Below are 72,089 nucleotides of genomic sequence, written 5' to 3' on the forward strand. Positions count from 1 at the left end.
CTTTGTTATATGTTGGTGAATCTTGTGGGTATATGCCTAAGAGAGGTATAGCTGGGTCCTCAGGTAGTTCAATGTCCAATTTTCTGAGGAACCTCCAGACTGATTTCCAGAATGGTTGTACCAGTCTGCAATCCCATCAACAATGGAGGAGTGTTCCTCTTTCTCCACATCCTCGCCAGCATGAGAGACTTTTCAAGGCATAGTAACAGGGATGTGCGTTAGCTAATCACCCTGTACTTGCAGTCTGGGACACAACTAACAGAACTCATAGTCTGCCCCTAGTGACTCATTTCCTCCAGTAACCTTCTATGTCCTAAAGTTTCTCCCACTTTATAAAGAGCACCACAAGCTGTGGACCAAGAACTAAGGATACATGGGACTATGGGAGACACTTCTCACTGACACCACAATGTTCTGCCCTTGATCCCCATAGGTTCACAGCCATTTCCGAGTGTAAAATGTAACTATCCACATTTTCCTATAGGGCAGCAAAACACTGTAGCTACTCAGTGACATACTAGTCTGACCTTTTTGGAATTGCTGCTGAATGATTCTTTTGTTTTATACAAACAACAAATGTGTATTGGAAAACTTTGAATTTTTTTCTTTTCTTTTCTTTTTCTTTTTCTTAAATTCTTGCCCAGGAAATCCTTTTGCACATAGCATGTGGCTATACATTTGAGTTTTGCTTGCCCTTCGAAAGTGTCAAAAATACTATTGAGGCATAATAGTATGTTGAAAATTTTAAATTTAGTGCAGTCAGTTTATATATTTTGGTTCAAAACTTGATTAACTCTGAGTGGCAACTATGGCTGTCTTATAATGCCTTCAGTCTCTGAGTGGTGGCAGATGAATCCTGGAACGTTTAGTGTCTACAGGGAGAAGTTGGATGTGTATAACTAAAGAAAGTTCTTGATGGTTAGAAGGCTATTGGAGGTTACTTTTGAGAGCTAGGGAAAATACAGACATAGCACAATTCCTCAAATCCTTGGGTAGTCTAAGACTGTCCTCATTTCTTCATTTCTTCAGGATTCCCACTTTCATGTAAGCTTGCCAAATAAATGAGACACTTGAATGACACAGACACTCAGAAAATCGCTGCTGTTAGCCAGAAGGAGTGTGGTGGCACAGTGTGAGGCCAGACTCCACATGCCTGAACTCCTTTCATCAGCATCTCCTACACATAGTGGTTTTCTGTTTTCCATAAAAAGCATGCGACTCAAATGATTGCTTGTCCAGGGGCTTATTTTCCTTTCAACCCAGATGAAAACAAAACAGAAAAATCATAACCAATTGTTGACAATGACACAAGCTATAGAGATATAATTAGTATCAAGGACAGGGAACTGACATTTGCTGAGGCGTGAAAGCAGGTTTTCAGACCAACCCAAGGTAAAGATGCTGCTGTATTCCTGCAAGTCTAACAGATGCTAGGAAGATGCTAAGGGAAAGATGTCAGTACACGGAGTCTACTAATACAGTGTACACTTTCTCTCATTCATTGTGTCATTAGTTTGGTGATACCATTTGTGTTGCTAGAATAGTCTGGTCATAATATTCCACAAAAAACACATTTGACCTTGGGTTTGAGAAACTGCAGTTACTTGGAATGAAAGTTTGTTTACAAGCTCCCATGTTGCAGATGATCCTTTCTTATATTCAGAAAATTTCCAATAACCAAGCCCTGAACTCTTCCTCTGGCTGTATAAACTCCATTATAGCTGTTAATAATAATTAGTTATGGGCACAATGATCCCAGGAATTTTGACTTTGGGGCAAATAAAATAATGGCAGACTATGCAGTAGTGACATAGGAAAAATCATTAAAGACCAAAGTATAAAGCTTAGAGCTTAGGGGAAACTGCATAGAAATAAAAGCATGCAAAGAATGATTTCTGTGCTAGCTAATTTTTACGTCAGCTTGGTACAGGCTAGAATCAGAAAGCTGCAGTCGAAAGATTAAAACAGAGACTGAAGGAACACCCATTCAGAGCCTGCCCCACATGTGGCCCATACATACACAGCCACCCAATTAGACAAGATGGATGAAGCAAAGAAGTGCAGACCGACAGGAGCTGGATGTAGATCGCTCCTGAGAGACACAGCCAGAATACAGCAAATACAGAGGCGAATGCCAGCAGCAAACCACTGAACTGAGAATAGGACCCCTGTTGAAGGAATCAGAGAAAGAACTGGAAGAGCTTGAAGGGGCTCGAGACCCCATATGAACAACAATGCCAAGCAACCAGAGCTTCCAGGGACTAAGCCACTACCTAAAGACTATACATGGACTGACCCTGGACTCTGACCTCATAGGTAGCAATGAATATCCTAGTAAGAGCACCAGTGGAATGGGAAGCCCTGGGTCCTGCTAAGACTGAACCCCCAGTGAACTAGACTGTTGGGGGGAGGGCGGCAATGGGGGGAGGGTGGGGAGGGGAACACCCATAAAGAAGGGGAGGGGGGAGGGTGATGTTTGCCCGGAAACCGGGAAAGGGAATAACACTCAAAATGTATATAAGAAATATTCAAGTTAATAATAAAAAAAAAAAAAAAAAAAAAAGAAAAAAAAAAAAATGATCATTAGACTAAGGAAAAAAAAGAGTATACATGGTGGGGTGCATGGCTCCATGGGGTGCATGCAGCAGAGGATTGCCTTATCTGACATCGACCAGAGGGGAGGCCCCTTGGTCCTGTGGAGACTTGATGCCCACCCCAGTGTAAGGGGATTCTAGAGGGTGGGACAGGAGTGGGTGTGTGGGTGGGTTGGGGAGCATTGAGGCAAAGAGGAGGGGGAGATGACATGGGGAGCTTGTTGAGGGGAAACCTGGAAGGGGGACATTTGAAATGTAAATAAATTAAATAACCAATAAAAAAGAATTTTGAAGATACATTCTGAAAAAGAAAAACAGTCATGCTCAAGAAAGAAAAAACTTTTATAGACCAACATAGATTCATACACACACACACACACACACACACACACACACACACACACACACAGAGGCACGCACACATCAATGAAAACAAATGTGAACTTTGAACATAACTGGCATTTGTTGGCTTCTATCTGCTTATTTTCAGTCAAGCCTCAGTGGCATTTCAAATAGTTTTTAGCTTATGTCCTCTGTGATCATGGCAAGCCTGGTGACAGAGCAACCTCCTGACCTTTCCATCTCTCCAGCCTACTTAGTAGTGGTTCTGGCTGTCCCACCATAACCCACATCTAATATGATAAAGATGGATGGAGGAAGAAGGAAAGTAATTTCTTTCCTTCATGTTGCCCTAGGAGCAGGCACAGGGACTTCAGTAAATCTCTTGGATAAGACTGTGTTCCAGGCTGAATTCTCTACCCTGGGGTGGGGTCACTCGTAAATGGACTCGTAAATGGCTACCACTATGTTGCCCTCTTCTAGCCACTGTGAGTTCTACAGTCTGTGAGTACCCTAGTGGGGACTAGGGTACATCTTACTACCATTAGTTCATTAACAATATTGAATTAGAGATGCACAAAACACAGTGACATTGTTTGTATAGTAACCCATAGCGACAATAGTTTGAGAGGAAGAGGTAAACAACGAACAGACGAACAGCCAAACAAATATATCTTTATGTTATCAAGTAAATAAGAAAGACAATGAAATAAGTAATATGACTGTAGAGAAAGGTCTTGAGAAAGGAAAATAGGCTTTTTTATAGCTAACCATCTGGCTTTATATGCATGAAAGTTTAATAATGTTATAACTCCTAATACAATGTAGTTCTTCTTTACTTACTATTAAATGTCATTTTAAATCTAAATCTTGCTTTTCTTGTGTGTTTGGATATTGAGTATTTTCTTTGGTGGGGAACTGGGCGCAGATGATGCCAAGTAGTCTTGGTCTCTGTTGCTTCTTTTCCTGCACTTGCCTCTAGTCATTGGGTAGTCTCTTGTGTTTGCTTGTCTTGCTGTTTCTGAGAATGACTTTGACCCTGATGTGGCCTCTGTGTCAGCACTTGTGTAGAACCGTTTTCCTGTTTTCTTTCAGCCTTTCCTGAGAACAGGTGCTCTGATTTCAGGTGTGTCAGTGCTCCTTGAGATTGTCTTTCAGCTCTAGGAGCAGGCAGGAATCAAAGGGTCCTGCCCCTGATTGCTTGTGTAGGTCCTTGCACCCAGTGGGCACAGATGGCACTATGCAATTCCCTCTTGGGTCTGAACTGTGGGCAGAGGGTGTCCTCCTCTGACTTCTCAGGAGTATCCACACTTCTAAGGGTCCAGCTCTCTCCCCCCTCGGATTTGGGGGCAGGGAGCTGTTTGGCCGGTTCAGTTCGGTCCTGGGCACAGACCAGAACCGTGGGTACTGGCAGCTGTTTGTTCCTATATCCCTGTGTCCGGAGGCACTGTGCAGTTTCCCCTTGGACCAGGGATGTGGGCCAAGGTGTTCAGAGGTGGCAGTCTGACCTGCGGTCTAGGGAATGTCTGCACTCTTGGTGCTCTGCTGCTCTTTCCCCATGGGATTTGGGTGGGATTTATTTTTTTTCTTTTTTTTTTGGAAGCTCAGGATTTGTACCCTCCTTTTTTTCCTCCCCTTTCCCCTGCATTTTGCCTATGGTTTAGGGTAAGAAGTCCTTCCTGGTCTTTGCCGAGGTGCCCATCTCTGTGGGTCTGCTGGGGATGGGGAGATGTTGGAAAAAAGTTGTTGCTCCTGTGGGACAGCTCCTGCAGAAGTGTTTCATGAAAGCTGCAGACTGTGGTAGGAAAGATGTCATACTGTGCATATTTCCTGAGGGTTAGCTCCAGCTAAAGTAGGAAAGGCAGTGCACTCTGTGAACAGCTCCTTGTAACTCCTATGACAGGTGGAGACTGAGGAGATGTCTAGGTGCTGCCATTTTGACAGGAGTTGCCATTTTGGACAGCTCCTGTGGGACATTTTACTTAGGTGGCCACAGGCTGAGGCAGAAAGGAGGGCCTGGCTGCTGCTTTGCCTGCTTTTGTGGGCCCGTGGCTTTTGTGGTGCACCACTAAGGGACTACAGTGACAGCATTTATTAGGTTCTTTAAAACGTGTAGCATAAATCAGATTGCTTCTTAGCTGTCCAATGGTCAGCTCAGGACTGTCCTGTTGTATTTTCCCAACCTTCAGGATTTAATGATTGTCCTCTCTTTTGGGTCTTTCTTCATTCTGTGGGTTTCCCTATTTTTGAGAAGCCTCTTTGCTGATATTCATTGTGACTTCAGAGGAAATAAAAGTTAGTTCCATGAATCTTATTTCCAAACTTTACTTGCATGCTACCTGCAAAATATTGATGTAGTCATGAGGTGATTATGATTTAAAGTGACCATGTTCTATGTTATGAAGAATAGGTTGAGGAGGAGAAAGAATGAGATAGGCCTTTTTGATTTAATTTGTGTCAAAGAGCAGGATGGTGTCAGGTACAGAAGATTGGATTAAGGAACTTCTATAAGTACAAACATAAGACTGCGGATATGCTGAATGCAAGGAGGGAGGGGAAGAACACCTGGAGAGAGGCCTGTAGTTCTTGCTCAAGGAAATGAATGCATGATGGTAATATTTACCATGATCCACACGGTGGTGCTATTTACCACAAATGCACGATAGTGCTTATTTCCCATGAGATAGATAACTAACAAAAAAGAAATCACTTTGGAAAACCTTAACCATTTCAATTGTCAAATTGAGTAGCTGCTCCAGGAACTCTATCCATCTGGGCTTCAAAGATCAGTAGACAGTTAAAAGCAGTTTTAATATGGTTTCGTTATCAAGCTCTTTCTTTTTATGATGTTTAGGACTTAAATGACAAAAGAAAGAAAGGCTCCAGTGTGCTGTTGAGTTGCTGCCAAAAACTACTCTGAATAGTTTCTTGATTATGCTTTTCCCACGTTAATGCACCAGATTACAATACGCAAAAGGTTTCACAGTAACTGAACCATGTAAGGCAATCCAAGAAGCCACAGAAAGTAAGCACACTCTTTCTGGGTGTAGGAAGCATCTTTATAAATGACCCCTAAAGTCTGTAAATTCTTTTCTCATCATTATAGTAGATTTTAATATTTTGTGTCCTTTGTTTACTGAATACAACAATAATGATTTAACCAAACAAATAATCACTTTGTGAAAAAGTAATTGAGTTTGCTTTATTCACTTAATATTATGACTTGGCCATAATTCTATATTTTATAATCTGAGTCATTTATGAATATACCCTATGATATGTTAATATGCAACAAAGCATTAAAACAATATCAGCATTACATTTTATCCCCCAAATTACTTCCCTCACTTACTGATTTCACTCTGATGACAATTCTAATGAATTTCTGAATCAGCAATTTGCCTTTAAATCAATAAGGTTGTCATTGAGTATTTTATAGATTTATGTACTTGTAAATTACTTAAATATTGAAATTCTGTACTGAAGATATTGAGTGCAGATCCCTAAAGTATTGAGTGGGTGAGCACAATCCCAATTCGTATGTTTTTACATCTGACGCTTAAAGAAAATAGTGGTCCTTGAATGAAATAAAAATGTGACTGTATGTATTTGGTGAAGTATGGGGAAGGGAAGGAATGAGCTTCTATGTTGCCAGATAATGGCTTTCAGGAAGATTGTGAAAGAGTAGAAGCTGGAGAGCAGGATCACAGTTTGAAACTTGTTCAATCAGAAATGATGCATAGCAATCCAGTAGAGATGATGGCCAGGCTATTGGGTGCGTGATCCTGGAGTTGAGGAAGAGACCTGGATTAGAGATGAAAATTGGGGAGATGTCACCACTTATGTTACTGACTATGGAACATTGTAAATATGGGTGGAAGAAGAGACAAACTCTGCTTGGAGCTGGGAGAGAGTTAAGAGCAAGTAAACAGGAGTTAAAATGAACAGCCAGGGAGACAGGAGCAAAGGTGGGGGCCAGGTGCCCTAGAGGACAGAGGAGGATTGGACTTGAAGGAGGAGATCAGACATCTGTGTTGCCTGTAGGAAAGACTCCATGGACAGAGAAACTGGTCCTAGAAGAGAGATAAAGAATGTTGGGGCAATTTCCATAAGCACCTTAGGATGGATGAGGTCTAGTCATAGCACAAGGACCGAACTTCAGTAGAATAGTTTGTCCAGAGTAATGGATAAGAAGGAAGGTGAAAGAGTTTCATTCCTATGCAGAGAGAAAAGCAGCTTTCCCCAAATAATTTCTGCCATGAAATCACAAGTCATGTCGTTGCTAATAGTAAGGATGAGCTAGCTATTTGTGGGAATGGATTTTGAGGTCATAAGAGAGGAAATGCATGCAAATGGATGGGTAAAACTGTGAGTTCTACAGAGTGCTGTTTCATAATTGTTTGTATTCAACTATTCCATAAGCAGGCTGAGTTAGATGGTGAGGCAGAGCTAACTTTCTCACATCCTTCATACTCAAGGCAAGTCTAGTCCTTTTCTCTTTGTCACAATCATGGCATTGTAGTAAGTTCTTCCTGTTAATACTCTTGCCAAAGGGAAAAATATAATTGTTTAGCTCAAGTATCTGCTTAGTTGTATTTTCAACTCTAAGATAGGTTCATTTCCCCATAGTGTGATTTGTTCCACTGTACTAAGCAGAAGAGGTGAGTCTTATAAAGAGAGGAAGCAAACTGAAGCAGAACAAAGGTAGATTGTTTTTTCTTTAAGTCACTTTGATTTTGCTGTTGCTGGTTGGGTTTTTACTGTGTTGCCACAATTTTAGAATTCAGTGGTCTAAAACTTGCAATCCTCCTATACTGTCCACCTAGTCCTTAGATTAACTCTGAGGTATCACACTCAGCTTCTAAGTCACTTTTCTTATAAGGTAGAGACACTGAGAAATAAATTATTAGTTATCATTAGGTTGCTGTGTGTTCATGAGAGAGGGGACAGAGAGAAGGGCAGGGGAGAGAGAAAACTATTGTGCCTATTTAAACTGACTTGTTTGGGAAATGTAGCTGTTATCTCTCTAATTCTAACTCCTGAGATCAGATAACCCAGCCAAATTTAACTTGATTCATGGAACTCTAACACGACTGGCTCAACTCTGTTTCAATCTTGCCTCTTGGTGTCTAGGGAAGGATTTTATCCACAATTAATAAATTTTACAGGCACCACAAGGGCATACATAAGAAGAGCAAACTTGCATTTCTATGTATCTGAGTACAAGAACTGACTCATTCAGTGGCCAACTGCTCCAGTCTGATGTGGCTTTGGGTTCAGAATACAAACCCATGTCTCTGAAATCCTTCTTTCTTGGGAACACTGAATCATGAGTCAAATGTGCAGGGCTTTGATTCTAGTAAGTCAGAGTGGTGAACCTACTGGGGTGGCTGGAGGAAAAGAGGAAATTTTGTTCTGGAAAGAACTGTCTGAGGGATGATTTGTGTGCATAGAATGGGAAGAATTGTCACTTTGATTAAAAAGGAAACAAGGTGGTTTATCTGTTTTCCATGTCTGGGGAAAGGGATGGTGTGTGTTAAAGGAACTGAAATGAAAGATTTGATTATCCAGGCCAGTGGTACAGCAAACTTGAGGATTCATGGAATGTAGCCTGTTGATTCTTTATTGGTTTTCATCATCTGAGTAGTATCTGGCACTTGAAATGGAATGGTTGGTCTCTTCAATACTGCTGGAGCAGATTATATTCATTTCACTACTAGAGACTACATTCATTTCCTTCCCCCTTCCATACCTCCTCCCTCCTCTCCTGAGACCACTTTTTAAGAAATCTTTGTAATTCCAAGTTTACCTTCCTTGCTTACCTCATTGTTAATCTCATCCTTCCAGTGTTATTTGTGCTGTGTCTTTTTTGTTATGGAAATAAATGGTTCCTATGCTAAAAAAAGACAGGGTGATAGCTGCGTGGATGAAGTAGGAGGACCAGAGTTTGTATCTTTAAAACGCATTAAAAACCATGTTAGTGTGGTATAACTCCGTGTTTTGAAATTTCAGAACATGCTGGTCAGCTAAACTAGCCCATGTCCTAAGCTCAGTTAACAAAAAAGATAGGAAATGACTCTGAATGACTCCCAGTGTCAGCCTTGGGTTTTCACAAGCATTTTCACATATGCACCCATGTACCCCCACAACAGAATCATGTGTATACATATCACAGACATATGCAAAAATAAATAAGAATGATAGAAATAATCCAGAGAATAATTCTCATAATCAGTTGAAGTGGAAAATGTCTCTTACACCAGGACTTTTTGGAAGCTTTGATAATATCCCCTTGTACTGAAAAACCTGTGACTCTTGGTAAGAGGGCCAATAGCAACTCTAGAAGCTGGCAGCTCCTTGGTGATACCTCTGGAATGCACCATGACAATGCAGACATGCTTGTCCCAATCCTTTGACTTTCCTAAAGTTTATTGCATCACCCAGGGATCTGCAAAACTCACAACATCTGGAGCTCAAACACAAACCCATGAATTTATTGTTCCTGGAGCAGAGCCCAGACACCTTTGTTCAGAAACAGCTTAGATCACTATAAGGATCTGGCAGGTTCAGGAGCAGAATTCTATGACCTATGGTGGCACTACAGAATTGTTAAGCTGTTAAGCTCCCTTCCTTCCTCAGCTCCACAAACATTCTGATTGTCTACCATACCACTGGCTGTCCTCTACTATTGCCATCCAGTGCTCTGATGTTGCAATAATCATTGCTCTGGCTATGTTAAAAAATAAAACCAACCAACCAATCAAGAGCCTTGAGAAGACTAGCTTAAGAGGGGGAGATTTTGGGGCACACAATTTCTGGTGGTTTAATTCATGGATACTTGGCTCCACTGTTTCGGTGCCTGTGAGGAAAGAGAAAATCATGCTCAATAATCTGCTCACCTCATAGCTGCTAGGACACACTGGGGCAGAGAGAGGATGTCTCCATCTTTCTTGGCATGCTGTAGGGTGTCATAGGTAGGCTTCAAGGAGTCTAGGAAAGTAGAAGGGACAGTAATGAGATAACTAAAGACTGATGGTTGTATAAGCAGAGCAGAATGGGGAGTTAACAAACAAGACCATTTCTATGCTCCTAGAGAGAATGTTGAAAAGCAATAATTTGTCCTAAAAATTGGCAAATGGCCAAACCAATCAGTAAAATATCAGTCCCCAAATAAGGGTTGGTTGTCCGTATATTAAACCATCCCTGCATGCCTGGGATGAAGCCTACTTGATCATGGTGGATGATTGCTTTGATGTGCTCTTGGATTCGGTTTGCCAGAATTTTATTGAGTATTTTTGCTTCAATATTCATAAGGGAAATTGGTCTGAAGTTCTCTTTCTTTATTGGGTCTTTGTGCGGTTTAGTTATAAGAGTAATTGTGGCTTCATTGAAGGAATTCTGTAGTGCTCCATCTGTTTCAATTTTTGGAATAGTTTGGATAGAATTGGTATGAGGTCTTTTATGAAGGTCTGATAGAATTCTGCACTAAACCCGTCTGGACCTGGGCTCTTTTTGGTTGGGAGACCTTTAATGACTGCTTCTATTTCCTTAGGAGTTATGGGGTTGTTTAACTGGTTTATCTGTTCCTGATTTAACTTCGGTACCTGGTATCTGTCTAGGAAATTGTCCATTTCCTGCAGATTTACAAGTTTTTTTGAATATAGGCTTTTGTAGTAGGATCTAATGATTTTTTGAATTTCCTCTGATTCTGTAGTTATGTCTCCCTTTTCATTTCTGATTTTGTTAATTGGACACACTCTCTGTGTCCTCTGTGTCCCATAAGTTCGGGTATGTTGTACCTTCATTTTCATTAAGTTCTAAGAAATCTTTAATTTCTTTCATTATTTCTTCCTTGACCAGGTTATCGTTGAGTAAAGCATTGTTCAACTTCCATGTATATGTGGTCGTTCTTCCTTTATTGGTATTGAATACCAGCTTTAGTCCGTGGTGGTCTGATAGGATGCATGGGTTTATTTCTATCTTTCTGTATCTGTTGAGGCCTGTTTTATGAGTGATTATATTGTCAATTTTGGAGAAAGTACCATAAGGTGGCGAGAAGAATGTATATCCTTTTGTTTTAGGATAGAATGTTCTATAAATATCTGTTAAGTCCATTTGGTTCATGACTTCTCTTAGTCTGTCTATGTATCTGTTAACTTTTGTTTCCATGATCTGTCCATTGATGAGAGTGGGGTGTTGAAATCTCCTACTATTATTGTGTGAGGTGCAATGTTGCTCATGGGTGGCTGCTTTTGAGCTCTCTGTGAGGGCGGCAACCAGGAGGGCCTGCCACGCCTTTTCCTGGGAGCCCCTGTGCACCGGGGTCCCAGATGGTGTTAGTTGTTTTCCTCTGGAGTCAGAAATGTGGGCAGAGTGTAGTCTCTTCTGGTTTCCCAGGCGTGTCTGCCCCTCTGAAGGTTTAGCTCTCCCTCCCATGGGATTTGGGTGCAGAGAATTGTTGACTGGGTTCCTTCAGGTCCGGGCAGTATGTGGACTGCAGGGGACCTACCGCTTGAGTTTCATTAAACATATATGTTTTAACATGAGAAGGTTATGTAGGGAACAGAGGAAGCCTGGGAAGTCCTGAGATGAATGAATATTTTAAAATGAGCAAGGCCATATTGAGGATGCCAAGGCCTTGGACTCATGGGACAATAGTCGAAGCAATTATCCAGGCTCAGAAGAAATGACCTTTTCTCAGGAGGTCAAGTATGTGTGTTTATGGGCAATGTCTGTGTGTGCAGAGACCAGCACCTGCAGCTTCACCTTGTGCATATTTATAGCCTGAGACTGCTCACTAGGAGACTTCATACAAGATTAGATTCCCTAACTCCGTGCTATAGCTAATAATCTTACTGATGCCTCAGGTTGCAGAGGTGGTGATACAGGACTCAACCTGACAGAAGCTTCACTGTATATACATGTGTCTGTGTGTCTGTCTTATCTTCCTTCTCTTGCCAACACACACCAGCCATGCTTTTCATACACAAAACCCAACTGAGCAAATATGTTACTAATATTCAAGGGAGGAACCAGGAAAGTTCTCCTGATTATAGCAGTACAGTAGAAAATGTACCATGACACAGAAAGAACATGTATGAGGAAGTCAGTTACTTAAATGTACAGGGAAAAAGTCCATCCATTTATGTACCAGTAGTTACATAAAATACTGTAATATGGAGAGGGAGAGAGAGTAATATTTTTAAATGAAATTTCCTTCTTAAAAAACCTTTCTCCCAAAATTACACAGAACTCTTTTTATTTCATGGTATCTTGCCTATGCTCATCAAGTATAGACTCCAAAGAGCAAAGGGCCAAACAATGCTAACGAAAGAGACAGTAGCCATCCATGGGCCAGCTGTGCCTCCAGCACTAAATACTATGATGTCTCATGAAATCATTATCTTTCTTCACACACACAGAGTAATCTCAGGCTTTACTTTTTATTGGATGTTTTATGTATTTACATTTCAAATGTTATGCCTTCCCCTTCTTCCTGTTCCTTTGAAGATGCTCCCACTCCCACCCACCCACTTCCACCTGAATACCCTGATGTTCCCCTACACTGGGGAAATAAACCTTAACAAGACCAAAGGCTTCTACTCTTGTTGATTCCAGACAATTCCATCCTCTGCTCCATATGTGGCTGGAGTCATGGGTCCCTCCATGTGTACTCATTGGTTGGTGGTTTAGTCTCTGGAAGCTCTGGCGGGTCTGGTTGATTGATATTGTTATTCCTATGGGGTTGCAAACCCCTTCAGTTCCTCCAGTCCTTTCTCAAACTTCTCCACTGGGGTCCCTATACTCAGTCCCATGGTTAGCTGTAAGCATCTTCATCTGTATCAGTAAGGCTCTGGCAGAGCTTCTCAGGAGACGTCCACATCAGACTCCTATCAGCAAGCACTTCTTGGCATCAGCAATAGTGACTGGGTTTGTTAACTGTATATGGAATGGATCCCCAGGTGGGGCAGTCTCTGGATGACCTTTCCTTCAGTCCCTGTTCCACTCTTCGTCCTTGAATTTCCTCCTGTGATTATTTTGTCCCCCCTTTTAAGAAGGACTAAAGCATCCAGATTTTGAACTTTCTTTTTGAGCTTCATATAGACTGTGAATTGTTTCTTAGGTATTCTGAGCTCTTGGGCTAATATACACTTCACAATAATCACAAATAATATGAAATACTTTGGTGTGATTCTAATCTAGCAAGTGAAAGATCTGTATGATAAGAACTTCAAGTGTTTGAAGAAAGAAATCAAAGAAAATCTCAGAAAATGGAAAGATATCCCATGCTCATGGATTGGCAGGATTAATATAGTAAAAATGGCCAGCTTTCTGAAAGCAATCTATAGATTCACTGCAATCCCCATCAAAATTCCAACTCACTTCTTCAGAGATTTAGAAAAAACAATTTGTAAATTCATTTGGAATAACAAAAAACCCAGGAAAGGAAAAACTATTCTCAACAATAAAAGAAATTCTGGGGGGATCTCCATTCCTGACCTCATGCTGTATTACAGATTAATCATGTTAAAAACTGCATGGTATTGATACACAGACAGGAAGGTACATCAGTGGAATAAAATTGAAGACCCAGAAATGAACCCGCACATGTATGGTAACTTGATCTTTTGCAAAGAAGCTAAAACCGTCCAGTGGAAAAAAATAGTCTTTTCAACAAATGGCGTTGGTTCAACTGGAGGTCAACATGTGGAAGAATGTAAATTGACCCATTCTTATCTCCTTGTACAAAGCTCAAGTTCAAGTGGATCAAAGACCTCCATATAAGACCAGATACACTGAAACTAATAGAGGAGAAAATGGGGAAGCGCCTCAAACAGAACACATAGTCACAGGGAAATTAGGCTCTAAGGTCATGAATTGATAAAAGGGACCTCATAAAATTGCAGGGTTTATGTAAGGCAAAGGCCACGGTCAGGTTTTGTACTTAAAATTCTCTCTATAAATATTGAAAATTAATACCACAAAGAAGATTATCAACCTCTAGAGAAGTAGTAATTTATGTAATAAAAGCAACAGTATTCCAATAATTTTAACATTTATTATTTAACCTGAAAACTTATTAAAAAGATAAAGAAATTATGCATCAACTTGTTTCAACCTGGCTTTTCTTGAAGATCTTTCACATACCCAATAATGAGTGAAACAGTGAAGAAAATAACGGAGTCCAGGTAGGATTTCTATGGCTAGCTCACCTACTTTATTCCTATGCCAAAACTTCCCTATACTAGACTTCTAAAGAGGAGCATTTGGTTGAAGTAGTTATGCCATTACATTGTTTCATTCAACACACCCATTGAACAAACATAAGAAGGACTTTGAGATAGACTTCAAAGTATAAAAATAGCTTTTTAAGGTAAATGAACATAAATGTGCTCTTCAACATAAATTCAATCCTGATACACTTGCCAGCCACAGAGCTGAAGCAATGGAGCTGATGTTGCAATGGACATCTTAACCTTCTGAAATCAGGAATGTTATTGAATGACACGCATGTTAGAAGTCACATCTGGAGCACTTGTTTCTCCTACATCGTGCTCTGAGCAGAAAATATATGCAACCTCCAAAGCCAAATTAGATGAGACCAGAATGCCTACCCTGACATTAGAAATTCTTTTTGAGCCTTGGCTTGGTGTCAGCCAGCAATTTCTGGTCATGATTTTCCCTGTGATGAAATAAGGAATGCCATTACTTGATCCAACTATCAATTCATATACTTTAAACTTACAGTTGATCACTGATATGTATAGTTTAATTCCATTCAAACTGTTGTGTGTGGTATTGGGACATACTACCTATCATTCTTTCTTAATATACGCTATTCAATGGAATGTTTGATTGCATATCGCCTCCTTCCCAGTGATTTTATTTATTTATTTATTTATTCTTATTCCTAACATCTAAGTGATCAATTTGGGTTATAAACTATGTTCCAGGACTCACAAAACCAATTTCCATAGCAAAGACTTTAATAACATATGTTCAAGCACTAAAAAAATGTGAACCAGGGTATACAGATACAATCTTCACACAAAACACGGAAATTCTTGAAAAGCTGTTGAACTAACAGTCCAACTTGTGCTGTGTTCATAGAATTGAGAAAGAAGTCTGTCCCCTTGAGTTCTCACAACACCCACACCTTTGTGTGCAGATGTTTCATTACTTAGCTTCTTTCACTGCCATTTCTCACTTATTGCTTTATAAAGAATATATCCTCAGGATCATTAAAAATTGGATAAGAATAGTTTTAAAGTATTTCCATTATGCACTTTACTGACTTGGAAATCACACACAATATCATTTTTATGCACACATTTTAAAGAGAAGATCAGCGAGGTTGTGCCACCCCCATTTAGTCCCAGCACTCAGGAAGGAGAAGTAGGAGGATCCCTGTGAGTTTCAAGCCAGTTTCCTTTAGAAAGTGTGTTCCAGGCCAGTCATGGCTGCCCAGTGAAGTTCTGCCTCAGAAAAAAATCAGGGAAAAAAAAAAGAGAAGAGGAGAGAAAGCAAAGGAAAAATTAGAAAAGAGTTTTGTTAGCAATTCTATCCTAGACACATTTATAATTAAGCCTTACGTTTGAATTTTCTGGTTATTTCAGCCCCTATATTTGGGTTTTAGGTTGTTTACAACTAATAACTATCCGTTTGCCATGTTAAACACCTTTCTATTTAGTGACTTAAAAGAGCACAGACTTACTCTTTTATATTACTAAAATCTATAAGAATAACTTAGGGTCACTGAGTTAAGGTCAAAGTGCTAGCTGTGCTGTTTCCTATAATTTATGGAGTCACTTCTCTGGCTTCAATAGGTGGCTCAAGTTCAGCAGTCCTGCTTATTTGAGTTATCTCTTGTATAGTAGCTTTATTTCTATTCCCTATAAAGACACCTGTGAAGATATCATTGGGCCCTCCAAAATTATCAAGGATCAGTTTCCCGGGTGTCCTCCATCCCCAAGGACACTTATAAACTTTCTGCCTCCTTGTCTATATAAGTCCCAGAGCACTAAGGAAAGGGATTTGATGGAAACCTCCTAGTTAGGCCTAAATGTTCCAAAGTCACTCATCTCTCCACATTGTCCAGTTGTGGGTCACTGTATGTATTCCCATATACTTTGAGGAAGAAACTTCTCAGAATGAGACACTGATGTATGAGTTCAGCAGGGTATCATTAGAAATCAATTTATAGCTACATTTCTTTCACAGAGCAATTGACTTTTCCCTACATCCCTGACTTATTTACTTTCAGGTTCCTGACAACATGGGTTACATCTCACAGAGTAGACCTTAATATCCACCATAGAGTGATTAGTTACTCTCACAATGTATTTACCACAGTAGCACCACAATATCTTGCAGGAAGGCCACTATTGTAAGAGAAGAGTAACTACATTGGTGTTTACCTTTCTCATCCTGTAGTACACAGAGTGTCTTCTAGTGCCAGTGAAGGCTTGAGTTAGTCACCAGCATGACTATTTGAATCCAATGACATATGTATTACCTACCTGACTCGCCTTGGCATGGCCACTGGGTTGCCAGATAGGCAGTGATTTAGATATTGACTTTCGGAAAAAAGAAATGGAAATGGTTTATAAGAGGAGGCTGAGAGGGTTCACAGAAATGAGAAATAGATCCACTGCAAGGTTAAGCAGGGCCTCCTTTCAATCCACCACACCCTGTAGATCTCTTCTAGTTTGGTTCTCTATTGTGGTGGTAAACACCAAGATAGAAAACAACTTGGAAGGAAAGGGTTGCTTTGGCTTATAGATTACAAATCATTACTGTAGTATTAATATTACTGATAAACCAAAGTAGGAATCTGAAAGTAAGGAAAGCAGAGATCACAGGGAAATACTGCTTACCAGATTGCTCTCCCTTAACTTCTTGGCTACCTATCTTATTTAACCCAGATGCTCTGGTATAAGGATGATATCTTCCATAGTGGACTGGACTCTACCATATCAATTATCCATCAAGATATGACCATAAGACAATCTGATGGAAGCAAGAAATTGATTCAAATGCCCTCTTCCCAGGTGATTATGGTTTGTGTCAAGTTGGCAAAAATTACCCAAGATACACACTGTCTGTGGTGGCCATAATTCTTTTACCATAATATGTTTCTTGTAATGAATCTCCTCTCTTGCCTTAAAAGTGAAGGCTCTCTTCCTCTGACTTCTTCATCATGATGTCTCCAGCATGACATTCTCCCTGTGTACTGTTCTTTCTCCTCAAGGCCTGATTATTGCCTCCAAGTTACAAGATCCTCTCTCCTAATGAAACTCATTTCTTTCTTTTTTATTTGATTTTTAAAATTACATTTCAAATGTTATTCCCTTTCCCAGTTTCCTGGACATAAACCTCCATCCTATCCCCCTCTCCTTCTTCTATAAGGGTGTTCCCCCTTCCCAAACACCTCCCCTTCCCTCCCGCTGATATTCCCCTACACTGGGGCTCCAGCCTTGGCAGGACCAAGGGCTTCTTCTTCCACTGGTGCTCAACAAGGTCATCCTCTGCTACCTAGGCAGTTGGAGCTCCGGGTCCGTCCATGTGTAGTCTTTGGGTAATGGTTTAGTCCCTGGAAGCTCTGGTTTGTTGGTATTGTTGTTCTTATGGGGTTGCAAGCCCCTTCAACTCATGGAGCTCATTTCTAAAGTGTAATTTTGTGTTAGCTACTTCTCAAACAAACCGTTCCTCAAATCTCTCTCTTTCTTTCTTTTTTTTTTTTGTGATATGACATTTTTTTTCCCTAAATCTCTTTTATATCTGGGTATACAGCCATCTTCCATTCTCAAATGGAATGCAAGGCTGCTTGTCAAAGGAAGTCTGTTGAGAGAAAGCAAATTCTGAAAAAAAAAAGTTTTACATAATAGGGACTGACTTAGAGCAGTGTTGATTTCCTAACTGATTCAGAGAGTTCTGCATAGGAAACAAGATAAAGTTTCCTGTGTCCATGTATACACTGTCACGGCACAAGCATTTTAGTGAAATCCTAACATTAATTGGTATTCAAAGTGGCTGAATCCCAAAAAGCTGAAGAAATGATGTTTGGAAAGGTAAAGGCATGCAATGTCTGATGAGCTGTGACTGGCCACTGACTGTGACCCAGTATGAGTTTACCATGGTGGATATGAAGCTGTATAATCTCAAAAAACCCCAACAGTTTGTCTGCAGTATGCTTGGGGCATGAGCTTCTCCTAAATTCATATCTTTGAATCATATTCTTTGTCTGTATTGATAAGAGTGTGATGGGTTCAAGTGTGTGCGTGCGTGCATGCGTGTATGTGTGTTTTGCTTACAGGCAAATATAAAACCACAAGTCTGGACATAATCTGTCACTATTCCTTAGGGGATCCTTACTATTGCCAGTGCCCTTAGAGATCTGAAAGGATGAAGCACAGCAAGGGACAATGGAGGAATATGTAGTCATTTTGCCAGAACCAGGATATTGTGTGTGTTCACATGCAATTAAACACCATAGCTATTTATACCAGCATCCATATTACTTCATTTGCCTGAGTCAGGGATTCTTAAACCTAAGTTAAGAATACTGTGAGAGAAAAAAAATCTCACCTTAATCGGCAATAAGGCAACTCTCCCACTGCTAGCTCTGGCTATCGTGTTGGTAGTATGCCATTGAGTTTGAGACTTTAAAAGATTTGTCCACAATTAGAGAATTCCTGTTTTGTTAGGACCCTCAGAGTTCAACCACAAAAGCAACTGCTCCTTATAAAAAGGGTATTTGGTATAGAGAGCTCTGCCATGTGATTCCAAGGAACCTGGGATCCCAAGAGAGGAAGATATAGCCAGCTGGTGAAGAGACTCAAGGTAGACTCTAGGCTCTTAGACTTCACCCATGTCCTTTCTTTCCCTGGATCTAAACAGGGACATGGGCTTTGGTGCCTCTATCTTAGCATGCCTTTACCATGTGAGCTCATGTCTACTCATTGAGGAAATGGAAAAAAAGCGAAACAGTCACCTGAGGTGGTGAGGCATTGAGCACCCATCGATGTGCATTTCACAAGACCCCTCCCTGTGAGAATACAGAGGTAGCCTTTTGTCACCTTTGCTTGATGTTTGTTGACTTCTATGGATTTGGAGGATGCAATTACTATAACTCTGATAGAAATATGCCAATATTCTGAAGGTTCCCAAACTGTATTCCAGATGCTCCTGCACAAATCAGAAGCCTCCTTAACTGAATTGGACCTAGAGCAAGACAAAGAAATAAAGAGTATTTAAAATACTAGTTTTAAAATAACTGTAACTTAAAATATGTTCATAATATTTTGGTCTCAAGAATAGCATTTCCTAAGAGGATTAGGACAAGTCACTGTGGGTAATAAACACATCTTTGCCAACATGTATCCTTGGCAACCAAAGGGTAATTGCTCAGAAACAGCTGCCTTCTGGTAAGAGAGGCCAAGCATCATTCTGAGGCATTCCAGATAGGCTGTGGACTAAGCCTGGAAATTTTTGGAGTGATTCTCATGCTGTTAGCACTGAGGAATGGTCACTAACCCAGTTAGACATTTTATTAGATAAAGCCAAACTTGGAAGAGCATCTAGAGAGACTGCTCTCTGCAAATCAGGCTATTAACTAAGTATGATCAGCAACATCTTGCAAATGTAAGGGAGATTTTGTGAGGCACTCACACTTTGGAAAATGTAGAATCTCGACTACATTTACGTGGGGAATGAAGGTGACTTATGTAGGCAGAGCCAGCTGTGGGGAAATAAGCTTGGGTTCATAGTTCACCAGTGAGTTAAAAGTAAAATCCTTTCTTTGGGAAAATCTGGAGTCAGTGGAGATGGACTATGCTTAGATAACCACTAAGAAATCTTACAATGAGGATGAGGTGGAGGCAGTCAATGTGCATCATCGTGAGGTGTAGTTAGGGTGACTGGTGACCCTAAGGATATCATGTGAAAAACAGAATATATTAGGGTTATAAGGAGAGAGAGAGAGAGAGAGAGAGAGAGAGAGAGAGAGAGAGAGAGAGAATTGTTTTTAAAATGCAAAGGGATTTCTTTCACTAGCATATTCTTATTCATTATAGAAATAGAAACGATGTTTTCATATTCAATGAGATAATATAAAAAAATATATTTTCTTACAGTTTTCCATTCAGTTGTTTCTGTACCTGGAAGACGAAGCTTGGACTTGCCCTTGCTTATTTTGATACTTTGCAATAAAGCATGATACATTTCCCTTTCTTTGGGGTAAAGAAGACCATGGAGTTGGCTACAGTGAGACTTGAAGTTGACTGTGACAAATAAGAGGGGATAGTTTCACAAATTAAAATAACTTTCAAATTTAAGCCAATGATTCTGCCATTATTTATTATTGCAAAACATATAGGATATTCAGTTGTCTCCTCTCAGAGGACTGTTCAGCTCCTATTCCAGATCCACAAATTGTAAGTGATTGTGATATCTGTTTACAACATGAAATTATATAGCAAGGAGCTGCAAGCTGGTCACTGGCTTAGGCACATACATACTCTTACACTTCATCAAGGAACATCCTTAAATCCTGTGTAATTTCAACACTTTATCTACGAACTCAAAGTTTATTATCCTCAGAATTATCCATATCCAAATGGATAGCAGAAAGAAATGCTTCATTCTCCAATTAACTTTATTTTTATGGGTTGAATCAAGTGCTCAAAATAAAGACCAGAATGTGACATGCAGGCTGCTTCGCAAGTTTAATTTGACTGGATACGTAGATAGTGAAAACCATTCCATGGTTATTGGAGGACTATTTCCTGTTCACTACAGAACCATCCCCAAAATTAACCCTGATGAGGAGCCAGAATCAGCCATGTGCGAGGGGTAAGTCTTTTGTTAAATCTTTTTTTCTTTTCATATTAATTTTGGTGGCCATAGAAGAGTGGTTAACATGGAGTCTGGATTCAAGTTAAAGTTCTTTCATTGTGGTTTTATTTTACTTCATCTCAGTTTATAGGGGAGAGTTTTTACGTAATTGTAACTCAGAAAGTTGCTTCTCAGAAGATTCTCTTGGACCGGCAGCAGCAGTATCTAAAAGCTTGTTAGACATATAGAACCAGGAATGCATACCTCCTTAGCAGAAGAAAGCTTACACATTCAGACCTCTGCTGCTGTGTGTGAACACTGAGATCTGAGAAGCAGAGGTGCTGCAGCTTCACCGTTCATTGTTACAAGATAAAGTTCAAGTGGGCAGTCGGGAACTCTGCCTGGTGTCTGAGGAAAGGCTCATGATAGGATTCTGACCTGTAGGAAAATCTGTCCCTACTGCTGTCTCCTGAGAGATATATCAAAAAACTGGAATTACTGATACTCAAATATAGCAATTGTGAAAAATAGTTGTGATAGAACAAATATCTGGGAATATAGAGATAAAACTAGAGATATTGATAGATATAGGTACACATATCTTACATATAGAGAGAATGAGATGTTTAGATACGGAAAGAATGCCAAAAATTAAAGGAAAAAACCCAGTCACCTACAATTGCCATCAAAACTCAGCATTCTTTATTTTTTATATCCACTTTTGCATAAGAAGAAGAAACTCATGATTTAAATAGGATGAAGTTAGCCCTGGCACTATTTATATTGGACAATTTACCTAATACGGCAGGCTTTCCCGTGATGCTGTGAGGTCATTATAGCTGTAGGGGAACGTTTAAATATTATTGCAGTTTCTTTCATCATTAAATATATACCAATCCCAACTCTTTTCCTTTTATACCATTTCATGCTCCATATTTGAGTAATTATTGAAAGGAGCAATCTTCAGTATGCTTGCTGACAAAGCGAGGCTTGCCTTGAGTCCCTAATTAACACTTTCTTTGTCTCTCTAAACAGTTTCCATTCTTACAATGAAGGGCACAGGAAGTTGTGAATAATGACTCTTCTGTCACAGCAGCAGATCACTTAGTCACAGCTGTCCCCTCTTTACCATAATGCCCCACATGAGATTTTCATGATTCAATTTACTTGACTTAGTCTCCAGTTTTTACTTGAGCATTGGAAGATTATTTTCTACAAAAGTTCAGATGGAAAATCCAATAAATACATTTAAGTAATCCTGTTATACTTCTTGGATTACAGAGATAGACCTCAACATTAGCCCTAGCTTGTCAGTGAACTACAAAGTAGACTAGGCTACCCCTGAAATTGTAAAATTTCTCCTCATTCTGCACTATGGGTGCCGTGCTTACAAGTATGTGCCATCATATCCTAGGTTTTCAAATTTTTCAATATAGATTCTTTGCCTCATAGGAATAATTTTGTGGGGCTTGAGAGATGAAATTTACTTTAAATTAGATCCATCCTAGCTTCCAAACACTACATAGAGTGCGTCTTGTTCAGGCGTTCTCACCCTAGGAGAATTTGCATTACATGAAGGAAGTATAAACTACTTGGAGAACAATGAGAACACTAGCTTCTCTTTCAGAGGACACCGTTCAATTCCCCGTACCCACATGGCAACTCACAACTGTCTGTAGCACTCTCACACAGCCAGACATGAAGAATAACACCAAAGCGTACAAAATAAATTATAAAAAAGAACTAATTTTGTATGCCCTATGATAGAAATAATGTGAAAAGTAAAACTATTCTTTTGAAAAACTAATTTTATTACTATGGTTATTTAGAAATCTGACTAATTTTTACAGTTAGGATTTGAGTGGATACCCCTTAGTTTTATATTTTTAAAATATACTTCTTTAAAATTATTCCATATAATTCATTTTTATCATTAACAATCCACAGTCCCCCTATTTGTACCCAATCTCATTGTTCTCCAAGTAGTTTATACTTTCTTTATGTAATGCAAATTCTCCTAGGGTGAGAGCACGTGAAACAAGCCACACTCTATGTAGTATTCGGAAGCTAGGATGGATCTAATTTAAAGTAAATTTCAGTGTGTCATCACTTACTATAACAAGAACTGCTTCAGGAACTCAATACAGGTTTGGAGAAATTTCATTCTGAAATCAACAACTTGTGCAAGATACTAGTTTCAGGTAACCATTGGATAAATTGTATAAAAGAGGAAAATTTGTATTATTCTGAAAATATTGCAATGGAATAATACAAAGAAATGAGTGTCTTATATGTTGCTTTGGTTAAGGCACACAGAAGTTAAATTTATAAAATGTTTGAAGAAAAAATGATATACTATTTAATAATACTATGGTAATCATAATAGAAACCATTGAATGAACAACGCTCTTCCCAAATCTCACCTATTTACATTGAGAGATTTTCCTTGTTAATCTTTAAGGGTCCCATCCCTTCTGTGCAGTTTTAGTAAGATGCCTACTGCCCATTTCATTGCCTGGTCTATTCACACTACTATATCATTTCGTTAATCAAGGATTTTTCTTTCTTTCTTTCTTTCTTTTTCCTCCATCTTTATTAACTTGGGTATTTCTTATTTACATTTCAATTGTTATTCCCTTCCCAGGTTTCCGGGCCAACATCCCCCTAACTCCTTCCCCTCCCCTTCTATATGGGTGTTTCCCTCCCCATCCAACCCCCATTATCACCCTTCCCCCAACAATCACGTTCACTGGGGGTTCAATCTTGGCAGGACCAAGGGCTTCCCCTTCCACTGATGCTCTTACTAGGCTATTCATTGCTACGTATGCAGTTGGAGCCCAGGGTAAGTCCAAAGATGTATAATCTTTGGGTAGTGGCTTAGTCCCTGGAAGCTCTGATTTGTTGGCATTGTTGTTCACATGGGGTCTCAAGCCCCTTCAAGCTCTTTCAGTCCTTTCTCTTTAATCAAGGATCTTTAATAATAGAAAATATTCCCCCACACCTGATAAACCACAGCTGGATGCTCAGGATTATTCCAGTTTTTATTTTTCTTTTTTTTTTATTAACTTGAATATTTCTTATATACATTTCGAGTGTTATTCCCTTTCCCGGTTTCCGGGCAAACATCCCCCTCCCCCCTCCCCTTCCTTATGGGTGATCCCCTCCCCACCCTCCCCTCATTGCCGCCCTTCCCCCAACAGTCTAGTTCACTGGGGGTTCAGTCTTAGCAGGACCCAGGGCTTCCCCTTCCACTGGTGCTCTTACTAGGATATTCATTGCTACCTATGAGGTCAGAGTCCAGGGTCAGTCCATGTATAGTCTTCAGGTAGTGGCTTAGTCCCTGGAAGCTCTGGTTGCTTGGCATTGTTGTACATATGGGGTCTCGAGCCCCTTCAAGCTCTTCCAGTTCTTTCTCTGATTCCTTCAACGGGGTCCAGTTTTTCTAATACTGTAAATAACTTAGTATGGGGAAAATAGCCTTATTCCTTTGGGAAGAACTAATTAATTCTCTAGTTAATTTAAGGATAGAGTTACAGGCTCAAAGCAGGTGGATATTTTTCTAGCTCTTGAAATGAAATTCTATCTTACTTTAAAGGATACTGCTGTACTTATTTTGAAGTATGATGTCATCAGTGTGAACTTGGAAACTAAGTAACAGTATGGTAAAGCCTGCTGTGTTCTAGTCTCTTCTGTTTTTTTTTCTTCACTTTAATTGTGTTATGCTCCACACACCGTCTTCATAAATACTTATCTCTTCAGACCTTGAATGTTGTTAAAGTTGGAATGACTTGCTCCAGTTGTAGTAACCTCTTGCCAGCGTCTGTCTGCAACCTTGATCCCACATCTCTGTCATCCTGCAAGTCTTGGTGTAGCTGTTATAGTCTTGGCTGCGTGCTCTTTGAATTTCATTGCTCATAATCTAACCCCTTCACTGTTTGTTTTAATAATGTTGCTTGATTTATTTTTCCCTACATAGATTAACATTTTCTTGGTTAAAAAATTGAAAATAGGATCTTCTTTATTGCAATATCTATCTCTATCTCTATTATCTCTCTCTCTCTCTCTCTCTCTCTCTCTCTCTCTCTCTATCTCTCTATCTCACCAGAGGAACTCAACAGCTGCATACTAAATGAAAAGCAAATCTAAAGCAAAGCACAAATAAAATAGACCGCTCTGAGTAGATGTCTCATTTGGTAGGACCTGTTTGAGAGTTTCAAGATACGCACAAAACAATTTGGTGTGTTGTCATTCTACAACATGAGTGCTCAGAGGCAGGGATAAGAAAATCCCTAGGGCTTCCTGGCAGGTTGGGTTAGCCACATCAGGATCCAGGAGCAATGAGGAACCATATTTCCGACAATAAGGTGGGGAGTGACTGAAGAAGAGTGACTTGTCATTGACATGTATTCTTCACACATAACAGAATGTGCATTTACACAGAGACAGGAAGGAAAATTCCAAATTATGAATAGTAAATACCTAAATTATTTTTAGGTATAAGTTAAAGTATTATTAAAGTGAAGATATAAAATTAAAATAGTACAGCTAGCTACAGAGCATAACAAGAAAACAGTTACTCACATTACTACTTTGCATAATTTTTGTTAAAATTATGTTAGAATTCAGGTGAAAAAGAGGATGGGAAGAGGAAGTTTTGGTATGGTTTCATGTAGAAGGCCTTGAAAACATATGGTGATGGATTATAGGGACAAATGTTTACTTTTTAATGGATGTTGATAAAAAATAGGAGGCTCATATTTATCTTTTTACATGAGGACAGCAAGAGGACAACTTCAGTTAAACATCTCTCAGTAAGATGCAAGCAGCAATTGGATCATTGTATACAGAAATTTGCATGCTGGTTTTAATAACTTCTGCCACATGTATTTAATGTATTAAAACTATTTTATCATTATATTTAATGTTCAGAAGAAAGTAAGCCAGAAGGATCATGTCCCTAGGGACCTCCAACTAAATGACAGAGCCTGCTCAAAGGGATAGTTAGGTGTGTTTGGTGAAGAGAATTAGGACTAGAAGAATATTTTTTGAAAAAACCTAGAATTTTAAAAACACTGTAGCATGTAAAAGATACATAGGTGCCAAAAAATAAAACAAACACTTACCAAGACTGAATATGACTAATACTTTAATCTTTAAGATTGTCCTGTCATTTATAAAAAATTGACAGGTTCAGACAACTGAGATATCTTCTGTTGCTTTAGCAAAAAGCTATAATCACTCAACTGAAGCTCCCTTCCTGGAAAGCTCCCTATTTCCCTCACCTCCTCAATGATCCCCCACCCCCAGTGGTCAGTGTCTCACCAAGGCTTTTCCTTTCCAGGTTTAATTTCCGGGGTTTCCGCTGGATGAAAACCATGATTCACACCATCAAGGAGATTAATGAGAGGAAGGACATTTTGCCCAACCACACTCTGGGCTACCAGATTTTTGACACCTGTTTCTCCATCTCAAAAACAGTGGAGTCAACTTTCGTGTTTCTTACAGGACAGGAAGAATACAAACCCAATTTTAGAAACAGCTCTGGAAAATATCTAGCAGGAATTATTGGATCAGGGGGATCATCTTTGTCAGTTGCTTCTTCAAGAATTCTGGAGGTGTATTACATGAGTCAGGTATCTCGGAATCATGTGCTATATACTTAGAAAGAAATATGAACTCTGTGCCAGGAGTTGTGGCACAGGCCTTTAGTACTAGAACTTGGGAGGTAGAGGAAGGTGGATGTCTATGTGTTCCAGGCCAGCCTGGTCTAATAGTAGGTTCCAAGAAAGTCAGGGCTATTGTTGCACACAGAAATCCTGTCTTAAAAAACCCAAAAGAAAAAAAAGAGAGAGAAATACAAATGGCATATATAAATTATTACAAATAACACTGAGGTTTCAGAGATTCTGAACTAAGCTACAGAGACAAAATAGGGGCTGGATTTTCCCAGTTAACTCTGTTCAACCAAGCCGTAGCAGTGTGCACCACAGTCTATTTAGAGATTGCTGAAGATTGCTCAGTCTCCTAGAGAATCCGGCTTGCCTGAATGACCTATGAGGCAGTGATGTGGATATTAACATCCTACTGGTCCCTGTGCTCCTTGTACTGTGTAGAGCACAGTAGAGGTCATCTGTAAGTACTTGGTGGTGGATTGGTGGCTGGAATAAGGCACAGGTTTCTCTTTGGGTCTCTGTTGATGCTTGTGAGTCATTAACAAAATCATCACACTAACATGCTAAAATGGACCTGGGAACTTTACATTAGGAAAAATTAAAAGATCTAGAAGTATTCCAATAGCTATGTCACTAAAGCGTCAAATGTATTAATAGGAATGGTGAGAGAGCTTATTGGTGATACTGAAATAATAGGAATATTTTACTAATCTCTCTCTCTCTCTCTCTCTCTCTCTCTCTCTCTCTCTCTCCCCCTCCTCCCTCCCTCCCCCTCTCTGTCCTTTTTTCTTTTCTTTTTCCTTCCTTCCTTCCTTCCTTCCTTCCTTCCTTCCTTCCTTCCTTTCCTTTCCTTCTTTCCTTTCCTTTCCTTCCTTTCTTTCTGTTGTGATACTTGGGATAAAATTGAGTGAGTGGCCTTTTGTAGACAAAGGATACATTAATGATCCACAACCCCAACCTAACAAGGTATTTAATTGGGGGGGGTTCAAATGTGAGTGTGGGGAGAGTACAAAAGCACAGTGAAAAAGAATACAAGGAAAGGTGGGTGACTTGGCATTTATCTTAGTGTTGGACTTTATGTAGTTCCTCCAAATTGCAGCTGGTATGAGCTCTATCTTCCAGTAAACTCTAGTGAACTCAAGCATAGCCTAGGGACTTTAGATATACTTCTTCATAATGTCTTTTAAAGCAAATCTAGGAAAAAAGGATAGGACAAATATTCTCTTATGACTTTAATATCAAGAAACCAAATAGTATAGGTTATCATGATATTAATTTTCTTGTGGGGGAAACAAGAACTGCGGAAGTCCAAGTAACAAGATCTTATATGATAAATAATTTATGAAATTTTAAAAATCTGATATTCCTTCTGTAAGTGATTCATTCCTACATTATATATTGCATGTATCTGCTATGGTGAGAAAGAAGAATACAAAGAAAAATACAAGAATAGTAAAAAGAACAGAGGAATAGAGAACTCAGGAATAATACACTATTAATGAAGGAATCAACTGGAGCTAGGGAGTTATAGAACATTACTGGAATTGATGCCTTAGTAAGTGAGACTGGATTGTGGAGAAGGTAACATGGTTTGGGGAGCAAGTCACCAACACAGCTCTCTGTGTACTCTCAATGTACTCTTACATTGCAACATGGATACATGAAAGATTCTCAGAAAACGTGCCTTTCCATGCTTAGGTATCCCTAAATGCTAAGTGCAAATGAAGATTACTGACCAAGTGAAGATGATATGGTTTTCCATTTATCTTACTATGTACATTAACTTTATAAGACAACGGTGTTTATGCCTCTGGTTAGAGTAGTCCATATTATCATATCTCTCAAGTCAAGTTTTAGATACTACATACTCAGAAGACCTGACATCAAGGAACTAAAATTAGAGAAGAAAGAACAGTACAGAAGTAGGAGATAAGAGGTGAGACCAGGAGAGCACACAGGAGACAAACTTCTACTACTGAGCAGACTGAACTTGAACTCAGTCCATCATTACTGCACATGAGATGCTAAAGCTAATGAAGAGTCTGGATATCCTGACTCAGGGGAATGACTAACGTCCAGCAGGATGAAGGCAAATATAAGTTACCTTCCTGTCACTGCTGTGGTCTTACCCATGAAAACTAGTGATATTCAGTTTCTTCATCTTGACAATTGGCAGTCCTGATACCTTAGTGTCAATAAGGCAACCAAAGTGTTGCCGAATAGTCCCAATCTCCAACAAGTGGAAGATCCAGTAGAAAGTCATTGTCTACAGAAGGATGAGAGGGCCATGGGAGAACTGCTAAGCTCTCTCCTCAATATTTTGAAGATGTCACTTAAGATTTGGCTCTTGAGGGGGCTAGAGAGATAGCTCAACGATTAAGAGCACTGGTTGCTTTTCCAAAGGCCATAAGTTCAATTCCCAGCAACCACATGGTGGCTCACAACCATCTGTAATTGGATCTGATGCCCTCTTCTGGCGTGTCAAGGACAGTGTGGTCATAAACATAAGATAAGTAAATAAATCTTGATAAACAAACAAACAAAAAAAGATTTGACTCTTACTTTCTAGTAATTATAACTATTTTTAATTTTAGGTGGGCTATACTTCTTCCTCCTCAATTCTTAGTGACCATTTCCGGTTTCCAACTTTTTATCGCACAATACCCAGTGATAAAATCCAGACTGAGGCCATGGTGAATCTTATCAAACACTTCGGTTGGGTCTGGGTAGGTGCTATTGCGGCTGATGATGATTATGGAAAATATGGAATAAAATCCTTTAAGGAAAAATTGGAGAGGTCCAACCTCTGCGTTGCTTTCTCTGAAACCATTCCAAAAGTCTACTCTAATGAGAAAATGCAAAAAGCTGTTGATGCAGTAAAGAGTTCCACTGCAAAAGTGGTTGTGCTTTATGCAACTGACATTGACCTCAGACCCTTTGTGCTGGAAGTGGTTCATCATAACATAACTGACAGGACATGGATAGCCAGTGAAGCCTGGATTACCTCAGCTCTCATTGCAAAGCCTGAGTATTTTCCCTATTTCGGTGGAACCATTGGATTTGCAGTCCCGAGAAGTGTTATACCTGGATTAAAAGAATTTCTTTATGATGTACACCCTAGCAAGGATCCAAATGATGTCTTGACCATTGAATTCTGGCAAACTGCTTTTAACTGTACCTGGCCCAACAGTAGTGTGCCTTACAATGTGGACTACAGAGGGAATATGACTGGTAAAGAAGACAGATTTTATGCCATGTCTGATCGACTATGCACTGGAGAGGAGAAGCTGGAGGATCTGAAAAATACTTATCTGGATACATCCCAGCTAAGAATCACAAACAATGTTAAACAAGCCGTGTATCTTTTGGCTCATGCCCTGGATCGTTTAAGCAGATGTGATGTACCGCAACCAGATGTAAAATGCTCACAAATACCTAACTTTGACCCCTTTGAAGTAAGTTATTTGACGCTATGATATAGCATGAGAAAAAAAATCAAGGTTTTATTGCCAATGGCTCATTGAAACTGCTGATTTGCTTCCATATAATTTCACATCAACAATGCTTGCCTGGATGACTTGCTTGTTCATTTTAACTGCTCATTTGTTACCAAATTATTAGATCTTTTGTCAATGATAACAAACCTGTGTCTCTCTCTCACACACACACACCCACACACACATACACACACACATACACACACACATACACACACACACACACACTCAAACATACACACACACACACTCAAACACACACACACACACTGCCTTTTAAAAAAATAGGCAGTCTTTCTTCATAAAAATGAAATTTAAAATTATCTAGTAGTAAAGCATGAAGTAGTGACTCTGGTTACTTCCTTTGGTCTGTTCAACTTGCAAACTAAGTTAACTACTTGGGTTCAAAAACTTCATGTTAGGCAAAGGCATGTATGTCTCTCCAGCTCACGATGACTTTGGACATTGTATATAATGTCCATTACACTCAAGAAATTTTATCTTAACCATTAGTCTCATGTATCTTGAAAATACTCGAATAAGAGGTAAGGTCTTCATATGATAAGTAGGAGCCAAACCAAAGGATGTATGCCCAGAGCTAAAAATTGTAGGGGTTATCTGAGAGATTCACATCCACAGTTCTCATCCCTCACCTACTGCCAAACAATTTCAATGTTGGTACCCAGTAAGCTGAGCAACCTTGGAGTGGTCTCACCTAAGATGTCCTGCTTACTTCTGTCCTTGACTTTTTTTTAACTGGAAATATAGAACTTGAACATCTTTGCTCTGGACCTGTCAACCCCGCAGGAAGTCTCCCTTGCCTGATCATTATTACTTTACTCTTCTATAACATGATGTTAAATGGCTACAGTGGCAGGGACCATTGCATTTCCATTTCATTTTAATGCTGGTCTACACGCCATGTCCTGGCTGTACTTAGTTCTCCAGCTAACCCAATTCAATCTCCAACCCCACCCCATTACCTTCCAATATGTGACTATTCTTTTTTTGAAAGTCTATCTTATCATTGATGCTTTGTTTTAAAAATTTATTTTCTTTTTTGTGTGCATTTGCTTTTGTGCATTTATGTGTACTACAACGATGACTATACAATTAAACATGACAGAGGGCAGAAGAGGGGGCTCAAATTCCCTGGACATGGATTCATATTTTTATACACCATGTAGGTGCTGGGAATCAAACTTGGGTCTTCAGCAAAAGCAACAAATGCTGTTAATCACTGATCCATTCCTCCAGTCCCTCCTTAGCCCTCATACTTTTAATTAGCATTAATCAGGTATTTTTAGACTGATTTTCAATTTGGGCTTATCTTAATTTATTCTGGTTAGATTGAACATATGCAGGATTCAAAAAAATAATAAATGATATGTCTGTTTTTATATTTATTTTATTTTATACATATAAATGTTTTTTCTGCATGTGTGTATGTATGTATGTATGTATGTATGTATATATGTATGTATGTATGTGTATCACATGCAATCGTGGGGTTAACAGAAGTCAGAAAAGGGCATTAGATCCCCTGGAATGGTGGGTATAGCCAATTATGAGCTGCCATGTTGGTTCTGGGAATCAAATATCATAGCCTTCATGATCAACAAATGCTATAAACATCTGAGCATTCACTCCAGCCTTAATTGTGTCCTTTTTAAATATTGTTTATCAGGGTCAAATGATGTAATTATCTTTCATTATTACTGTTAAGTGATGCCACCATTTTTCTTATCAGAAAGTACTATTTCCCTATGAAACTAATAATTATCTTGTTGTAGTCACCCATGCCTTCTATCTACTTTTATCCACCACTCATGTGACTCGTGCTTTCTATCCTATCTCAGAGACACTATTGCCATGAGCTCAGTTCTAATTTCAACTAAATTGTTAGTTCCAAATCCAGAAAATTAGAACAGCAGTTATCTTTCTAGGCAATATTTTCTAGGTGTAAAACCATCTTGCTTTCATTATACTAACCTTCCAATTTTATCAGCCAGTGAAAATCAATCTTGTCTTAAATATATGTGTCTTTGCTGCTTGAAAATTAATTTTTTTTTGCCATTTTCTCATTCTGTTCACATGTTATCTGGACTTCATCTTCTCCTTTACCAGTTCTAGATACCATGATAAACTTCAGGAAATTTTTCTTCTATGTGTGTCAATCCATACTCCTTTTTTGTTTGTTTATTTGCATCTGAAAGCACACATATTTGACCGTTCTGAGGCAAATTTGAGTAGGTGATTGTTCGTTTTATTGTCCTGCACTTCATCATTTCTAAGAAATTCCTATTTTTGAATTCTCTAAATATTATAGCTTTATTTTTTAGTTTTACTGGTCTAGCTTCAAAGTCAGATATTTCTGTAGGGTGCACTGTTTTCAGTTTTAGAAATCATGCAGGATCTGAATGTAAAAGATGCTGATTAGAGTCTTATTATCAACTTTACCCAACCTAATCACTTGGGAAGAGGAAATCTTAATTGAAGAATTTCCTAGATCAGATTGCCTTCTGTCTATAAGAGCTTGTCTTGATTAATGAATGATATGGAGGGCTCAGCCCCCTTTGAGTGACATCTGTAGGCCAGTGGGACTGGACTTTATAAGAAAGGTAGCTCATCATAAATGCTAGAGACTAAGTCAATCAGCAACATTCTTCTGTAGTGAAGCCTGTATGTTCTTAACCTGATTTCCATCAACTATGGGTTGGGACCTGGAAATGTAAACCAAATAACTCTCTTCCCCCAGATTGCTTCGGTCATGGTATTTTTCACAGCAACAGAACAAAACTAGAACAACAGGTGTTCCCTGATACCAAGAAAGCTGTAAATAATACACATTGATAAATTAAGTATCCTTTTGATATAAAAAATATGATTTGGCTAGAAGTCCTTTGAATATTTCTGTCACAATAAAGAATACTCTTCAATACTGAATAATGCTCCTATAGCTTATCTGAACATTGAAATGATAACTTTAAATTTGCTCAGTGGGACAATTATGGTAGGTGGAAAGACTTTAAAGATAGGCTAGTGATCACATAGTGTCTACATTAAATCAATAGTTCATATCAGGGATTTTTCTTCTCCATATAGCACTGTATGTCAATAAGTTAAAACAATTTAAGTCCTTATACTAGAAAAGAATATATAAACAAGAAAGTCTGGTAAAAATATCAACTTAAAGTTTTTAAAAGAAACGAAAATGAAGACACAGTCTTTACTTATGTTTCAAGCTTATCCTGCCGATAGACAAGGCTAGAAAACCTTTGGAGTTCTTTTATTTACTTGGACATTTCTAAAGTCCTTTGCATTTTTTTGTCTTCCTATTTTACTTCTGCTCCTTTTCCTTCTCCAGAGTCAAGTCTACATTATGTTCCTTGCATCAGTTTGTGGGATTAGATACATGCCTGATAACCATCTTGCATTTCTAAATTCTTAAGAAATATATGATCATAGATAACTGTGTCCTAACATCCTATAATGACTAAGAAGTGAAACTGCGGGAAAGCTGATCTAGGGAAGGGGCAGAGTGTAGATGTCCAGAGTGTGGAAGTCTTTGACCATTAATTTGTTTGACTCTTTTGATAAGGAAGGTATAAAGACTATTTCATGGACTTGGCAATAAAAGTTAATTTTTCATGATTTCTGACACAGATTTTCATGATAATAGAGAATAACAGACAGGAAAAGAGGCTAAGGAAAAATACAATGCCAGGTGAAAAAAAATAGGAGTGAATGGTGATTGAAACACTTTCTTAGTATATTTAGTTAGCATGTTTTGTTTGAGATATATATTTTTTAATCCCCACTACAAAGACTAGAAAGAATAATTATCTTCTCTTTGCAAATCAGGCAAATAATCTTTGTTAGCTATGTGCCTTGATCGTGGTCATAATATTTAGCATAATCAAGAGACTTAAGATTTTAGACTCAATCACATGGGCTCCTTCTACCAGCTTCTGCAGTCTTGTTGGTCTGTGGAGAGCCTGTGACCACACTGGGTCCTTTGGTTGAGAAATACAAGTGCAGCATGCGGTATAGATGAAGATTAACAATATGGCTTGCGTGGTGGATTATGTTTGTGCTAAAGAAAACATGCTCTTACCTACCTAAAGTTAATGAGGTAAGGTGTTAGTTAGACAAAGGCTGTTTTCACATAGCATTCTCCCTAATATCTATCTTTAATTCTAATATATTTCCTAATTAATGTATTTACTCACCTTATAGCTTGATCACAGCCCCATCTGTCATCTCCACCCAGTCCCACTTCACACTCCTTCTACATTTCCCCATCTCCTTTTCCTCAGAAAATAGGAATCCCGCCTTGCATACCAACCTGTCCTGTTACATTATGTCAAAGCAGGAATAAGTTCATCATCTTCCACTGAGGTTAGACAAGGCATCCTAACTTCGGAAAGAGATCCAATCATAGGCAACAGAATCAGAGATAGCATCCACTTGAATTCTTAAGGGACTGACATGAATCTACACATCTAACACTTGTGTGTGGAGGGTTTAGGTCTAGCCCCTGCATGCTCTTTGGTTAGTGTTTTAGTCTCTGTGAGGCACCATGAGCCAAGGTTATTTGACTTTGTGGGTCTTTTCATGGTGTCCTTGATCCCTCTGACTCCTTCAGTCCTTTTCTTCACTCTTCCACAAGATTCCATGAGCTCTGCCTATTGTTTGACTGTGGACTTTGTTTCTTTTTCCACAGCTGCTGGATGAGGCCTCTCAGAACACAGTTCTGCTAGGTTCCTTCTGCAAGAAAACAGAGTATCATTAATAGTGGCAGAGGCTGGATCTCTCTTTTGATGTGGGTCTCAAATTGGGTCAGTCATTGGTTGCCAATTTCCTTGATCTCTGCTCTATCTTTATTCCTGCATTTCTTGTAGGCAGGATGAATTTTGGGTGGAAAGTTTTGTAGGTAGGTTGGTGGCAACTTTTCTCCATGGCAAGTCCTACGTGGCTACAAGAGGTAGGTTTTCAAGGCTCAATATCCACAGCTGGCAGAGGTCTCAGCTTGGGTCACCCCATAGACTCTTTGAAGCCTACCCTTTTTCAGAGATTCCCCCACCCCTGATTTCCATTTTCTTTCTGAATCTTCTCCCCTCCCCACTCCCAATCCCAATCCCTGTTCCCCTCCCTACCCTTTACTACTCAGTTCACTCCCTCCAATTATTTCAGTGGTCTGATTTATTTCCCCTTCTGAGTGAGATTCAAGCATCTTCCCTTGGTTTTTCTTTGTTAATAGAAATATTGGGTCTGTGAATTGTAGCCTGCTTATCCTATACTTTAGTGTCAACATCTACTTTTTAATGAGTACATACCATGCATGTCTCTCTGGATCTGGCTGCATAGTCCAACTAAAGTGGACTCTTTCTGAAAAACGAAGAATTTCTAATTTCGTAAGTCAATCAGCCATTACTTCCCCTAGGGTCTTTCAACATTCTTTCTACAAGAGCAACTCTTATGTGACAAAGCTTTACCTGTGGAGACTCAACACATACATCTACTTATCCCAGATAGGGAGCCCCAAACAGGCCACAGTTCAGATACCACCATAATCTAACTTAGTAAACCACTGAGTTTTATTGAGGATAATTAAAGGCAGATGGATGAGGGGTTACTTAAAGGAGCAGAAGTGACTCTAAGACAGATGTATCTCCAAGGCCACCCCATCTGGGTGTCAGTATACAAAAACTGGGAACCTGGAGCACAGCCTTTGAGCAGCTCAAAAGTGTGTCCTTCCCAAGTTGGTATAAATAACTTCCAGGCTACTCAGCTTTCAGTTTCAGGGACTTCCTGTTGCTATTTTGAGTTGTTTACCTTACCACTTAAAGCACTATCCTGAAAGGATGAAATGTTTCAATTTGGGAGAAAACTGTAACACAATAGCAACATAAATTCTAATTTAAATTTTAGTACCTGATTGTCCAGTCTCTCTACTAGTTTGAAATTTTCAAAAGAAGGCAATAGTTGTGGACTTCTTTATCTTTTCAGAGGGAAAGTGGGGTAAAGGGTAAGGGGAATGAAAATATTTTAAATCTTCTCCTGTCTCTTGGTATGGCTATATTATACTGCTAAATATTAGCATAAGCTTAATATAAGTCTAACAAAAACATACAATTTTTATCCAGTGGCCAAAGTTAAGGAAAAAATAGGTAAAATAGAATTATACAAATTATTTAATCCGGCATGTCTAAAATTGCATTTACTCTGTTGTCATATTTTAATGTGTTATAATATTAAAATAATAATGGGAGAATATTAATTAGGTAGTTTCCATTCCTTTTACATCTTTATATTCCAGTTTGAATATTATAAGCACAGCACATCTCGATTTACCCAAACATGTTTTATGTTTGAATTGACATCAATGATGGGTAGATATCAGAGTGGTCAACAAAAACAGAGGTGGCAAAAAAAAATTACCGTGAATTACATATGACAAATCTTTATTTTCTAAGTAATTAAATACTTACAAATTGCTCCTTAGTTTCACTTTTTTCTTCCTCTTCCTATTAGCTAATGATTTATATTATGAGAATGGAATTTACTACCCATGATGGACGCAAAATAGAACTTGATAGAAGTGGAGACGTGAAAAATGGATATTATGATATTCTCAATTGGCAAATGGATGATGCTGGAGAAATTGCCTTTGTCAAGTTTGGAGAATACAAATTCACAAGTTCTAAATATGAACTTGTCCTTTCAAAGAACTCAACATTATTCTGGAACACTGAATCTTCAGAGGTTAGTTTGTTCAGCAAATGTTTTGTTTAAATATATAGAGAAAAGTGTATTTTTCAGGGACTAAATAAATACAAAATGCTTGAAATTTTTGCTATATTCAAAACCAATTTCCTTAGTGTAGCATGTTTTTCCATGTTTTTTATTTAGAATTTACAGAATCCATATTATACTAAAATACATGAGAACTTTAATTTAGTAGTGGATCAATATTTTGAAAATGTTTCAGTAGAATATAGTAGTTTTTATTTTTTGCATTAAAATTGGGGTTATAAGTTTTCATGGTTTTTGCATTTTAATTATTTAATAAGAATTTATTCAATCTATCAAATCTTTCTATTTTTTACTTTTTTTTACACCCCAACTGTAGTAACCCTCCACCATCTCCTCAACCCCATCCCCCACCTCATCAATTCCTTCTTCCTTTCTATTCAGAACAGGCCAAGCCTCCCATGGATCTATCAACTAAATATAGCAAATTAAGACTAAACACCTCCCCTTGTATTAAGGTTGTACAATGCCACCAACTCAGTATTAGGAAAAGAGTTCCAACAGTCAGAAACATCCTAACTCCTTCTGTTAATATCACAGATAGACCCAACTACATAACCATCAGAGATTTGCAGAGGGCCTAGGTCAGTCTCATGCAGGCTCCCTGGTTGTTGGTTCAGTCTCTGTGAAATCCTAGGTTAATTGATTCTGTGGGTTTTCTCATGGTGTCCTTGACCTTTCTGTCTCCTACAATCCTTTCTCTCTCCCTCTTCTACATGATTTCCCAATTCTACCTAATATTTGGCTGTGAGTCTCTGCATCTGTTTCCATCAATTGTTGGATGAAGGTTCTCTAATTAAAATGGGACCAGGCACCAATTTGAGTGTAGCAGAATATCCTTAGGCATTTTTTTCATTGACTTTCCCCCCTAGTTGTCTTTGATTCTATCCTAGGTGTCTGGGCCATCTAGCCTCTGGATCCTAGCCATTCTGACAGTGTCAGGTGTGGCCTTTTTCTTGCTGCATGAGTCTTAAACTCTTAGGCTGAGCCAGTCAATGGTTGGTCATTCCCACAGTTTCTGTGCAGTCATTCACTGAACACATCTTGCAGGCAAGACAAATTGTTCGTGAAAGGTTATGTGGCTGGGTTGGTATCCTAATCCCTCTGCTAGAAATCTTACAGGAGATGGCCAGTTAAGGCTCTGCTACGAGTCTTAGCTACAGTCACTGTCTTATACTCCTGTGAGCTGCCATTGCACCGTGTTTCTAGCTCATCCCAGATATGGCCTCAAATTCCCCTTGTCTCTCCTGTTTTTCTCACCCTCCATCCTCCTCCCTACTTCATCCCTCCTGTTCCCATCCCCATGTCCTCCACCAATAATGTCTATTCTACTTTTCCTTCCCAGGGAGATTCATACATAACCCCTTGAGCTCTTCTTGTTTCTTAGCTTCTTTGAGTCTGTGGATTGTAGCATTGTTATCATTTACTTTACAGCTAATATGTATTTACAAGTGAGTACATTCCATGTTTGTTTTTTTCTGGGTACAGGTTTCCACAGTCAGGATGATTTTTTTTCCAGTTCTATCCATTTGTCTGCCAATTTCATTATGCCATTGTTTTCATGGGCTGAATAATATGTTGTGTAAATGTACCACATTTTATTTATCTGTTCTGTGGTTTAGGGACATCCAGTTTCTGGCTATTTAAAACAAAAGCTGCTGTGAATATAGTTGAGCAGCATCCTTTGGGCATACGTCTGGGACTGATATAGCTGGATCTTCAGGTAGATTAGTTCCCAACTTCCTGGGAAACTGCCATGTTGATTTTCAAAGTAGTTGTACAAGTTTTCACTCCCTCTAGGAATGGAAGATTGTTTCACATTCTTGCCAATATGAGCTGTCTCTGTGTTTTTGAGGTTATTCATTCTGATGGGTAAGGTGGATCTAAAATTTTTAACTTGCTTTACACTGATAGCTAAAGATGTTGAACATTCTTTAAGTTTTTATTTGCTATTTGAAATTCCTCTGTTGAGAATTCTCTGTTTAGATTTGTACCCCAATTTAATTGGAGTATTAGGTATGGCGATGTCTAGTTTCTTGAGTTCCTTATGTATTTTGAAAAACAGCTCTCTGTCAGATGTGAGATTGGTCAAGATCTTTTCTCATTCTGTAGGCTGCAGCTTGTCTGAATGACAGCATTCTTTGTCACACAGGAACCTTTTGGTTTCATGAAGTTCCAGTTATTAATTGTCAGTCTTAGTGCCTGTCCTATTGGTGTTCTATTCAGAAAGTTGTGGCCTGTGTTAATGTATTTTGTGGCTATTCCCCATTTTTCCTTTCTATCAGGGTTAGTGTATCTGAATCAATGTTGAGGACTTCGATACAACAGGACTTCAGTTTTGTGTATTATGATAGATATGAACCTATTTGCATTCATCTACTTGCTGACATCCAGTTAGACAACCACTGTTTGTTGAGGATGCTTTTTTTTTCAATTGTACATTTTGGTTTCTTTGTTAAAAATCAGGTCCATAAGCATGTGGATTTAATTCTAGTTCTTAGATTCAATGCCATTTATTGACCTGTCTGTTGCTATGCCAATACCAGGTGGTTTTCATTAGTATAGCTTGATGGAAGAGCTTCAAATTAGGGGTGGGGATACCTCCAGAAGTTCTTTCATTGCACAGAAAGGACTGTAAAGAATTGTATTGGAAAACTGATGGGAATTGCATTGAATCTGTACATTGCTTTTGGTAAGATAGATATTTTTGCCATGTTATAGTTAGTCATGGATTCTTCTGATCCTTGAGCATGGGAAAACTTTCCATCTTCTCATATCTTCTTGAATTTCTTTCCTCAAAGACTTGAAATTCTTGTTATATAGGCCTTTCAGTTGATTAGCATTCCCACAAGATATTTTATATTGATTGTATCTATTATAAAGGGCAGTGTTTCCTGATTTCTTTCTCAGCCCTATTGTCAGTTCTTTAGAGGAGAACTAGTAATTTTTTTGAGTTACTCTTATATCCAGCAATGTTGCAGAAAACATTTATCAGCTAAAGGAGTTCTCTGGTAGAATATTTGTGGTCACTTATGTATACTATCATATCATTTCCAAATAGTGATACTTTGACGTCCCTCTTTCTAATTTGTAGTCCCTTGATCTCCTTTAGTTGTGTTATTGCTCTAGCTAGAACTTCAAGTCCTGTATGAATATGAATATATATATATATGTGTATATATATATATATATATATATATATATATATATATATAGAGAGAGAGAGAGAGAGAGAGAATTAAGAACCTTGTTTCAATCCCGATTTTAGTGGACAGTTTTGAATTCTGTACATGTAGTTTGATGTTGGTTGCTGGCTTTCTGGATATTGCATTTATTATGTTTAGGTATGTCTCTTTGTCACTGATCTCTCCAAGACTTTTATTATGATGGGGTGTTGAGTTTTGCCCTAAGTTTTTTTAGCATCTAATGAAATGATCATGTTGATTTTTTCTTTCCCTTTATTTATATAGTGATTACATTAACAGATTTTCATAAGTTAAAACATCCCTGTATCTCTAGATTGAAACCTGGCTGACCATGGTGGATAATCTTTTTATGGAAACATGGATTCTATGTATCATTTTTGCATCAGTGCTCAAGAGGCATATTGGTCTGTGTTTCTCTTTGTTGAGTCTTGCGGTGGTTTTTTTATCAGGGTGATTGTGGCCTCATAAAATGAATTTAGCAATGTTCCTTCTGTTTTTGTTTTGTGGAATAATTTGAGGAATATTAACATTAGCTCTTTTTTGAAAGTCTGGCAGAATTTTCTACTAAACCCTACTAGCCCTAAAGTAAATTTTTTTGATTGGTTAGAAGATTTTAACCACTGCATCTATATCCTTAGAGTTTTGGGGTCTTTTAAAATTTCTAAGTTGATTTTATTTAACTTTAGCAAGTGATAATTATAAAATAATACTTTTCCGATTTCTTTACATTTTCCAACTTTGTGGAATACAGATTTTTGAAAAAAGACCAAATCCTTTTTTAAATTTCCTTAGTATCTGTTGTTATGTCCCCCATTTCATTTCTTTCCATTTCATTTCATTTCATTTTCTATTTGATATTTTTTATTTATATTTCAAATGTTATACTCTTTTCCCCACACAACCACCTACCACTTCCCACCCCCCTGCCCTGATTTCCCCTATAATTCAGCGGTCCAACCTTGAGATCTTCTTCAATTTCTTTCTTCAGAGACTTGAAGTTCTTGTCATACAGAACTTTCACTTGCTTGGTTAGAGTCAGACCAAAGTACGTTATATTTTTTGTGACTATTGTGAAGAGTGTCATTTCCCTAATTTCTTTCTCAGCCTGTTCATCCTTTGAGTAGAGGAAAGCTACTAATTTGTTTGAGTTAATTTTATACCCAGCCACTTTGATGAAGTTGTTGCAGGCTCTGTAGTTCTCTGGTGGAATTTTTGGGGGTCACTTAAGTACACTATCATATCCTCTGCAGATAGTGATTTTTGACTTCTTCCTTTCCAATTTTTATCCCTTTAACCTCCTTTTGTTTCCTGATTGCACTGGTTAGGACTTTGAGTACTATATTGAATAAGTAGGAAGAAAGTGGGCAGCCTTGTCTAGTTCCTGATTTTAGTGTGATGTCTTCAAGTTTCTCTCCATTTAGTTTGATGTTGGGTACTGATTTGCTGTATATTGATTTTATTATGTTTAGGCATGGGCCTTGAATTTCTGATATTTCCAAGACTTTTACTCCTTTTCTTTTTTTTTTTTTTTTTTTTTTTGAGCTGGGTACCGAACCCAGGGCCTTGTGCTTGCTAGGCAAGCGCTCTACCACTGAGCTAAATCCCCAACTCCCAAGACTTTTAACATAAAGGAGTGTTGAATTTTGTCAAATGTTTTCTTGGCATCTAATGAGATGATCATGTGTTCTTTTTCTTTGAATTTGTTTATATAGCACATTACATTCATGGATTCCCATATACTGAACCATACCTGCATCCTTGGGATGAAGGCTATTTGATCATGATGGATAATCATTTTGATGTGTTCTTGGTTTCAGTTTGCAAGAGTTTGACTGAGTATTTTTGTATCAATATTCATAAGAGAAATTGATCTGAAGTTCTCTTTCTTTGTTTCTAAAATCAGGGTACTAGTATTTGTTTCCTTTAGTATAAGCATAATTGTGGCTTCATAGAATTCAGTTGTGTTCCTTTTGTTTCTATTTTGTTGAATATTTTGGAGAATATTGGTTGTAGGTCTTCTATGAAGGTCTAATAGAATTCTCCACTAAGCCATGTTGTCCTGGGCTCTTTTTGGTTGGAAGACTTTTAATAACTGCTTTTATTTCTTTAGGAGTTATGTGACTGTTTTGATGGTTTATCTGATCCTGATTTAACTTTGGTACCTGGTATCTGTCTAGAAAATTGTACATTTCATCCAGATTTTCCAGTTTTGTTGAATATGGACTTTTGTAGTAGGATCTTATGATTTTTTTGAATTTCCTCAGATTCTTTTGTTATGTCTCCATTTTCCTTTCTGATTTTGTTAATTTGGATATTGTCTCTATGCCCTCTGGTTAGTCTGACTAAGGGTTAATATATGTTGTTGATTTTCTCAAAGAAACAGCTCCTGGTTTAGCTGATTATATAGTTCTTTTTGTTTCTACTTGCTTGATTTCAGTTCTGAGTTTAAGTATTTCCTGATTTCTACTTCTCTTGGGTGCATTTGCTTTTCTTTGTTCTAGAGCTTTTAGGTGTGCCATCAAGCTGATAGTGTACGCTCTCTCCTGTTTCTTTTTGGAGGCACTCAGAGCTATGAGTTTTCCTCCTAACATTGCTTTCATTGTTTCCCATAAGTTTGGCTATGTTGTGCCTTCATTTTCATTAAATTCTAAAGTCTTCAATTTCTTTCTTTATTTCTTTTTTGACCATGTTATCATTGAGTAGAGTGTTGTTCAGCTTTCATGTGTATGTGGGCTTTCTTTTGTTTTTGTTGTTATTGAAGACCAGCCTTAGTCTGTGGTGATCTGATAGGATGCATGAGATTATTTCAATCTTTTTGTAACTGTTGAGGCCTGTTCTGTGACCAATTTTATGATCAGTTTTGGAGAAGGTACCATGAGGTGCTGAGAAGAAGGTATATATGTATTTTGTTTTAGGATGAAGTGTTCTATAGATATGTTAGATTCATTTAGTTCATATCTTCTGTAAGTTTCTATGTGTCTATGTTAAGTTTTTGTTTCTATGATTTGTCCATTGATGATAATTGGGTGTTAAAGTCTCCCACTGTTACTATGTGAGGTAGAATGTGTGCTTTGAGCTTTAGTAAGGTTTTTTTTTTAAATGGATGTAGTTGCCCTTGCATTTGGAGCATAGATATTTAGGATTGAGAGTTCATCTTGGTAGATTTTTCCTTTGATGAATATGAAGTGTTCTTCTTTATCTTTTTGATAACTTTTGGTTGAAAGTTGATTTTATTTGATATTAGCATGGTTACTCCAGCTTCATTTTTGGAACTATTTGCTTGGAAAATTGTTTTCTAGTTTTTTACTTTGAGATAGTGTCTGTTTTTGTCATTGAGGTATGATTGCTATAATTAGGAAAAGGCTGGGTCCTCTGTGCCTTTTCATTGGGGGAATTGAGTCCATTGATGTTAAGAAATATTAAGGAATAGTGATTATTATTTCCTGTTTTTTTGTTGTTGTTACAGGTGTAATTATGTTTATGTGGCTCTCTTCTTTTGGCTTTGTCATAAGAAGATTACTTTCTTGCTTTTTCTAGGGTGTAGTATTCCTCCTTATGTTGGAGTTTTCCATCTATTACTCTTTGTAGTGCTGGATCTGTGGAAAGATATTGTGTAAATTTGGTTTTGTCATGGAATATCTTGGTTTCTCAATCTATGTTAATTGAGAGTTTTGCTGGATATAGTAGCTTGCACAGGCATTTGTGTTCTAATAGGGTCTGTATGACATCTGCTCAGGATCTTCTGACTTTCATAGTCTCTGGTAAGAAGTCTGTTGTAATTCTGATAGGTCTGCCTTTATATGTTACTTGACCTTTTCCCCTTACCACTTTTAATATTCTTTCTTTTTAGTGTATTTGGTGTATTGCCTATTATGTGATGGGAGGAATTTCTTTTCTGGTCCAATCTATTTGGAGTTCTATAGACTTTTTGTATGTTGATGGGCATTTCTTTCTTTAGGTTAGGGAAGTTTTCTTCTGTGATATTGTTGAAGATATTTACTGGCCCTTTAAATTGGGAATCTTTGCTGACTTCTATACCTATTATCCTTATGTTTGATCTTCTCATTGTGTCCTGGATTTCCTGGATGTTTTGGCTTTGGAGTTGTTTTTTGCATTTCACATTTTCCTTGACTATTTTGTCAATGTTTTGTATGGTATCTTCTGTCCTTGAGATTCTTTCTTCTATCTCTTGTTTTCTATTGGTGATGCTTGCATTTATGACTCCTGATCTCTTTCCTAGGTTTTCTATCTCCAGGGTTGTTTCCCTTTGTGATTTCTTTATTGTTTCTATTTCCATTTTCAAATCCTGGATGGTTTTGTTCAATTCCTGTTTGCTTGTGTTTTCCTGTAATTCTTTAAATTCTTTAAGGGATTTTTGTGTTTCCTTTTTTTTTTTTTTTTTATTTATTTATTATATATCAGTACACTGTAGCTGTCCTCAGATACACCAGAAGAGGGCATCGGATCTCTTTACAGATGGTTGTGAGCCACCATGTGGTTGCTGGGAATTGAACTCAGGACCTCTGGAAGAGTAGTTGGGTGCTCTTAACCGCTGAGCCATCTCTCCAGCCCCTTGTGTTTCCTTTTTAAGGGCTTCTATTTGTTTTCCTGTGTTGTCCTGTATTTCTTTAAGGGAATTATTTCTGTCCTTCTTAAATTCCTCTATCATTATCAGGAGATGTGACTTTAAATCCATATCTTTTTTTCCCAGTGTGTTGGAATATTTAGTACTTGCTTTGGTTGGAGAACTGGGCTCTGATGATGTCAAGTAGTCTTACTTTCTGTTGCTGATGTTCCTGCCCTGGCCTCTTGCCATCAGGTTGTCTCTGGTGTTAGCTTATCATGCTGTCTCTGTCAATGGGTCTTCCTGTATGCCTGTTTGTCAGTACTAGTGGAGACCAGCTTTCTCCCAGTGGGATCTGGGTACAGAGAGCTGCGTCCCAGGTCCAGGAGGAAAGTGGAAGGATCCTTTCCCAGACTGCTCATGAGTTCCTGTGTCCAGAGGCCTCCAGGCATGTTCCTCTTGGGCCAGGAATGTGGGCAGAAATGGTGGTCTCACCTGTGCTCTCAGCATTGTTTGCAAGTTTGAGTCCTGCTCTCTTCCCAGGTATCTGGGTACAGAGAGTTGTGGGCTGAGTCTGCTCTGGGCACATGCAGAAACCACAAGGATCCTGTTCCAGACTGCTTCTGGGTTTCTTTGTCCTGAAGGTCCCAGCTGGGTCTCTTTGAACAGAATAGGTGGCCTTACCTCTGCTGTCAGGTGTGTTAGCACTCTGGTAACTGGCTTTCAGTTCTGGGTCTGGCAGAGATTAGAAGGATCCTGTCCCAGAGTCCTCATTGGTTCCTGTGTCCAGATGGCTCCAGGCAGGTTCCTCTTGGTCCAGGAATGTGAGCAGAAGTGGTGGTCTCCCCTGTGTTCTCAGAATTGTTCACACTTCTGAGAGTCCTATGCTCTCTCCAGGGGATCTGCGTACAGAGAGTTGTGGAACCAGGTTAGCTCTGGGCACATGCAGAACCCAGAAGGATCCTGTCCCAGACTGCTACTGGGTTCCTGTGTCCTGAAGGTCCCAGGTGTGTCCCTGGGAGCAGAAGTAGTGGTCTTACCTCTGCTCTCAGCCCTGTCAGAACTCCTGGCCACTGGCTTTTAGCTCTGGGCACAGGCAGAGATTAGAAGAATCCTTTCCTTGACTGCTCCTAGGTTCCTGTGTCCAGAGGGCTCCAAGCAGGTTCCTCTTGGGTCAGGAATGTAAGCAGAAGTGGTGGTCTTCCCTGTGGTATCAGGATTTTCTGCACTTCTTGTCCCCCTTTTCATTTTTTTTTGTAATTTGTATATTCTCTCTGCCTTATAGTGAGTTTAGGTAAAGGTTTGTCTTTCTTGTTGATTTACTCATTGAACTAACTCTTTGTTTCATTGATTTTTTGTATTGTTGTGTTTGTTTCTATTTTATTGATATCAGTCCAGAGTTTGATTATTTTCTGCCATTTACTCCTCCTGTGTGAATGCCCATGTATTTGGGGTGTCAATGTTCAGAATGGTTTTCATATAATGAACTATATTGACTTCCCTGGAATGAAGCCTACTTCATCACGGTGGATGATGTTTTTGATGGGTTGCTGGATTTGGTTCCCAAGTATTTTATTGAGTAATTTTTCATATGAGAAATTGGTTTGGAGCTCATTTTCTTTATCAAGTTTCTGTGTGGTTTAAGTATCAAGGTAACTGTGGCTTCATAGAATGTGTTTGGCATTGTGCCTTCATTCTCTATTTTGTGGAATAATTTGAAGAGTATTGGCATTAACTTTTATTTGAAATTCTGATAGAATTCTACACTAGAATTCTGGCCCCAGGGTTATTTTGTTGCTGTTGTTGGGAGACTTTTCATGTCTGCTTCTATTTCTTTAAGGGTTATATGGTTGTTTACGTTGTTTACCTGATCTTGATTTTACATTGACAAGTAGTATCTGTCTAGAAAACCTTTAACTTCATTAAGATTTTCCAATTTTGTAGAATACAGGCTTTTGGATTAAGACCTAATGATTCTTTGAATTTCCTTTACGTTGTTTACCTGATCTTGATTTTACATTGACAAGTAGTATCTGTCTAGAAAACCTTTAACTTCATTAAGATTTTCCAATTTTGTAGAATACAGGCTTTTGGATTAAGACCTAATGATTCTTTGAATTTCCTCATTGTCTGTTGTTATGTCTTCTTTTTTAATTTCTGATTTTGTTTATTTGGACACTGTCTCTTTGTCTAGTTTTTGGCAAGTTTGGTAAAGGGTTTGTCAATCTTGTCGATTTTCTTAAAAAAACAGCTCTTCGTTTTGTTGATTCTTTGTATTGATTTCTTTGTTTCTACCTGACTGATTTCAGCCCTGATATTGATAATTTTCTGCCTTGTACATCTCTTTGCTTTGCTTGCTTCTTTCTTTTCTAGAACTTTGAGGTATACTTTTAAATTGCTGGTATGAGACTTTTCTAATTTCTTTATGGAGCCATGTAGTGCTATGAACTTTCCTCTTATCACTACTTACATTGTATCCCATTAATTTGGGTATGTTGAGCCTTCCTTTTCATTGAATTCTAAAAGTCTTTAATTTCTTCCTCTATTTCTTTTCTGACCCTGAGATCATTGAGTAGAGTTATTCAATTTCCATGAGTGTTTAGGCTTTCTGGCATTTCTGTTGTTGAAGCCCAGCTTTACTTCATGGTGATCTGATAAGACACAAACAGTTACTTTAAATTTCTTCTATATGTTGATGTTTGCTTTGTGACTGACTATATAATCAAGTTTGGATCAAGTTGCTGAGAATAATATATATTCTTTTGTATTTTATACTCTATAAATGTCTGTTAGGTCCATTTGATTCATAATGTCTGTTAGCTTCATTATTTTTCTGTTAGTTTTTGTCTGGATGACCTGTGAATTGCTAAACATGTGGTGTTGAAGTCTCCCACTTTTAATGTATGGGGTTGGATGTGCGATTTAAGCTTTAGCAATGTTTCCACACAATTATGGGTGTCCTTGTGTTTGGGCAAGATATTCAGAATTGAGCCATCATCATATTTCCTTTAATTAATATGAAGTACCCTTCCCCTTCTCTTTTTTATTAATTTAGGTTGAAAGTCTATTTAATTAGGTATTGATGGAACATGCTTTTATGTTTGTTTGCTTGGAAAACTTCTTTTTAGGCCTTTACTCTGAGGTAATGGTTATCTTTATTGCTGAAGTGTGTTTTTTGTGTGCAGCAGAATGATGGATCCTGTTTTTGTGTCCACATTGTTAGCCTGTGTCTTTTTATTGGGGAATTGAATCTATTGGTGTTAAGAGATATTAATGACCAGTGATAGGTAATTTCTGTTATTTTGCTGTTGGTATTTTGTGTGTGTGTGTGTGTGTGTGTGTGTGTGTGTGTGTGTGTGTGTATGTACTTTCTTTGTTTTTGTTTTTGCTAGTATGGAATTTTTTTATTCTGGTTTACTTGGATGTGGTTATCCTTCTTATGTTGGAGTATATTATTTGAGTTTGGATTGTTCTTGAAATATCATGTTTTCTCCATCAATAATAAGGGTAGTATATGTTCAGGTGCTGATTTCTGACCTTATCTATGTTGGATGGATGCTTTTCCTTTACATTCTGTTTCTTTTCTGACCATTCGGCTTGAGTAGCTTGTGGATGTGGTGGTCAGAGTGTCTTTATATCTAATAGTGATTGTGTCTCCACTGAGATTTTGGTGGCCCATATGACCTCTGGGGTTTTCTGTTTTAAATTCCTGTTGCCTCTGGAGTTCTGGGAACTGGATGACCTCTGGGATTCTGGATACTGATGTGGCCTTTTGGGTTCTTGGTACCTTGGTTGCTGAGGTTCCCAATACTATCATGCATCTGGTAGGGTGAGAAACTTCTGCCAAGATTTATGGTCAGGATGTGGAATTTGGGGACAGGGCAAATTAGAGTTATAGTTATATAATTATTTTGTTTATATTAATTCAAACAAACTTAAAGTTTATCAATAGCAGCAAAATGTGTTTTATGCCTTTAGTGGTTTATGATTTTGAAGGCTTAATTTTCTATGTTTTTGTTTCATTAGGTTTATTATTTCTTTGCTTTTTTGTTTTGTTTTGTTTAGTTCTCTGGTTTTGTTTTTGTTCTTTTTTGAGATGTCACTATACCTGGCTCACAAAACATATTTTTAAAGGTACTGAAGATAATTATCTATCCAGGTTAATATGTAAATGCCCAGCTCATTCTGGATTTCAAGGCACACATGCGTTTAGAGTTAAAAACTTAAAGAGGTTATTACTAAAATTTCTAAATGTGGCTAGCAAGAAAACATCCCAAATTATGCCTTCTCTACATTATATTTTACCTTCATAGTTTACATGTAACAACCTACTTATTTTTCTTCCTTTTTGCTAGCTACTTAGGATAGTTGTCTAAGTATGATAAAAATACTTTTGGATGTCTTTGATGAAAAGAAATATCTTTCAGAAGCTGAAGATGATTATTGTGGTCTTAGGTCTCATCAAACCAGGAACAGACTGAGCAAAAGTATCTGATCCACAGCGTTTCACGTCATATAGTTAGGTCTTGATCACCAAGATGACAAAGAATTGTCATTACAGTTAGTTCAGCATTTCTAGAGTCAATCACAAGATTGTTTTTTAGCAAAAGTTCTTTCTGCAATCTTCATATTGCCATATGTTATTTGCTTTCTATGCTTAGTATCCTGGGCTCACTGCCTTTATAAATATAATACACATCTCCAGGTAAATACAAACTAGAACTTTCTCCATTTCACAATGGTAAAGTCTCAAGGGCTTGTTTTAATGGAATGTCTTTGTCTTTCCTAGCTTCCAGATTCATTCTGTACCAAACCATGTCCTCCAGGGACCCGGAAGGGGATTCGCCAGGGGAAACCCACATGTTGCTTTGATTGCATCCCATGTGCTGATGGATATGTGTCAGAGAAACCAGGTAGAAACGGTCACTTCTTTTTAGTAGTAATTCAATTAGATTAAACATTTACTGTTAAACTAAAAACAACTCCTAATCTATCACAGAATCTGTAGGCATCAAAGCCATCTTTCCAGTACTAAATATAAGATATTATATTTATTTTATAACAGATTTCTACTAAATATTGCTCGGGTTTTTAACTTCCCTTGACTGTTTATAGCTAAAAATGACAACTTGTTCCTTTGAAGTGAATTCTCTGTTTTTCTCAATAGGTCAAAGGGAATGTGATCCATGCAGTGAAGATGACTGGTCCAATGCAGAGAAGAGCAATGTGCCAAAGTTTGTGGAATTTTCTTCTCTTATGAGGAGGCCCTGGGTTCCGCCTCGCCATCCCTTTCCATATTTAGGGCACTTGTGTCAGTAACCGTTGTGTATGTAATCCACAGACACCTCCATTGGTGAAAGCCAATGACGGGGAGCTGGAGATGTCTCTGGTTATCACAAATCTATGCTGTTCATAGAGCCAAACCATAACTATCCTGCTCCCTACCAGGTTTGGCACGGATTTTTTTGTCTGTCTTCCACTTGGAAAGACTATTTCACTCTTTTTTGCCTACAGGATTTCCAAATCTAAAACCCAGCTTATATCCATGCATCCTATTTTTCGTAAGCTCATTGTGTTGATCTGTGTTGTAGGGGAGATTGGTGTATGCACAGCTTACTTGGTGTTGGAGCCTCCAAGGATGTTCAAGAACATTGAACCTCAGAATGTAAAGATCATCTTTGAATGCAATGAAGGTTCTACAGAGTTTCTTTACTCTATATTTGGGTTTAATGTCCTTCTGGCTCTGCTGTGTTTTCTCACAACCTTTGTGGCTCGCCAGCTGCCAGATAACTATTACGAAGGGAAATGTATCACTTTTGGGATGCTGGTCTTTTTCATTGTCTGGATCTCTTTTGTCCCTGCTTACTTGAGCACCAAAGGCAAATTCAAAGTGGCTGTGGAAATATTTGCCATTTTGGCATCCAGCTATGGCTTGTTGGGCTGTGTATTTCTTCCCAAGTGTTTCATTATTTTGCTGAGGCCAAAGAGGAACACGGATGAAACTGTTGGTGGAAGAGTCCCAACTCTTGACAAGAGCATCCAGTTGACCTCAGCTTCTGTGAGTAGTGAGCTTAACAACACCGCAGAGTCGATTGTTCTGGACGAGTAGAGCTGTGAGATCCAAGTGACCAGCAAAGCTTGATGATTTCTATAGAAGAATAAGTTGGAAAGTGTCAGTTTAAAAACATTCCTCTGAAAAAAACAAAAAAAAATCCCATGAATACTTGAGATGACAGCATAGCAGTTAATATATTTTGTAGTAAAAACCTTCAATTCAGAGAACGCTAATATTTTTAACAGAACAAGTAATATGATATTAGATTTTGGGAGAAATGCAGTGATATGTGCCATGCCATTATGCAGAGTTAAGTAGAATTTACTTTCCCTTGTTGAAATGTTATAAAGTGTTTCCACTCTCATATTCCTCTAGACACATGGTATATAAATGTGGATAGATTGTAGATAGACAGTTGATATGATTAATGGATGATAAACAGAGAAGACAGATAATAAATGGATAATTAGACAGACAGATAGATGAATCAAGTGAAAATGCAATTTGTGGAAATACTGACCAATCAAAACTACAAGTGAGTATCCGAGTTGAGAATGCTAAGAAGAATAGAAAGGACTCTGTCTTTGAAAGAGCCCACTGATGTTTCTGAATATCAGTCAATCAACTGGATATATTTATCCAGCCATGTAAGAACAAAACATGATATGAGTTTGAGTAGCTTAGCAGAATCACTTGGGAACTTATTTACTGTTTTTTTACAGATTGATCAGTCCAGAAAAGATAAAAAGAGCTTCCTACAATTTAAATTTGTTTATATCAAAGGAGAGTAAGTATCAAAAGTACAAAAGTAAAATGTCTTATACATGTTAGTGTCAAAATGTATACCAGTGTTTTCTGGACAAACATCTAGTCACTCGCTCATCCCCCAATACTTCCCTAGTCTTCTTCATCACAGCTCTTATAATCAGTAGATGAGAATTTGTACAACAGTTTGAAGAACAGGGACATTGATTTCTTTGGTTGTTTCTTAATTTCATTCACTGATGTGATTATTTACATTGATATACTCTGAGAAAGAGAGGATAGAATTTTAAGTGTAGAATAACAAATGGGTGAAAATCTGGAAGCTTCTCTGTTTTAGTCAGGCACATAGCTGGAGCAACCTCAGTGCTCTGTCTTGAGGTTAAAAATAAGACGGGCTGACTTAGGTCAAAAAATTTGTTTATAAACTCAGAAAATTTCAATATTCATTTCTTTTCTGAGAGATTGATAATTGAACTTACGGACTATAGATAGAGTAGTCCAGAAGACTCTTTGTTTAATATCAAAGACTTCATTACCTCCTCATAGTACAATGTTGTAAAACTGTCTGATCTGACACAAGATTTTTTTTTTTCATTTCTACTCCTGATTAACAATGGGTTCTATAGCAAAATGTCAATTAGACCCCTGTATATAAAAGAGCTGTTTTCTTGTGAAACTCTTAGAATATAATTTTTATCTAAAATAGACTCAAGCTACCAGTTGGTGATTAACTACATGCACATTATTATACAAGAGGCCTATTATACTTAAAATAAAAATATCTTCTTGTGAAAATGGTTGCCTAATTTATAGTGGTATTTTATTCTTTGTAATCAATGACTTACCAAATACTAAACTATATCTTGCGACATTAAAGGTATATTGTCTTTGGCAAAACATTCTATGTAGACATGTTTTCTTATAAAAGAACCTCAGAATTTGGGGGTGTGTGAAATTCCTTGCTTTGTATGAAACCTGGCTTAGACATTTCACTGGGCATTGGGAGCAGATTAGAATTAATTTCAGTGCATTGCATCAAAATTTTGGGGTTGCTGTTTTCAGAAGTAGCGTGAAGATTAGTCACATGACAAACAAAATGGTAAAACATCTTTCTTAGGGCTGACCAAATATAGGCAGGATAGACTATTTGTTTTCTATTGCTCTATTTTGTTTGAGTTACTTAAATACATGAGACTAAGTTCATGTTACTTAATTTTTTGGCTAATTCTATGGTAGTTAATTCTTGAAGGAAAATTCCCAATAAGAAACAAATATGCTAACAGAAGGGGTTCATCTCAGATGAACCTCCTAGAAACATCCCTAGTCTCATTTCTTTTATGCTTCTCACTTCCTGATGGCTCTCCATCTTCAATGGAAACAACAGCTGAAATATCCAGACATTAAAAGACCCTCCAAACTGCTTCCTGTTTTCCACAGTTTCTCCCTTCATACCCAAAACCATTTCACACAACCTAGATCCACTTCTATAACTCTCAAACACTCCTGTCATTTACCTATTTCCTAGTTTTTTATCTGTTGTAGTTAAAAAACAGTAACTAAAGGCAACTTTGGGTGGATGGGACTTATTTCATATGCAAACCCCTGGACACACTCCATCACTGAGGAGTAGAAAGCTCAGGGCAGGAACTCACAGTATGAAGTGCTATAGAGGTCACAAAGGAGCTCTGTTTACTGGCTTGCTTATACTTGCTCAGCTTGCTTTCTTAAATAACCCAGGACCACATGCTCAGGGCACCACCACCCATAGCGGGCTGGACCCTCCCACATTAATCATGAAAATGCCCCACAGATATGGCCACGTGCCAATTTGCTTAAAGAAATTCATCAAAGTTCTCTCTTATGAGTGACTATTTTATGCCATGTTGGTAAAAACTAACCAGTAAAGTTGGTTCCACATTGTTCATATTTTAATAGTCTAACAATATTCAACCATGCACACATAAGTTCTTGAGAGCTTAGGGTGTACCAGATTTGTTATCCTGCACAGGAGATGTTCAAAGAAAAGACACTGTCCTTACACTTCTTGTCTCTTACATTATTTTAGCATAATAAACAATAAACTAAAAATTACTCTAGGTGTTATACAGCTATGAATATAGTAAAGTATACAAAAAATCCACTGCCAAGAAAGGCTTTGTGGAAGATATGATGAACAGATTCCTAACAGAAAGGAAGGACTAGACACACAACAGAAGGCTGAAATGATACAAGTGTTCTACCTTGCTTAGTGCTTCTAGCACCATAAATACCAGCAGTGACAACCTTTTGTTATTATTTTTTTAATGCTATTCCTCTGTCGCTTTCTATATCTCTGGACATTTTCTGCATTTTACTAGGATGGTGTTCTCTCATTTTCTGGCACCATCACTATATTTGGAATTGTTTTGTGAAACTCACTTAAGTTTGTCTGTCTATTCATCTGTCTATCTTTATAAGCTTATCACCTAAAACATACCTTGCACAAAAATGATGCTCCATATTTTAATGGATTAAGAAAAGGTATGAAAATGGCCAACCACTCACTTCTCAAAGCTCAGATGCAATGTGTCAAAAGAAAATGTGGATGAAAGTTTTGATATTGACAGAGCAGCAAGGGTGGATAAGGTGGAAGGCATCTTTGAGGAAACACTACATTTCCAAGATAGTGCGATCAGCAAGAATATCACATGGGAAGGCCGATGGAGACTGGGACTGGAAAAAAGTAGGCGTTAAGTTGAAATAGAGGAAATTTTGAAAAGATATTTCACATCATTCAAGTATTTTCCCATCAAATTTTTCTTTGAAATTGGGGATAGTTTCTCTTTCCTTCTCAACCTTCATTCTCCTCCCATTGATAGCCATTGAGAACAGGATGTGTGTAAGCATCTAAGATCAAAATATGTTACCATTAAGATAGAATCATTAACCATGTCTGCAAAATTCTTTATGAGATTCAGCTTTTAACATTTCAGAAGATTATAATTATCCCCTGACACTTTTGGAAACATATTTGGATACAAATGTCACAATATAAAAGTTGGTATAAACTGCATATATTTCTGTAGAATAACTGATGGAACAAATATGTAAATCTCAGCTCTTCACAGATGAGCATCTCATGCTAGCCCTCTATGTGTGCCACTGGCCAAGGGCCTTTCCTGGCTGGGTCCCTCCAGGCAGCTATGGAGGATGTAGCTCTTTTCTATCTGCCTAGTTTCTGCCTCCTCACTGTGCCCTACGACTTCAGAGGCTTTATGATGGTTAATGCTCTCAACTTGACAGACTCTAGGATAATCCCTGGGCATACCTGTAGCAGATTATTTTTACTGCACTTATTGAGATGAGAGGTTCCATTCACCACAGATCGTAGCATTACCTGATGGGGATCTCAGATCATATGAAATGGGAAGAGTGAATATGATAAAAACCAGCATTACTTTATAGGTTTTTACATTACAATCTTATTTCAAGTGCATTTTTGGCTCCTCATTGCTAATACCGTTGATCCTGTTCATATGTAACTACCAAGCATGTTCCCCAGTAGATGTTATTCTGTGCCATCACCCTGAGTATGGCGTTTAATACTTTTAGAGAATAGAATATATTTAAATAATTTTCTCTTTCCTTTTCTGCTTCAAAACCCTCTCATGTATCCCTCCACCTTTTCATTTTTTGAAATCCATGGAACCTTTTAAAAATTATTTTTACATTAACATTTGCATATATCAGTGCGTGTGTGTGTGTGTGTGTGTGTGTGTGTGTGTGTGTGACACATAGATAAGTCAGCTAATTCTGTATAATGTTACCTATATGTATGTTTTCAGGGCTGTACATTTGATACTGGCTAAATAACAGTTATATTTTTTTTTTTCTGTGAAAGATTATTTCTGTTCTTGCTCTGAGCGTAGTTTCCTGGAGATGGTTTTTGACATACACTTCAAAGTAAAGCCTAGCATGTTATTTGTGCCAATACACTTACTCAGTGGTTCTGTTATTCTGTTATTGTTTTGGAGTATTGTACTTCAAGTATAGCCATTGGCTACTTGAAAATGAGCCAGGCTATCTGCAGCTAGAAGTTGTTTGACATGCACAGTTCCGTCCCTGATATTATCATCAGTTTTTCGCACACTTGAGAACAGCCTAAGACCATTCTATAGATCACTGTGTTCCTCAGGAGGAAGAAAAGTTTTATAGAAATATAAAAATTAAATCCCTGTGGTAAAGCTTTACTAATTTCCATGGCTCTGAGGAACTTGAGTCTTTTGACATAACTATTCTTATGTCAATATTACACATTCACTCTGGACTTTTCATCCACTCCCCACTCAAGCCTAGGGAGAAAAAGCACAATAGAGGTTCTTCTGATACTGACATTCAAATCTAAAATGTCTTGGGACTTCACCATACTGGAGAAGATGGGAAAGAGAAAATCAGATCAAATTCATATTCAAAAATGACTATGCTGATTTAGAGACATTTTATGTTGCTAGCAATGGAAATGAAGGATTTATGAACTGGAAATTGGGGGAGGTGCTTTGTATTTCTTGGACTGTAAAATATTAAATTATTTCATCCTTCATCTTAAGGATTTTTTAGTCACTCAAGTGTCGACTTGAATTATTCTCACCCCATATGAAATTTCAGACACACACGAACACGCAAACATAAAACCACACACACCCCTACCTAGGTGGATAGATTGTGGCAAGAAGAGCTTTGAGAGAAAGTTTCTTATTATTAGAATGAACACAGCATAGTATCTTTTTTAAGTAGAAATAAATTCATATATCTTATATGTTGTAATTATCTTAATATTAGTTATTATTTGTTATCTCTTATTGAAATTAACTCATAATTTACACTTATTACCAGTACATATACATGGACAAAACAAAGAATACTTCCAAGGTTTGTGGAACATTGGGATTTTGGAACATATCCTCCTGTAAATTTTTATTTTAAAATACACACTGAGTGTGAGCTTCACTAAGTTGGGTTTTTCCTTAGTTCAGATTTTGTATTTCTTTGATTGTAAAATATTAAATTATTTCAACCTTAATTTTAAGGTTATTTGTTTATTCCAGTTAATTTACATGCTGTGAATTACTGTGGACCATCTGTATCATATTTTACATATGTAACACTAGGAAGTCACTATACTTCTTTTGCATTTCTGTTTTAGTACAAAATCTATATAAGAAAATGAAGTTAATCTCCAGTAGGTTATAAAACATTGCTGTTTATAAACAAAGAGAAAAATCTCTCTTAAAATATTCAAGTATCTGTTTGAAGAAAAAACAAACCATCAAGCCATCATTAACATTCAGGTAGAAGCCTACACCCTCCCTTCTATCTAATTTAAGGAGACATAAAAAATAGCATTCTAAATGGGCTTTTAAAAGCCTCTTATACAAATCAAAAGTGACTTAGAAACTACCTGTCAAGATATACCTAAAGGTACAATAATGGCACACACACGTTCAGATAACCAACAGCTGTGTATTTCCACTTAGGCCTCACTCGACAGTGTTGAAAGAATGCCTTATACTACAAATCTACACAAGAGTTCAGGGCTAATGAGATCTGGAAAAGAATATACTATCACCTCTTTGCTAGACCTACATAATGCCTTACTGTATTTTAAATGTAATCCTTATACCCATAGATAAGTGTACCTCTCATCTAAGAAGGTTGTCCTTAGAGCAAGTGGAAGCAATAAAAAAATTGGACACAACACAGAGATCAATCTATTGTAAGAACCTCAAACCCAATGCATATCTATATCTATATCTATATCTGTATCTGTATCTGTATCTATATCTATATCTATATCTATATATCTATATATCTATACACACAGACACATATATGTATATGTATATACATATATGTACATATATACACACATATATAATGTGTGTGTCTGTGTGTGTATGTAATTATAATCATATATAATAAAACACGTAAATATATACATTTTCTTTATACATTGCTCTATTGCTGGGCAACTAGGTTGGCTTCATTTGTTATTATTAACAATGATAAAATAAAGACTAATATTCAAGGCTCTGTGGTATGTTGACTTGGAGTATTTTGAATAAATATCCAGGAGTGGCATAGCTAGATCATATGGTTGGTTAGTATGTTATTATTTTTGGATAGGCCTCATCATGATTTGCATAGCTGCAGAACTCCAACCAACAGCCTACTTAGTCTATTTCTATGCCATTCTTTGTTGTTTTCTTTTCTAATGACTTTCATTCTGATTGGGCTAATGAAATTTCCTCTTTTTTTTTAATAGGCAAACACTTGTTATTTTAATTTTAACATTTAAATTAATTAAATTGGTCTTGATTCAATTTTAATATTTGTCCTTTGACCTCTTTATTAATTAATTTATTTTTTATTTATGTACTTTACATCCTTCTCACTGCCCCCATTCTGCTCACCACCTCCAACAATCCTTCCTCTGTCTTCTCTCCATTTTGTTCTGAGTAGGTGGGGGTTCCCTTTAAGAGATGTATCCATTTCCTCTTTAAAGGCCTCTATTAACTCCATAAGATTGGAGTTAGGGTCTTTTTCTTGTGGCTTGCTTGTGTTCGAATATCCAGGGCTTGCTGTCATATTGCCCTTGCTCTTGTTGATGGTGTTCTTTTGAGGACCTTTTGCCATCTGGGTGGTTTTGGTCTCTGTATGCTCTTCTTATAGTAAGTATTGGGAGTGGTTGAACCTCAGTGGTTCTGGTGTGGCAGGCCTCTGATGGGTATCATTGGCCTGTATGGTTCTAGTACTCTAGTACTCTATGCTTCAGGATGCACATGTCTGGTGAAGGTGGGAGGAAATACGGCAGGAGAATGGATGTCCCACTTGGATGGCAGGCTGCTCAGGGAAGCTTGGCTAGGCCTAGAGGGCTCAGAGGGCTGCTCCGTTGGGTGAAGGAAGGGAAGCTTAACTGTGTGACTCAGAAGTCTGATGGAGGTGGAGAAGAGGTGGTGTGAGAATGAACTAATGAAATTTCAACGTAGTTTTAAATTATAATTTTCTTTCCACTAGCGGAGGTGGATTTTTTTTTTTATATTTATTGGCAATTTGTTTCACTTTTTGGACTGTGCCTTTCAAGTAATTCAACCCATTTGTTGGCTGTGTTGTTTGATTTCTTATTTTATATTTTGGTTCTGTTCATACCTTACAAATCATTCTCTGTCAAGTATTCACGTTTTCCTTCAGCCTCTATTCTAAACTTTGCCTCCCTATTCCCTCCCAAGGGTATTCTTGTTCCCCTTTTAAAGAAGGAGTGAAACATTCACATTTTGGTCATCCTTCTTGAGTTTCATGTGTTTGGTGCATCTAGGGTAATTCGAGCATTTGGGCTAATATCCACAGAGCCTGCCCCACATGTGGCCCATACATACTTTATAACCCAGAACGCAGATTATGTGCTCAGCGAAATAAAATTTACTACCCATGATGGAAGCCAAATAGAGCTTGATAGATATGGAGATACAGAAGATGGATATTATGATATCCTCAATTGGCATGAGGATAATGCTGGAGAAATCTCCTTTTTCAAGGATGGAGAATACAAATTCACAAGTTCAAAATATGAAATTCTTCTTTCAAAGAACTAAATGTTATTTTGGAACACTAAATCCTCAAGGGCTATTTGGTCTGACATATTTTTGTTTTTGAATTTGGGTTTTTTTTTGATATTTTTTATTCACATTTCAAATGTTATGACCTTTTATGTTTTCCTGTTTATATACCCCCTAGCCCATAGTCACTCCCACTTTTTCTTTGCATGTGTCTCCTCTCTTTCCTGCTCCCCCACCCTTATACTCCCCTACACTGGAGGATCCAGCTTTGGCAGGACCAATGGCTTCTCCTCCCATTGGTGCCCAACAGCAATCCTCAGCTGCATATGCAGATGGAGCCATGGATTTGTCCATGTGTATTCTTTGGGTGGCAGTTTAGTCTCTGAGAGCTCTGGTTGCTTGAGCTCACTGTTCTTATGGGGTTGCAAATCACTTCAGCTTCTTCAATCCTTTCCTTAACTCTACTGATGGAGACCCATGTTCTCAGTTCAATGGTGGGCTGATAGCATTTGCCTCTGTATTTGTGATGCTCTGGCAGGGCCTCTCAGGAGACAGCTAGATAAGGCTCCAGTCAGCATGCACTTCTTGGTATCAGCAATATTATTTGGGTTAAGTAGCTGTATGTATATGGGCTGGATCTGCAAGTTGTTGTTCACAGGCAAGTCATGCAACTGGACCTGCATGGCCCTTCGGGTCACTCTGGCAGTGGAATTTTGCCTTTGTCTGTCTTCCATTCTTGGAAAGACTATTTCACTCTATTTTGCCTGCAGGGTTTACAAATCCAAAACCTGGCTTATATCCGTGCACCCCATTTTCCATAAACTCATTGTGCTGATTTCTGTTGTAGGGGAGATTGGTGTATACACAGCTTATTTGATGCTGAAGCCTCTGAGGATGTTCAAGGACATTGAACCTCAGAAGGTAAAGAGCATCATTGAATGCAATGAAGGTTCTGTAGAGTTTCTTTGCTCCATTTTTGGGTTTGATGTCCTTCTGGCTCTGCTGTGTTTCCTTGCAGCCTTTGTGGCTCGCAAGCTGCCAGATAACTATTACGAAGGGAAATGTATCACTTTTGGGATGCTGGTCTTTTTCGTTGCCTGGATATATTTTGTCCCTGCTTACTTGAGCACCAAAGGCAAATTCAAAGTGGCTGTGGAAATATTTATTATTTTCGTGCTGTGATTTACTGTCAATCATCTGTATCACGTTTTGCATTTCTGTTATATTTAATACGATAGACACTTCTGTGATATGAAGTCTATGAAAGAAAATAAATTTCTTTTCCAGCAGGTTTTTAATCATTGATATTTATGAAGGAGATAGAAAACATCTCTAAAAATACTTGTGTATAGCAAAAAGAAAAAAAGAAAAAAATGAGGCCATTAGGATCATTCATACATAAGTCTGCAACATCCCCAATATCTCTACTTTAAAGAAACATCATGAAAAAATAACATTTAAAATGTGTTTTCAGAAGCCTTTTCTATGAGTGAAAAATAGAAACTACACATCAAGATATACCTAAATTTGCAATAATGGCATTCACATGTTGGTTGTAGTCAACGGCTGTCTATTTTGATTAAAGTTTCACTCAACAGAGTGAAAGGATACCTGGTACTAGAAATCTAGCCAATTTTCAGGGCTAGTGAAATCATGAACCGCAAGAAGGAATGAATATACTATCACCTCTTTACTAGACCTGCCTAATGCCTTACTGTATTCTAGAACTTATCCTCGTAACCACAGACTAATACAAACTAATTTGCTGGTAGGGCCTCTCAGAGCACCACCATGCCAGGCTCCTGTCAGTAAACACATCATAGCATCAGTAATAATGTCAGGCCTTGGTGCCTCCCCATGAGATAAAGCCCAATTTGAGCTGGTCAGTAGACTAAGTTTCCTTCAGCCCTTTCTCTCTTTTTGTCTCTGAACTTCTTTTAGATAGGAACAATTCTGGGTTAGACAATTTGACTGTGAGTTGGTAATTCCATTCCTCCACTTGAGGCCTTTTCTGTCTCCTGGAGGTAGACTCTCTGAGTTTGCTCTCCCTACTGTTGGGCATTTTGGCTAAGGTCACTAACACTGAATCTTAAGAGTCTTTCACCTCCTGAGTCTCTTATACTTTCTAGAAGGACCCTCTACTCAAAACTTCAACCTTACATCGATTACAAAGATTTCTACCAATGTGATCCTATGGCTACAAAATGTTTTGTTCAAAAATATTTAGCAATCTACCCCATCTACTTCCTCATATTCAAATTTAAGACCATTCCCAAATTATCCCTTAAAATTACAACCTATGAAGCTTGTAAAATAACGTGACCAGATATCCAAACTCAAGCAATTAGTCTGATGACTCTCCATGGCTTCTTCTTGATGATTAGGCCTAACAAGAATTTCTTCAAATGGGTGAGAAAGGATAGCAAAATTAGAAAATTGGTTCGATTTAAGAAACCTAGCTTTAGCATCTGCTGTCCAGTCTTTGTATATTTAGAAATCTCAGGGCTTTACTGAAGTTCTGACTCTGTCTGAAAGAGGAGATAGTCTGGAATCAGCTGTAATCACTGAAGGTTTCTGGGCAGCATCGGGAAGCAGGCTAACACGCAGGTCAGTTCAGCATCTCTGGGGATCAAACTTGCCAAAGCTGTACATCCTGGGATCTGTGAATCTCACAATGTTTTACTAACATTAAGATCTTCATTTGAATTGTGCAGAGTGCATAGATCTATTAAGGATGGAATTGTCTTCTTTGTTTCAGCAGGTGAAAGTAACTGCCATTTTATCAATAAGCAAATATAATAAATCTTCATTCATGCCATATGAAGGAAGGCATGAAAATCTTAGGTATTCAATAACCAGTAAGGTTTAATATATCATTTTACCTGATGTGTTGGATAGATACATTTTTGTGTCTAAGTCAGTTACTGAACTGTTACTATGTTGAATAATCAACAAAAAATTTATCTATATTATTTGATTTTTCTAAGATTTTTTGGTATCTTCAAGTGCTCTTCCCTGGTCATATTGATCCATATCACTTTGGAAGATATCCAGAATCTATTCTCCTTCCCTCTCAATACAAATACAGAATCTTTCCCCCAAAATATCATGTCCTTGTTCAAATTCATTAGGGGTATAGTTTGACCTCTCTCCCAGAGTAACTTTAACATAACCAGCAAACTTATAACCACACTAATTTTGATAAGAAAAAAAGAAAAGCAATCAGAACAAGTGGTACCTGTTGAGACAGTGCTTCTACTATCTCCTGACCCGACCTTCATGAGATCAAAGAAGAAATTGTTTATACATCTGTATAAACTTGAATTCTCTCTAATATGGGAATTGATATCTCTGTGGGTAAATAATGTACTATGTCCCTTCTCCATATATAATTCTCAAGGCCTAAGTTTTTACTCTCTGAGATAACCTAGGCTCTTTACTTCCTAATTTTAACCTTTTTTTTAAAAGATTGAAAACATCAATATTAATATATCTCTGTATATAATTTTAATTGAACTCCTTTCTACTTACTGTATAAATCTATTTATACACTCTAATTTTTAACATACTAGGCTGACAATCCCAAAATCCTTTGGATGTCAAACACATTCAAAAATACTGAGAAATTGTCCTGACAAGACTTGTTCATATCTTTAAAATGTTTGTTCACACCTAAAGAAATGTTCAACATCTTTAGTCATAAGGGAAATGCAAATCAAAACAACCCTGAGATTTCACCTCACACCAGTGAGAATGGCTAAGATCAAAAACTCAGGTGACAACAAATGATGGCGAGGATGTGAAGAAAGAGGAACACTCCTCCATTGTTGGTGGGATTGCAGACTGGAAAACCATTCTGGAAATCAGTCCGGAGGTTCCTCAGAAAATTGGACATTGAACTACCTGAGGATCCAGCTATACCTCTCTTGGGCATATACCCAAAAGATGCCCCAACATATAACAAAGACACGTGCTCCACTCTTTTCATCGCAGCCTTATTTATAATAGCCAGAAGCTGGAAAGAACCCAGATGCCCTTCAACAGAGGAATGGATACAGAAAATGTGGTGCATCTACACAATGGAATATTACTCAGCTCTCAAAAACAATGACTTTATGAAATTCATAGGCAAATGGTTGGAACTGGAAAATATCATCCTGAGTGAGGTAACCCAATCACAGAAAAACACACATGGTATGCACTCATTGATAAGTGGCTATTAGCCAAAATGCTTGAATTACCCTAGATGCCTAGAACACATGAAACTCAAGACAGATGATCAAAATGTGAATGCTTCACTCCTTTGAAAGGGGAACAAGAATACCCTTGGCAGGGAATAGAGAGGCAAAGATTAAACCAGAGACAGAAGGAACACCCATTCAGAGCCTGCCCCACATGTGGCCCATACATATACAGCCACCCAATTAGACAAGATGGATGAAGCAAAGAAGTGCAGACTGACAGGAGCCAGATGTAGATCTCTCCTGAGAGACACAGCCAGAATACAGCAAATACAGAGGCGAATGCCATCAGCAAACCACTGAACTGAGAATAGGACCCCAGTTGAAAGAATCAGAGAAAGAACTGGAAGAGCTTGAAGGGCTCGAGACCCCATATGAACAACAATGCCAAGCAACCAGAGCTTCCAGGGACTAAGCCACTACCTAAAGACTATACATGGACTGACCCTGGACTCTGACCTCATAGGTAGCAATGAATATCCTAGTAAGAGCACCAGTGGAAGGGAAGCCCTGGGTCCTGCTAAGACTGAACCCCAGTGAACGTGATTGTTGGGGGAGGGGTGGCAATGGGGGAGGATGGGGAGGGAACACCATAAAAAAGCGGAGGGGAGGGGTTAGGGGATGTTTGCCTGGAAACCGGGAAAGGGAATAACACTCGAAATGTAAATAAGAAATACTTAAGTTAATAAAAAAAGTAATAAAAAATGTTTTTTCACTCATTTTCCCTAACTTCTCTTGTCTGTGGAGCTTGATACCTGTTGTGGTAACCATCTGGGACTCTACCCCTCATCTTAAGGTCTTTGTTGTATCAGTTTTGAACCTAAGGAAGAAATCCCCATGTGACTCAGGCAAAATCTCTATGTTTATACATCCTTATTCTTTATTTATCTGTTGGCTGGGACAGGCAGTTTTATTGTCTATTTCTCACTGCCTCGATTCTAGCCTTCAGAGAAGCAGTCAGTCTGTTAGCACAGCAGGAGTTCCCAGTATTTCTAAGCAGAGGCTTTCCCTATCAGTCTGCTATTTTTCTTTGTTTTATTTTTGCATGGTAGAGCCACTTGCCCTGTCTTGGCTTGCTGAAAAAACAGTCCTCCACCATTCTAGACTTAGATCATATGTGTATAGTAACTGAGAATTTCTTAAATTAATAGTGAAATCTTTCCCCACATTGTGTTCCATGTTACCTGTAGATTTTGCTGTTTGCTTTGTGTTCTAGGTCTGTTGCATGTGCACACTCACCCAGGAGATGACTAGTATCCAAGCATAGAATATACACACACAGATAACACAGACACACACAGACACACACAGACACACACACACACACACACACACACACACACACACATTCTTAAAATGCCTTTGCTAACTCAATGACTGGGTACTCCCAATTCTTCTTCTGCCACTCCATGCCAGTTGAGGAAAAAGCCAAAGACCCCTTACCCAGAAATTCACATGGCTGGTGGGCTTTATCCCCTACACCATTACATACCCTTTTCCCCTCTCGATCCCTGTTATCTCCGTGTGTCCTACCAACACAACTCTCATTCTCCTTCCCAGTGCTCAGTCATAGACTATTAGCATCTGTATTGACAGATCAAAATACTATTGGGAACCAAGAAATTCAGCATCAATAAATGCACATTCCAGATCAAAGCATTAGAACCATACTCTACATCAAGTGGCTAAGATTAGGGAAGAGCCTCATATCAGGAAGGTTCAACTTGCCCCATCACAGGTCCTGAGTGAGGGAAGAATGAAGGAGTCAGGTGTGTAGAGCACGGTAGCTGACACTGACAGATTAGGAAGCAGGAGCCACGGCATTGCTAAGAAGTGCGTAGAAAGGGGTATCCCCAATATAGGTCAAGGGCAGATTTTACCAGTTAAGACTAATCCTGGAATTAATAACGTTCATGTTGAGGTCAGTGGGTTTATCATTCTCTGCAGTAATCTATTTGTTCTGTGTGGCTGTAGGACTGGAATTCCATGGGTCTGTATAATACCCACAGCTGCATGCTTCCAGAAGGGTTATTGAGGATGTCTTGTTGGTATGAAATCAAATCCTTCATCCATATCAACCCCAGCAGTGTGGATGCTTCTCAAATTCGCTATACACATAGGGCAGGTCCCCTTAAGCATTAGCCACCCAGAGAATTCAGTATAGGAAGTCCCACTGGGGCTTGGGAGAAGGGCAGAAGAGCACCTTCCCAGTCCATGCTATGCAAAACCAAATGCAGACAGCCGAGGCAGCTGTAACCACACAAGGAATGATAGTGAAGTAAAAACAGGTTTTTTAAAAATATGCTTTACTTATTTAATGTATGACTGTTTTGCTGCATATACATCAGCCTGCCTGAAGAAGGCATCAGATTTCCATATAGAGAGTTGAGCCATCATGCGGTTGCTGGGAATTGAACTCAGGACCTCTGGAAGAGCAGCCACTACCCTTAACTGCTGAGCCATGTCACCATCCCCCATAAAAACAGTTCTTAAGGTACATTACATCAATTGTCCAGAACTGATCACAACAACATAAACTGTAGGAAAGAAAAAGTGTTGACATATTTAAGAGACATTTTTGTGCTATGCATAAGGCTGTAATTCTGTAGAAGAAACTACTATCTTCCCCCCTCTGTCTCTCTCTCCCTGTATCCATTCTCTCTTGATTTTCTTCTTTCCCTTTTACTATAATTTTCTGTGGTGCACGATTTCATCATTTTTCTTACTTCATTATATTAGTTAAATTTGCTGTGTTTCTATTTGTTATTCTCCTTCAAAATGTATTAAATTGTCTACATTTTTTTCCAATGTTGGGATTGTTTGTTGTCTCTTTTCCTTGGTGTCCCTTTGTTTTTGTTTTTGTTTTTTTTTTAAAGATTTTTACTTATTTTACATATGTGAGCACACTGTAGAGTGAGTACACTGTAGCTGTCTTCAGACACACCAGAAGAAGGTTTCAGATACCGTTACAGATGGTTGTGAGCCACCACGTGGTTGCTGGGAATTGAACTCAGGACCTCTGGAAGAGCAGTCAGAGTTCTTAACCACTGAGCCATCTCTCTAGCCCCAGTCCCTTTGTGTATATTTGCTTTGTTTGCTGTTTGTTTGTTTTCTTTTCTCTTTTGCTTACTGGATGGATGTTGAATTTTCTCATTGTTTCTGCTTTTGCCATACCCCATCTACCTTTAAAATTGCTACTTTAAGCGACTGCCTTGTAAATGACCTTACCTTATTATTTTTATATTTTTAGGGTTTTATATATTTATTTACTTTCTGTTTTGAAGCTGTTTTATTACTGGATTTTGTTGTTATATTCTTTTTGCAGTTCTTTGGTTTTTATTCAAATTAATTCTTATTTCTATTTTCCTCCTATATCTTTTCACTCTTTTCCTTTATTTCATCTAACCTTATTTTCTTTTTTTCCACTTTCTATTCCTTCATCTTTTCAAAAAATATTTATTTTATTTTATTTTTCTTGGATATTTTATGTATTTACATTTCAAATGTTGTCCCCTTTCCACCCTCTCCCATATGTTTTCCTCTTCCTCCTGGTTCTATGGGGATGCTCCCCATTTTTATTTTTATACAGTATTCTGCCTGCATGTATGTCTGGCAGCCTGAAGGGACACCAGGTCTCATATAAATGGTTAGGAGCCACCATGTGATTGCTGGGAATTGAACTCAGGAAACCTGGGAGAGCAGTAAGTGTTCTTAGACTCTGAGCTATCTCTCCAGGCCCCTACTTACTTTTTATATCTTAGCCCTTTGAAGTTTTCACGCCTGCTCTAAATATTACTTTTAATTTATAGCATATTTCTTAGTTGCCTTCCTGCTTTTAGTTTAATGGCTAGCAATGATAGATCACTGTGCTGCAGTCAATGTCATGCATTATTTCTAGACCTGTCCTGGATTTATTTTATTGCTGTTACAACAGTGTGAATTCTCCTTACTGAGTGGTACTGGGAACAAAGTCTTCATCAGTAGCCTTGTCAATGAAAGGATTTTGAAATAAAATCAGAAGACACATTTGAACACAACACAAAAATTATGAGAGAAGTCTGTGGGAAGTGGTATGGAAAGCTGACTTCCTAGCTCAAAGTAGGTAATTACACTTTTAGCTGACATATAATTTGCATAAAGTTGTACAATACCTTGAAGACCATGTACCCCTAATACCTCCCAGGGATGTTTATATACTTGATGGTTGCTAGGGGAAAGAGGCTTACTCTTCAGTAGTCAATCAGTGGTAAGTTATCCATGCTTCCACAAACTCTCACATATCCTGTATCCTGTAAACAGCCCTAATAATACTCATTCTCTCTCTCTCTCTCTCTCTCTCTCTCTCTCTCTCTCTTTCTCAGAGACAGAAAAGATATCAAAATAGAAAAGGAGATAAGATAAACAGGTGAATATGATTGGGCAGACATAAAAACATCAAAGTGAAACATATTATATCCACATAATAGTAAGATATCTGTTTAACTTAAATGAAATGAGATAAAATGTGGTGATTCAATAATTTAAATTAACAGAAAAAAATCTCTTGGGCATTGGCAACACAACCCTTTAACCCAGTCACTCGGGCAAAGATAAGTGGAAAAATGGAGTGTTCCAGAAGAAGATTAGATAATAGAGTTCATTCACGTACATCCATGCAAGGGACTCAGATACCTTTAGTTCTTTTGAACACTTCCAATGGGTGAGTAGACAAACTCCCCACAAAAATCAAAATATAATCATTATCCGTACACAATACATTGTCATTCAATTTGGAATCACAGTCCCCAAAGTCAGATAATATCCCTGTTTTCATTTCTCACTATGCAGCCTTAATGCCAGAAATGATTCAATTAGAGAAAAAAAGCAGGATTTCCTTCCAAACCCTGTTTTGTGATCTTAGGACCACAAGACCTTTCCTCAGATCCCATGTATAGAAGAATAGTTATTCACTAATGGTTCTGAAAAAGGTCTGGGCATGTTTACACCAGGTCAAATGCCTATCCAAAATGTTGGTAGTCAAAGAGTGGCAAATATCAGAATCACCGGGATACATCCTTAAACAGAGTACATGACTCCAGCTCTACAATGTCAGAATAATTAGGTCTGGGTTTGGACTAGGACTTTTGCTTTCCTTATAGGTTCTATGATGACGGAAAGCTGCAGATTCAGGTCCAAAATGACCCACTGTATGTTCTTTCAAAGAATTCTCATTGGAATATGGCCATATCTAATAATTTATGCATCTATAGCAGTTTTTTGCCACATGGTGGCATTAGAGATTCAACACAGACCACATGTATTAGAAAGCTGAAAGTATACATCAAACAAGACTATTGATCGCTGTCATCTGCCCACCCATAAATACAATCTAATTGGGAAAAAATATGTGCCTTCTTACTATGGAGTTTAGGGACAAATTATAATTATAATACTATATGTAATGGGGACATTTTCTATTCTTTTCTGGATATAAACAAAAGTGTCTTCAGAATCCTCTTTTCCTTACAGACATAAGAACACAAGAATTAGTGCCCCAAGCATGTAAGCACAACCCAAACTGGGATCAGAAGTGTGGCTTTGGGCATAGAGGCAGGATTTCCCTGGTCAGTTCAGGTCTGAGACCTAGATAGTTAGTGAAATTTGCAGGTGCCTAGGATTAGATAGACCAACATACTATAATGTCAATGGACATATGCAAAGCTAGTTTCTAGCAGTTTGTATATTCAGTAATAAAATAGAAAGGAATTCAACAGATTAACTTTTAAGTCAAGATGCTAAGATTCTTACAAATTGACATGTTACCAATAAAAATATTTTAATATAAATTTATGTGAGGTGTATATAAATATGATTGCAGGTGTCCAGGAGACCAGAAGCATTGAGTCCACATAAAGGTGGACCTACAGATGATTATGAGCTGCACAAATGTGTGCTGAATCAAAGTTGGGTTCTCTACAAGAGCAGTATACACTTTAACCATTAATCTGATTGTTCAAACCACATCAGGTAAATTCTGTTTATTTGCTGATGCCTTGGCATGACCATTGCTGCATCACCAGTAAGAGAGGAGGAGTGCTAAAGCACTGTCTGACAGGCAGATAACCTTAAAGAGGAAAAGAGCCAACCTCTTCCCAATACTTTTATTGTTCTGCATAGGACATGTGTCCCACTGTAATATGATCTTACCAAACTGGTTCAGTCATTTGTTACTAGCCATATTAATTACCCAGTCTCAAAAGAAATTAGAAGTATTTCTCTGGAGACCATGTATGTTTATGGACTATTGATCTATGTGGGCAGAGATTAGTAATTGCAGCTTCTACTTTGCACATATTTATAGCCTGAGACTGCTCACTAAAAGACACTTCTTACAAGACTGGATTTCCCCACTCATGTTATAGCTAGTAATCATAAGGATGGCTCAGGTTGCAGAGGTAGTGGTACAAGACTCAACATGACCTCAGTTTTACTCTATATACATGTGTCTGTGTGTCTTTCTTTTCTTCCTTCTCTCACCAATACTAGCCAGTTTTCCAGGATCCAAGTCATGACGGAAAACACACACCAGTCACACTTTTCAGAGACAAAACCCAACTGAACAATATTGAATAAAGGGAGGAACCACAAAATTTCTCCTGAGAGAGAGAGAAAAGAGAGAGAAAGAGAGAGAGAGAGAGAGAGAAATAGAGACAGAGAGAAAAGGGGAATTTTTAAAATATTTCTCCTTTACTTTAAAAACTGTTCTCCCAAAATTTCAGACATTTTTCATTTGATTGTATCTTCCTTATATTCATTAAATGTAATCTATGAAAAGCAAAGGACCAAACAATCCAAACTCAAGAGACAATGATCATGAATGGGCCAGCTGTGTCTCCAGAACCAAATTCTCTAAAGTCTAGTTAAATCATTAAATTTCTTCTCATACCCAGAGTAATCAAAATTTAGTACTTCAAATACTCTCTGTAAGTATTATAGTACTAAAAAGAAGACTATCACCATCTAGGGAAGTAATTTTATGTATATAAAAGTACACATATTCCAATCTTGTTTACATTTGTTATTTAAACTGAAAACTTCTTAAACAGATAAAGAAATTGTGCATCTGTTGGATATCAATTTGTTTCATGATGTTCTTTCTCACATACAGTTTAAATGTGCGAAACAGTGATGAAAATTATAATGAAGTACAATTTAAATTATTATGGTTATTTCATCAACTTTATTACTATGCCAAAACTCCCTTACATTGGATTTCTTTCCAAAGAGGAGGGTTTGGTTGAAGATAGTCATGACATAACATTGTTTAATTCAACACACCCATTGAGGGAACATAAGCAGGATTTTGAGATAGACTTCAAAATATATGCATAGCTTTTTAAGGTGAATGAAGCTGTGTTCTTCAAAATAAGTTCAAGGCTTCCACACTGGCCAGCCTCAGAGCTGGAGCCTGAGCACTGAAGCAATGGAGCAGGAATGAGAATGGACATCTGAGCCTTCTGGAACCAGGAATATTATTCAATGATTATGGCCATGGATGAAACCCATGTTAGAAGTCACATCTGGAACACAGAGTATAACCTGTTTCTCCTACACTGTACTAGTGACAGCAAGTATATGCAATTCCAAAAGCCAAATTAGATGAGAAATAATCTCACCCTGACATTATAAAATCCTTCTGAGCCTTGGGTTCCTGTCAGCCAGCAATTTCTCAACATTTTTTCCCTGTAATGAAGATAAGGAATGCCATTACTAGATCCAAGTATCAATTCATATACTTTGAATTCACTGGGGAACACTGATGCGTATAGTTTAACTCCAAACAAATTTTGCGTGCGGTAATAAGACTTACTACATTTTTTTTAAAATTCATGTTATTCAACAGAAAACTTGATCACATATCACCTCTATCCTAGTAATTTAATTAATTAATTAATTAATTTATTTATTTATTTATTTTATTTTTAACAGCTAAGAGATCATCTTGGTGTAGAAACTGCATCTAAGGATACACAAAACAATTACTATACCAGAGATTCTAATACGATATGTGTACTAGTACAAATACTGCAAAAAGGTGAAGAAGAGGTATAAACATACCATCTTCAGACATGTAAAAACACAAGGAAGTCTGAAAAACTGTTGAAGTAACTCTTCATTATGTGCTATGTTCAGAGACTTTAGAGAAAAGTCATTCCTGTCGATAGCCAAACCTTTTCTTTTTTTTTTTATATTTTTTTATTATTATTAACTTGAGTATTTCTTATATACATTTCGAGTGTTATTCCCTTTCCCGGTTTCCGGGCAAACATCCCCCTCCCCTCTCCCCTTCCTTATGGGTGTTCCCCTCCCAACCCTCCCCCCATTGCTGCCCTCTCCCCAACAGTCTAGTTCACTGGGGGTTCAGTCTTAGCAGGACCCAGTGCTTCCCCTTCCACTGGTGCTCCCACTAGGATATTCATTGCTACCTATGAGGTCAGAGTCCAGGGTCAGTCCATGTATAGTCTTTGGGTAGTGGCTTAGTCCCTGGAAGCTCTGTTTGGTTGGCATTGCTGTACATATGGGGTCTCGAGCTCCTTCAAGCTCTTGCAGTTCTTTCTCTGATTCCTTCAACGGGGGTCCTGTTCACAGTTCAGTGGTTTCCTGCTGGCATACGCCTCTGTATTTGCTGTATTCTGGCTGTGTCTCTCAGGAGCGATATGCATTCACATTTTGATCATCCGTCTTGAGTTTCATTTGTTCTAGGCATCTAGGGTAACTCAAGCATTTGGGCTAATAGCCACTTATCAATGAGTACATACCATGTATGTCTTTCTGTGATTGGGTTAGCTCACTCAGGATGATATTTTCCAGTTCCAACCATTTGCCTACGAATTTCATAAAGTCATTGTTTTTGATAGCTGAGTAATATTCCAT

General features: G+C 38.1%; 2 protein-coding genes and 1 non-coding gene across 3 annotated transcripts; all 3 read left to right on the forward strand.

The window, feature by feature from the left end:
* The first annotated feature begins 8,243 nt into the window (after nt 1-8,243).
* Nucleotides 8,244-8,371, forward strand: LOC116897482. The gene has a single exon (XR_004387506.1). It is a non-coding gene; the product is annotated as a small nucleolar RNA SNORD22 (small nucleolar RNA).
* Nucleotides 8,372-20,619: 12,248 nt separating this feature from the next.
* LOC116895474 (vomeronasal type-2 receptor 1-like) lies at nt 20,620-50,632 on the forward strand. Its single transcript, XM_032896734.1, is given in 8 exon segments — nt 20,620-20,786; nt 26,110-26,401; nt 29,035-29,895; nt 36,475-36,705; nt 49,313-49,436; nt 49,691-49,767; nt 49,770-49,866; nt 49,869-50,632. Coding segments are annotated over 8 exon segments (2,535 nt in total). The 5' UTR covers nt 20,620-20,697.
* An 8,930-nt stretch (nt 50,633-59,562) lies between these two features.
* On the forward strand, nt 59,563-60,117 carry LOC116895854 (vomeronasal type-2 receptor 1-like). Its single transcript, XM_032896961.1, has one exon. It carries the CDS (start codon nt 59,563-59,565, stop codon nt 60,115-60,117), a length of 555 nt encoding a protein of 184 aa, XP_032752852.1.
* The last annotated feature ends 11,972 nt before the right edge of the window (nt 60,118-72,089 follow it).

This window comes from Rattus rattus, chromosome 3, assembly GCF_011064425.1.
Source record: "Rattus rattus isolate New Zealand chromosome 3, Rrattus_CSIRO_v1, whole genome shotgun sequence".
NCBI lineage: Eukaryota > Metazoa > Chordata > Mammalia > Rodentia > Muridae > Rattus > Rattus rattus.

What these genes read in the sequence shown, in the direction of transcription:
- LOC116895854 (XM_032896961.1), top strand. Translation starts at nt 59,563, where the DNA reads ATGGGCTGGATCTGCAAGTTGTTGTTCACAGGCAAGTCATGCAACTGG.